The 72,089-nt window shown below is 45.9% G+C and overlaps 1 long non-coding RNA gene across 1 annotated transcript; it reads right to left on the reverse strand.

Annotated features, from left to right (window-relative positions):
- Positions 1 to 33,444: 33,444 nt before the first annotated feature.
- Positions 33,445 to 34,424, reverse strand: LOC123399176. The gene is made up of 2 exons (XR_006610323.1): positions 34,054 to 34,424; positions 33,445 to 33,972 (listed from the first exon to the last, which is right to left on the reverse strand). It is a non-coding gene; the product is annotated as an uncharacterized LOC123399176 (long non-coding RNA).
- Between the last annotated feature and the right edge of the window lie 37,665 nt (positions 34,425 to 72,089).

Consider the following 72,089-nt stretch of genomic DNA (forward strand, 5'->3'; position numbering starts at 1 on the left):
GGCTGTGTAGGAGTACATGGCGGGTTGTTTCATTGGAACCGTCTTTAGGAACTGAGTTCCGTCTATGTAATCCCAGACTAGATACTACCACATGCTGGGCCCTGAAATATGACCCCGCTCAGCCTATTAATCGCTTAGTACTCGGTCCAGGAGTTGCAAGTAGTTTCTGGTGTTTATTGTAATGCTGGAGGCCGTGCATGGTGCTGACCTGAGAGGTGGGCCGTGATGCGGTAGGCAGTGGCACGGTGTACCAAGTGCCACCCGGATGGTGGGCTTGGGGAACCCTGCGCACATCGTTTGAGGCCGTGGCGGAAACCCCGGCCAGACTTCCGTACGGGTTACTCTCAGATAGGCGATAAACCTGGACTAGGTACTAGTGTGGTTAACGGTCGTGGCCGACTCCCTCGCTAGGCTTCCGCTTGAAGGTTGCCGAGGTGCATGACGTGCACATGGCGATAAGTGGCGAGAGCGTGTGTGACGAAGTACACCCCAGCAGGGTTATGATCTATTCGAATAGCCGCGTCCGCGGTTATGGACTACTTGGAGACATATGTTGTTCATAGATAACTTAAATGGCTACTCATAAAATTGTCAAGATAAGCATGAGTGTCGTGGACGGCATTTCCGTATGGAGACGGAATGATTCCACGATGGTGTATTGTTGTGGTGTTAGTGGACTCGTGTTCGAGAAATCAAGTTGTCAAATTATTTAAAAATGCAAGTTGTCTAGCCACGAGTCAAATGATGGCTTTCCGCATGAAACCCCACAATACGTTATTGATACCTTGCATGAGTAGATAGTTATCCTAAAGTCTTGCGTTCGTACTCATGTTTGCTTAATAATTGTTGCAGAGGTTGCTAATGACCCTAATGGAGGGTTCTTCGTAGACATCGACGACGACGAGTAGCTGGTGTCCCAGCTACGATCTGGCCCTAGGTTGGGTCTGTAGTATAGTCAGGCCATGTGCCCTTTTAGTTGTACCTGTCTGTACTTAGACAGCTTTAAACTCTTCCGCTGGCTTGTAACTGAATGACTGCTATTATGGGTCGTGAGACCCTTAATGTGTAATATTATGTGTGTGGCTCTTCCGAGCCTCTTAAATAAAGCTTGTATGTTTATGGTTATGTTGTGATGCCATCGATGTATCTATACATATCGGTATGCCATGCGTACGTGTGTCGTACTTGGTATGTATGGGGTTCGATTACCTAGTCGTGAACTTTAGTAGCACTCCTTACAAGGAAATGCCCCTTTGTGATCCAACGAGCCTTGGTAGTTCCCTACTGCTCCGGACACATTGGTTGACCGGCATGTGTCCTTCTTAGCTGATGTGTCTGTCCCCTCTGGGGAAATATCACGTGATGTAATGGAGTCCCTGTAGCTTGCTATGACTCGTCTACACTCGCTAGTGACCGACACCTGCTTTGTTGGGTCATGTATGCCTGTCCTTGTGCGGTACTGCCACTGTGGTTTGTGACTAGACTTGTCGATCCGGGTTCTTTGACATTGGAATGCTAGCGACACTATTGCATACATGAGTCAAAAGACGCAAACGATCCCGGCTAAGGTAAGGCTGCAGCCGTGGAGTTAACCGTGCGTGAGACCGCAAAGAGATGCGATGTGTTACAGGCTGGATTCCTATGACTTAGGATCGGGGTCCCGACAGCGTTGGTATCAGAGCCTGACTGACTCTAGGATTACTAAGCCAAACTGGTCGAAGTTGAGTCTAGAATTCCTTTAGTTATATATAAGAGAATTGATTGTGGAAGGGAACGTAAGACTCTTGTTCTCTTCTCAAGTTATTCTATTCTGGTCATCCTCGTCTTTTCTGCGGGAATTAAGGACTAGGTTACTCATCTTCTTCTAGGATCGTGTTTCTGATCGGTAGATTATAGGACTACGGGTCAAGAGATATTGGGTTTCTTTCATTCCTAGGAAAAAGGAAGTAAGCTTGATGACAAGAGAGTTGAACTTGATAGTTGAGTGGTTACGCTATTCCATTTGTGGGTTGTCTCAAAATTTGTTTTTGAGCATTTACAGCTGTTATGCTGCCCAATTTTGCATTCAGAGCTCTAATGCTTTTGCATTACTCTCTATTTACAGATGCCTAGCGGTCCTTCTTGTCAGGTGGTATGTCTGACCAGGTGCATTGATGTGCTGGGTCATACGGCCATGCTGGTCAGGGTGATGTCGGTGGGCGGTTACCGCTGGTACCCCGAGTACACAGTGGAGGAACAGTACCGAGACTTCAACCAGAGCCAGTACATCTGCACTGTTAGGGTATTTCCAGACTACCCTGGAGCTGAGGAGCCAATCCATTGGTCCTATGGGTTGGGAGTCACTGTTGACATGGCAGTACAAGATGCTGCCTATTCAATGCTGACCATTATGAGAGCGAGACATGCACTGCTGCAGAATTCAGAGTTCTGCTATGTTCTGGCCTCTCAGCCTAGTGAAGAGGGATACCTCAGTGGAGTCTATTTTGATTCTTCTATGGAGGATTCATTACTGCAGTCCACCGTTGAGATGCTAGAGAATAGAGACAGGGATGCTCGTGCTCTCCGCATGGAGCTTTATGCTACCCGTGCCCGTTTGTGGACGGCTTTGACGCAGCTGGCACCGGTAGTCCAGAGAGGGTACGGAGAGATGGAGATGTTGAATCCTGTTAGGACTCATCTTCCGGCCCACGTTGACTGGCCAGCTATAGGAGGAGTCACACCTCTTCGGGGGCCCCTCTTACCACCAGTCAGGGGACCAAGGCCACATCCCTGTCCTTATGGATCCCAGGGATCTCAGGCTAGAGGGTTTCCTGATCCGCAGGTTGAGCTTCCAGGTCATGTAGGTAATCTCTATGAGATGTTCTATGCGGATGCCTGAGCTGTGAGCGGAAGGATAGTATGGTAGTAGCCGTACGTTCATAGTCCTGCGTGACTTGTGAAGTATGCCGGTGATGTGAAATGAATTCCGGAGGCCTAGATAAATAATGTATAGGAAGCTTGTAAGCCTCTGATGAGTAGTTTCATAATTTCAGTAGTTTGCTCTTCGGTTAAGGTTGTACTGAACTACGTAAGGGTGTGTATGAACCATGGTGTATATATAGCAGTTGCTTGTTACCATGCTATTCGGATATTCATTTCCGCATTCCGTGTGTTCAGTACATTCTTAATCCATAGCTAGTATTGATGTGATATTGGTCTAAGTTGTGAGTTTGTTTGTCAGGATGGTGTTCACCAGGTTGAACCGTGCCCCTGGTCATGAGCAAGGCAAGGGTAGTCAAGCGTCGCAAGAAGACCTACCTCACCCGCCTTCTCTGGCGGAAGTGATGCTTGAGGTAGAGAGAAACAAAAGGGAGACCAACCGACTATTAGAGCGTTTTGAGCAGAATACGGCTCGACAGCCTAGGAATGCTGCAGTGTCCCTCAATGACTTTGTGAAGCTGAATCCTCCAAACTTTCATCATTCCGTTGATCCCCTCGACGCTGATGACTGGCTGTGCAGCATCTCACGCAAGATTCGCTCTGCCAATGTGTCTGAGGCCGATAAGGTGACCTTTGCGGCGTATTTCCTGGAGGGACTCGCCAATCTCTGGTGGGAGAACTTTGAAGCTATGCGTCCCGCTGAACCAGTAGCCACATGGGCAGACTTCAGTGCAGCTTTTCGTCTGCACCATATTCCAGAGGGCCTGATGGACAGAAAGAGAGAGGAGTTATGTGCCTTCACACAGGGCAAGTTGTCTGTGGATGCCTATAGCCACGAGTTCCGTAACCTCGCCCGCTATGCAACAGAGGAGGTGTCTACTGACGCCAAGAAGCAAGCAAGGTTCCGTAAGGGTCTGAGCCCTGAGCTTCGTCGTGATATGCGCCTCCACGAGTGTGCAAGCTTTCAAGCTCTGGTCAACAAGGCGATCAGTGCCGAGACTGGTCATACTGACTTCGAAGCCACAAGGAAGCACTCCCGTGACTTTGGCTCTTCTTCTGGTTCCGCGTTTCCCAAACGCAGGCTGTGGGTTCCGAACAGTTCTCTGCCGCCAAGATACACTCTGAGGCCATCCTACGTGGCGCCTCGGACGAATCAGGCCAACCCTCCAGCAAAAGATTATGGTGGTCCAGCTAGAAATGTTGCACCACGTGCCAACCAAGTGATATGCTACAAGTGTGGAGAACCAGGGCACTATTCCCGTGAGTGTCCTCAGAATGTGGGTGCCAAGCAACCCGGAAAGTCCGTCGGGCAAGCCAAGTCGGGCAAAGCTTACTATGTGAAGCCAACTCCTGCACGTGGCCGTGTGAACTATGTGTCAGCAGAAGAAGCTGCAGAGGATCCCGACGTCATGCTGGGTAAGCTTCTTGTTAATCATCACCCAGCGTGTGTTCTCTTTGACACTGGGTCTTCTCATTCCTTCATTTCAGAAAGTTATGCACAGTTGCATAACATGTCTTTTTGTGATATGCCAATTCCATTGGTTGTCCAAACTCCTGGTAGTAAATGGCAAACCTCTAGGATAACCTATGACAATCAAATTCTAGTAGACAGGCTAGTTTTTCTAGCCTCATTGATAGCATTGAAATCTTCGAATATTAATATCATCTTGGGCATGTACTGGATGTCAGCTCACTATGCCAAGATTGATACTCATTCTAGAAATGTCCAGCTTACCCATCCCTCGGGTGAGATAGTAAATGTCTCTACCTCAGTTGCCAAATGCCAACTCTATTCCTTAAATGCCAACCCTCTTCCGGAACTTGAAGACATTCCGGTAGTCCGTGACTTCCCGGATGTCTTTCCAGAGGAACTGCCAGGAATTCCACCTGACAGAGATGTGGAGTTTGTGATAGATCTTGTTCCGGGAACTATCCCAATAGCCAGAAGACCATATAAGATGGCACCCCTGGAGCTAGCCGAACTTAAGAAGCAATTAGATGAGGCCTTGAACAAAGGTTTCATTCGTCCTAGCTCTTCTCCTTGGCCTTGCCCCGTCCTCTTCATCAAGAAGAAAGACGGAACGGATCGGATGGTTGTAGATTACTGACCAGTTAATCTGCCATACAGAACAAGTATCCGCTTCCCAGGATCAACGATCTGTACGATCAGCTCGCTGGATCCTCAGTCTTCTCCAAAATGGATTTGAGGTTGGGATACCATCAAATCAAGATCAAGAACGGGGACATTCTAAAAGCGGCTTTTGTTACTCGTTATGGCCAATACGAGTACACCGTCATGTCCTTCGGTTTAACCAATGCCCCAGCCACCTTCTCTCGTCTGATGAATTCAATCTTCATGGAGTATTTGGATAAATTCGTCGTGGTATACCTCGATGATATTCTAATTTACTCGAAGAACGAACAAGAACATGTCGAGCATCTAAGGCTGGTATTGATGAAACTTCGAGAGCATCGCCTTTATGCCAAGTTTTCAAAATGTGAATTTTGGTTACCAGAAGTGACCTATCTCGGTCACGTAATCTCTGGTAAGGGTATTGCTGTCAATCCCGAGAGAGTTCAAGCTGTCCTTGATTGGACTCAACCTGAATCGATTAAGCAAGTTAGGAGTTTTCTTGGTCTAGCGAGCTATTGTCGCCGCTTTGTCGAGAATTTCTCCAAGGTTGCAAAGCCTCTAACTGAACTCCTCAAGAAAGATAAAAAGTTCGAGTGGACACCACAGTGTGAGCATAGTTTTCAGGAACTGAAAAGACGCCTGACTTCCGCACCTGTGTTGCTACCACCAGATTTTTCTAAGGACTTTGTTATCAATTGCGACGCCTCGCGACAAGGATTAGGTAGCATTCTCATGCAAGATCGTCATGTGATCGCATACGCAACTCGACAGTTGCGTCCACATGAGGATAATTATCCCACACATGACCTTGAGCTTGCAGCTGTGGTCCATGCACTAAAAACGTGGCAACATTACCTTTTGGGTAATCGTTGCGAAATATTCACTGATCACCAAAGTCTGAAATATATCTTCACCCAACCGGATTTGAATCTCACGCAAAGACGGTGGGTTGAGTTGATCTCGGATTACGACTTAGGGATAACTTACACCCCGGGGAAGGCCAATGTTATGGCCGATGCACTACGTAATAAATCTTATTGTAACAATTTGATGCTACAACAAGGTCAACCACATCTCCATGAGGACTTTCGGAAGTTGAATCTTCATATTGTTCCTCAAGGATTCCTTTCTACCCTAGTGGCGAAGCCTACGCTTAAGGATCAAATTATAGCTGGCCAAAAGCGTGACAAGGGTATATCACGGATTAAGGAGAATATTTTTAGCGGAAACGCTAAAGAATTTTCCATGAACGATCAAGGTGTTGTGTTCTTCCAGAATCGTCTAGTGGTTCCTAAGAACCCACATCTAAGGCAGTTAATCCTTAAGGAGGCTCATGATTCTCCTCTCACCATTCATCCCGGTAGTACTAAGATGTATCAGGATCTACGCCAGAGGTTCTGGTGGACTAGGATGAAGAGAGAAATTGCTGAGTTCATTGCTAACTGCGACGTTTGTCGTCGAGTTAAGGCAGAACATCAAAGGCCTGCTGGCACCCTTCAACCTCTAGCTATTCCTGACTGGAAATGGGATAAAGTTAGTATGGATTTTATTACCGGATTTCCCAAGACCAAGAAAGGAAATAATGCTATCTTTTTGGTCATTGACCGTCTTTCCAAAGTGGCTCATTTTCTTCCTGTTTGTGAGAGCATAACAGCTAGCCAGCTAGCAGAGTTATATATCTCCCGAATAGTGTCTCTTCATGGTGTTCCCCTGGAGATTAACTCGGACCGTGGGAGTATCTTTACTTCTCGCTTCTGGGAAAGTTTTCAGAATGCCATGGGGACTCACTTATCTTTTAGCACTGCTTTCCATCCCCAATCAAGTGGTCAAGTAGAAAGAGTGAATCAAATCCTAGAAGATATGCTCCGAGCTTGTGTTATATCGTTCGGTATGAATTGGGAGAAGTGCCTTCCATTCGCCGAATTCTCTTATAACAATAGTTATCAATCAAGCTTGGGCAAAGCCCCTTTTGAAGTTCTGTATGGACGAAGATGTCGAACACCTCTTAATTGGTTAGAAACCGGAGAGAGGCAACTCTTTGGCCCGGACATGATCCAGGATGCAGAAGAGCAGGTTCGCATTATTCGTGAAAAGTTGAAAACAGCCCAGTCTCGTCAAAAGAGCCAATATGATCGTCATCATAAGGCTGTGACCTTTGAAGCTGACGAGAAGGCTTACCTTCGGGTTACACCTTTGAAGGGTACCCATCGATTCGGTATCAAGGGCAAGTTGGCTCCTCGTTAGATTGGTCCTTTTCGCATTCTTGCCAAACGAGGAGAAGTTACCTACCAGTTGGAACTTCCTCCGCATCTTTCCAAGGTTCATGATGTTTTCCACGTCTCGCAACTCAGGCGTTGCTTTTCGGATCCTATCCGTGAAGTGGACCACGAAACGCTTGATCTCCAAGATAACCTTTCATACCGAGAATACCCCGTGCGTATTCTTGATCAAGCTGAGCGTACCACTCGACGTCGAAACCTCAAGTTTCTTAAAGTTCAATGGTCAAATCATTCTGAAAAGGAGGCAACTTGGGAAAGAGAGGATCGTCTCCGACTTGAGTATCCTGCGTTATTCCTGACGACTTCTAAATCTCGGGACGAGATTCTTTTGAGTGGGGGTGAGTTGTCACATCCCTGAACTCTTAAGCAAGTTAGCTTGTGCTCATGTTTTTCTTTGCATTGCATCTAGGAATTTCTCAACAAGAACAAAGCAAATGATGAAGGAAAATGCTAAAACCCTAGCCACTTCTCAAAATGAGGGCAAATTCAAACTAGTTAAAATCAATGAACCCAAAATGGCCTCAAGAAAAGTTCAAACTTTCTGATAAATCATGAAAGTAAATGAGCAATGAAGAAAACCATTTTCTTGACATTTTAAGCATTTTAAATGCAAAAAGCTACTGGTTTCAAGTTTTAAATTTGAAATCAGAAACTTTAAACTTTCAAAAATGTTGAAAACTTTAGAATGGTTGGAAATATTCCAACAAATATTCTAGGGTGCTTAACATAGTTTTTACAATTTATTTGGGAGCTGAAATAAATAGTAGATCAATGTCAGCAATTAAAACAGAAATAAAACAGAAAGAAATGGGAAAAACCTTACCTGTCGCCTAGCCGGCCCAGCCCAGCCCAGCTCCTCCTGTCGTCTTCCTCCTCGCCAGTAGGAGCAGGAGGTGGCCGCCGCGTGCCTCCACGCAGCTCCATGGCTGCCTGGCCGCCACTTCGCGCTAGCCAGCACGGGGATAAGCTCCCCGAGGCCAACCCTATCCATTCCCAGCGCCAGTTCCCCCCCTCCTCTCGGATCTCTCCTCCCTCCTTCTGCCGCCATTGGAGCCCGAGCAGAGCTCGAGCTCGCCGTCGATCTAGCCGACCCTTCTCCCTCCTGAGCCACGCAGTAGGTCCGCTGCATCCCCCTGAAGCTCCCTAGCCACGAGCCAGATGCCCAGATGCACTGAAACGACGAGGAGCAGTCGTCTTCTTCCTCGGGTCACCGAAGATCGTCGCCGGCGTTCTCCCTCTCCAGGCCGTCCCCGAGCAAACTAGCGCCACCACTGCACTCCCCGTGAGCATGCGGTCATTTCCCCTAAGCTCTCCCTGTCGATCCCCTTCTCTAGGCTTAGTTCCATCAGAGCCCGACGAGGACCGTCGCTGCAGCTCGTCGCCGGTAGCCCTCCGGTGACGGGTTGGTCCGTCTGAGGCCACCAACAGCCTCAGGACATCATGTAGATGCGTTAGGTGCCCAGCCCCGCGCGTTTTGACCCCGTATTCGATGGCTTCGACGATCGCCGAACTTGGTCGCCGCCAAGCTCGTCGCCGGCGTTGATTCCGGCCACCCCAGCCCCCGGGGCTTGTCCCATCGTGCGCGCCGTCGATTGGTCGTTCTTCCCGTGGTCTCTGCCGTGAGTTTGGCCGTCGGAGATGAGCTTCCGAGCCCCCCCGACGTTCTGGTGCTCGCCGGAAGCTCCCCGTCGGCGAGGATGACCTCGCCGCCGGTGGATCTCAGCTGGCCTGAGCCACTGACGGGTGGGGCCAGCCTCTGGATAGTTTAGAGATAATAAAAATCAATCAGATAAATTAATAAGACACTGACATGTGGGTCCAGTGAGTTTAATTAACTAAATAAGATTAATCCTAATCTAAAATTGACCAGAGAGACTGACCAGTGGGTCCCACTGGTCAGGTTTGACTTTCAACGGCCATATGGACCTGCTGATGTTATGCTGATGCAGTAAAAGTATTTTCCAGTATAAGAATAATTCCAGAAATGTTTAAAACTTCAAAAATTCATAGAAATTAATCTGTAACTCCAATGAAAATAATTTATATATGAAAAAGTATCAGAAAATTTCAAGAAATCTGAATATGCTATTTTCAATCATGTTTGAAAAAGTTCCAGAACCCAAACATGTAGATTAATGAATAAGTCAATTCTTATAAATACTTTATAAATGGAATATGGAAAGTATTTAAATTTATTTTTGTTTGACATGATCAAACATTGTTCTAATAACCAACCAGCAACTTAACATCACATCCCATGCATGTTAACATCAAGTTGATCTGAGCATCAGGTCGAATCAATTAAATCGATATCCGAGAATACCTCATTTGAGGTGATATTTGAATTTAATTCAAATCAACTTCAAACCTAATACATGTTGATTATAATAGTATAACACCTTGCATTCTCATGCCATGCTCATGCATCATCTTGATAGCATATGCTTGATATTGATTGTTGTCATTTCCTTCGGTAGGCTCCGCTCCCCCGGATTCCACCGAATATCCGTCTGACGGATATTGTCCCTCCTCTGAGCAACAAGGCAAGCAACCATTTTGATCATCCCGATAAATCCCATGTTCTTGCTCCTGCACTTGTATATTGCATTAGGATCAAATGCTTCAACTGCTTTTGCCACGTTAGTTGAACCCACTTCCTTTGCATGACCTATCCTTGTCACAGTAAATAGCCGAACCTTGCAACCTAGCATACCTAGTAGTTGCTTGAGCCATGATGTGCCTTATCCTGCTATGCATGCTATGCTTAGAGTTGTGTATGATCTGTCATCTGGGAGATGAACAGAATTGTGAGAATGCGTTCGGTAAGCAAAGCTTGTGTGTTGAATCTGATTTGGTAAAGGTACCGATGAAAGGCTGTGTAGGAGTACATGGCGGGTTGTTTCATTGGAACCGTCCTTAGGAACTGAGTTCCGTGTATGTAATCCAAGACTAGATACTACCACATGCTGGGCCGTGAAATATGACCCCGCTCGGCCTATTAATCGCTTAGTACTCGGTCCAGGAGTTGCAAGTAGTTTCTGGTGTTTATAGTAATGCTAGAGGCCGTGCATGGTGCTGACCTGAGAGGTGGGCCGTGATGCGGTAGGCAGTGGCACGGTGTACCAAGTGGCACCCGGATGGTGGGCTTGGGGAACCCTGCGCACATCGTTTGAGGCCGTGGCGGAAACCTCGGCCGGACTTTCGTACGGGTTACTCTCAGATAGGCGATAAACCTGGACTAGGTACTGGTGTGGTTAACGGTCGTGGCTCGGTAACCTTGCTGTTTTCCTCGTTTTGTGTGACGACATGGTAAATCGGTTTAATTTGTAGCTAGTTAATCGTAGCTCGGTTGGAGATGAGCTATATATGTAAACGGACTAGAATGACGTGTAGAATCACATGCTTCACCTCTTGGCATCTTTAAACAATATTTAATATTGCCATGTACCTAAACTGGAGTGAACTAAATAATTCGTATGTGGAGTTTCATCAATATGCAACTCATTTCATATAGAGCTTCACTTAATGTGTAGTGTTTGATTGTTGTGATTTGCCATGCCATGCCTTGAATAATTTAACCGAGCATGCATTATATATGTTGTGCATCATGTCGTGTATGTGTCGTGGTGATATCATGTGTTGATTCTTGTTTCCGGTTTGCTTCTTCTTGATAGAATTCTGAATTACTTCGGAGTGTGAGGATAAGTTCGACGTTGGTTCGTCTGCTTCACGGATTAGTTCTTCTTCCAAGCGGGGTCTCACACAAGATGATCATTTCCCTAGATACCATTACTATCATGCCATCCTAGTTGTCTCGTTTCTTCACTATGTTCGCTGCCTACCACCTGTTAAATAATCCTCCCAACATTGCCATGAAAATCCTCTAACCTTTCCACAACCCAGCAAACCAATGTTTGGCTATGTTACCACTTCTTAGCCTTTTGTTAGCTTTGCTAGTTGCAGGTGCAGTTGCTTCCGTGTGCCAATATGGGTTCCTTGTTATATCACCATATTATAGCTAATTAATTTAATGCACCTATATACTTGGTAAAAGGTGGAAGGCTTGGCCTTCTAGCCTGATGTTTTGTTCCACATTTGGTGCCTCAGTTTCGGTTACCGATGTTATGTTCCATAAGTGAGCGCTCCTAACATGCTTGGCATTGTTATGGGAACCCCCTTGACTTCTGTTTTGGGATAAAACTCGTCTGGGAAGGCCCAACATTGGTACTATATTTTCCCAACATAATAATACTAAAAAACATAGGGCGTCTTGAACCCAAGGATAATTCAACATAATACAGGGGGTCCAGTGCTGCTAGTGCTCGTCCAAAACAAAGCCACTTGCAGGGCCACACGGGGTAACTCAAGGAATTTCTATCCGGCCACTTTACGTATTTCTCATCCATCTTGTCTTAAAAACGAGATATGCGGCTCCTATCGGGATCGTCGACACATCGGGCGACCTAGTTGGACCTGTTTTACCTTTCTCGAGTATCTCGTGCATGGGATTCCAAGGATTCTTTCGGCTATCTCGAGGTTGAGGTTTTCCAATAAGAACCCGAGGAGATCACGGGCTTTCCCAGATCGAGGTCATTCTGACACAGCGTATGGTAGTTTGTGATGGACTAGTTGGAGCACCCCTAGAGGGTTAAATCTTTTGGAAAGCCGTGCCCGCGGTTATGTGGCAACTTGGAAACTTTCTTTAACATACGGTTCTAGAAAACTTGAAGTAAACTTAATTAAAATATGCCAATTGTGTGTGTGACCGTGACTGTCTCTTCTCGTAAGTTCATCATCCGAAAGAGGACACGGTGGGGTTATGTCTAACGTAAGTACATGTTCATGACCATTGATTTGATCATCAATAGTTCGCGTCCGCTATGCATAGATCATCCCCCTCTTTTATTCTTGTACTCGTAAGTTAGCCACCTCAAATAAATCCTTAGCCGCTTGTTGCAGCCTCACCACTTAACCATACCTCACACATTAAGCTTTTCTAGTCTTGATACCTTTGGAACTGAGATTGTTGAGTCCCTGTGGCTCACGGATTACTACATCAACAATTGCAGGTACAGGTAAAGGGTTGCTTGACATGAGAGCGTGTATTTTTCATTTGGAGTTTCTTTTTCTTCTTCTTCGTCGGTCTAGGATAGGTTCCAGGCCGACAGCCTGGGATAGCAAAGATGGACGTTATTCATTTATCGTTTGTTTTCATCCGTACTCGGACCCTTCTCTTCTTCATGATGACTGTATATTCTTGTATTGATGTGAACTTGATATAGTTTGTGTCGGGTGTAAGCCAATTCCATATACTCATCTATTTTGTACATGTACTTGTAACGATATCCATTCTTGCAAAACAACGAGATGCGCTTCTATACCTCTCGATGCCCTAGTGCCAAAAAAAGGATAGGATCGCATCATGGGCATTACAACTTGGTATCATAGCAGTACCGACCTAGGAGCCCCCTTGATTGATCGAACATGGCCGAGTTGAGTCTAGTGAAAAACTGCTTTGAGTCTAGTTATATATTGGAGAGTGGGATTCTTTTTCTCCTCTTCTATACTCTGGTGAGGAATCTTGACATAAGAATTTTAATTCTACTCATATTCTCACTCAAAAAATTTAGGATCACGCGGATATTTTTGGAATCTATATGATGTGGATGTGATGGAGTTCTGTCTTGGTGCCTCCTATCTGACTTGATTTCTTCCTGGGAGTTGAGCTTCAGGAGATTCTTGAGCACATTGTTATCATTCAGATTTCTTACTATCTCAGAATGGAGGATGTTCGAAATTTCTTCAATACTGGTAGTGGCAAGAGGAGTTCGGCATCCCCCTTACTTGTGGAGAGCATTCGGATGTACTGCCATACTTAGTATCATTCTGTTTTCGAGGGTCTGGGATGATGAGTTCCCGAGATCTCTGGTTATGTGTTAACATATTTGATACACTGGACGGGTTAGTGTTATTGCTAGGAGTTGAGTGATGGATTTTACTCTGGTTAGGAGTTGAGTGATGGATTTTACTCTGGTTAGGAGTTGAGTGGACACGATTGCATGACCAAAAATTTCGAGTGTTCTTAGGTGGGAATTCAAGTAGTTACCTATAAGACAATCTTCCAACAGATGCATGATGTGAGATTGGGGTTCGAAACCTAGTTGATTCATTTGTTCACGGTCGTTTTTACACATGACATTCTTGATATATGTAATCCGTATGCTTCGACAAGCCTTGTAGTTTGCTGCGCCTAGGGAGCATATTCAATCATCATTTCAATATGACAATCCAATGTACGATCGAGCCCGTGCAATCCTATCCATGACAATATCGAGCGAAATCTATATCATATGTTTGTTCTGGCTAATTTGCAAGCCTCATCCTTTTTTTGTTGGAGTATGGTAATTCGAGTTGCTTCGATGTCAAGTGGTGATTTCATATCTTTCCTAAGTGTTGTTCTCATATTTTTATGGGAATGCAAATTATTTTGCTCATTCAAATTGCCTTATCAATTCTTTTCAACCGGAGTCGGCATGTCAATTCCTTTCAACCGGTGTGCTTCTCTTGAAGTGAATTCAATCATCTCCAATATGTGCAAGATCAATCTCTCATTTCTTTCCGGAGTTCGTCTAATATGTCCAAAGTTGTCTTTATTTTTTCCCCGCCCTCCCGCCATTTTCTTGAGTGATTCAATTATCATCCAAGTGCCTTTCTTATTATTATGCTTCCGCTATCTTCTCTTCTCTACTCTATCTGACGATTCATTGTGATGATTCTCAGGAGTTTCTAGTTCATCATACTTCATTCATGTTTTCTTATTCGGTGCATTTAATTCAAGCTTTTAGTGTTCATCATATCGTTTTCTTCCTCTAATGATTCTGTGTTGGAAATTCTCATTCAAGCCCCTCTTCTTATTCATCCATCTCTGTTCTATCCGGAGAACGTAAGATGTCTTAGAAGATTTGTGTTTTCATTCAATCCTTTCAACTATTTCAAGGCTCTCACCTCATTAAGTTCTTCATTTATACCGGTGCAATCAATCTTTCTTAGTAATATTTTCAACGGTGTTTCTTTTGAGTGGGCTCATAAGCCACACACTCCTCCCAAGATCTTACCTGGCTCTTCTAATCTTTTCTATAGATCTCAAGATCTTTTCATATATGATGTAAGAATGATTTCCATCAGTCATATTCCTTCTCCAAGATCGCTTCATTTTTTTCATTGTTGGCTCAACCATTTCCTTATTCATTATTCCTGAGTATCTCAACATTCTTTGTAGTGTTCTCCTCATCATTCTCAGTTTGGTAGGTTGAAGATGAGGTTCTCTCAAATCTTTGTCCATTATTTGAAGATTGTCATCTTAGCTTTGTGCTCTCTCTCAAAAAAAATATTCGATCTTGAGTAATTATGTTCATATCTATCAGGTCCATTTGAGTGTGGCGTCATTTCTTGATCCTCCAAAGGCCATCATTATAGGATTTCTTCGTTCTTAGCTTCAACTTTCAATCTCAAATTCTTATCAGTTGCTGTCTCTTCATTCATATCTCAGTTATTCGGGTGCCTTGTTCAAGTTTTCTCTCATGTGGATCATGATCTCTTCGCTATCTTGTATCTCCATTCATTCTTGGTATCATTATTCATTTGTGAATTCATAGCAGTGTTTCTTCCAAGACTTCTTCTAGTTCGTGCTCATGTCTCTTATCAATCTTGTCAAGAAGAATAAGTGGTATGCTAAATATGTTGCTTGTCATCAGTTTAACTTGATGAAGGATAAGCATAACATAATTCTTATTCTTGTTTCATAGTGATTTCAATTGTTCTTCCGGAGTGGCACATGATATCAATTCTTTTCTCAAGTGCTTCATCTTTTCTTTTTCCAGAGTTTGAAGTTTTCTCAAATATCTCTTCGTGAAGCTTCATCTAAGTCATGGCAGAGCCTGAATCCTATTATTTTCATCCTTCACATATTTGCATCGTTCTTTTGTATACAGGGGTTCGCCATGGTGGTTCTGAAAGATTTCATTCATTCTCAATGAGTTCGTCAAGATTCTTGTTGGAGAACCTCAAGTATTCTTTCTCTTGCATTTCAAAAAACAATTCTTCCTCCTTTATCCTTTGAGGTGGTGTTGTAGTGTTCTTGTTAGTGGAGGAGTCTCGAAGGGAATTGCATCAAGAAGGAGATAATTAAACCCACTAATTCCTTCAATCATGGGAAATTTTCAACCCATGATTTCTTCATTGATCTATCTTGGTTTGGATTACACCAAAAGCTTTTCCTATGGATTGTTGCTATTATGGTGATTATTATTGATCCAAGCTCTCAATGTGTCCTCTTGGTGTAAGAAGTGGTGCATGTATTGTTGCTCTAAGTCAATCCTTGTTTCTGTTAGTGGTTGGCTGTCACCTCATTATTCTGAAATGATTTCCACAAGCCCACTACAAGCTTATTCTTTTCGTTATTGTTTTGTCAACAACTCCGTTCAATTATTCTTGCAAGGATTCTTGCCAAATTCAATTGTGGTAGTAGTTGCCATTTTTCTCTCCGTTCTTTTCTTTCCAACATCTAGCTTCTATTCTCTTGTTTGAGAGTTGTTGTGATGTTGTTCTCTTTTATCCATTGTCTAGATGTGTCAAGATCGTGTTCTTTCCTTTCTTATTCATTTAACCAGAGTGTTGTGTCTTCTTCATGTTCTTTCCTTGCTTATCAATTTAGTTGGCTTGTTGTGAATCTTGTCAATATCTTTCATCATATCAAATTTTGCCTCAGTTTCCTACCGAAGTGCTGCTGAAATTTCTTTTGAATTCGTGATTGTTCCTCATGTCATTCTTCATCTTTTTGCAACCTCTAAGTTTCATTGGTTTCACTAGTTTGTCAAAGAAGATACTATGTTATACCTATTGCTCTTGCTCTTTCTCTTCCCCTTTTCATTCTTAGATCTCGGGGCGAGATCTCTTGTTAGTGTAGGAGAGTTGTAACAGCCCGAGACCGGTGCTCCACAAGATTCCCTTTTATTCCATTATCGTCATGTGATTTATTTGTTGGTTGCATTCATCATCACATCATCCGCATTGCATCGACAATCCCTTGCAGCCGGTTTTCAAAAACTTGCATCCGTTATTAGTTGTCGGTTCTCTGTGTTCTTGTCGTTGACCGTTTTGAGACCAACCACAATCGCACGCGCCGGCGGCATCATTAAAATATGGGTTTTAAAGGAGTGTCTAAAATATTCGCAGATTGGGTTGCAACTTGGCATGCGGTCTTGTTATAATGTAGGTCGGCCGCCTGCCAAATTTCATCGCAATCGGGATCCGTTTGATACTCGAACCTTCGAGTGTGGTGGCACCGTCATCGGTTTATTCGTTGGACATTTTCGGTTTATAAAACTCTATTACGGGCCGCACAATTACTCCTCTCTCTTCTCAGCCCAAGCCCCCTACACAGCCCACCTAAACCCACCTAGCTTAAGCCTCCCTCTGTTTGGAGCCATGGGATCGCTATCCTATGGTCCGAAAGCGGATGGAATCAACAAACCTTACCTATTATTAGTCCAATCCCTAGCCTATTTTGGACAAACCATAACTCCTAGGAGGTTTGTCCCATCAATCCCATCTCCCCGCAGCCACTTATCTCCCTTCCTCAGATTTGCCTCCAGCCTCCACCCACCTAATCCCACGACCCAAGCCACAGCCAACCCAAGCCCCTCGATCCTCCCGTAGCCATGGACGCGTCCAGCCACCCAAAAGAGCCTCGTCCGGGCACCACACGAGCAGCGACTCCTGCAATCGTGCCCATAGTTGCTGCCATGTGTGAGCCTCCTTGCCCTCGCCTACTCCGGCCGACCACCGGGGCCCTCCCTGCCGGCCCCGTCGCCGACGACCCCTTGCTTCTCCGCGAGACCTCGTGTCGCCCCGTTGTTCCCTCCTCGCCCCGCCTTGTCGTCCGGCGACCGACGCCGCCATCTTTTCAAAGCAGAGCTCGCCCGCTGCTTACTCGGCACCGTCGGAGCCATCGCTCGCCGGAGCACCGAACCAGCAGCGGCTCCCGCATATCCAGGTCGCTCCCCTCCTTTTGCTCCCTCTCCCTCGTTGCTCTCTCTCTCTCTCCCTCTCTCTCTCTCTCTCTCTCTCTCTCAGCCCCCGCTCATTTATTTTAGTATGAACTATCATGGACAAAAGCTGCCGGGGCCTGCAGCCACGCCACCGCGACGACATGGGGCTCCATCATTGGGGATGGAACGCCATTGACCGCCTCCGCCTCCCCTTGTCCGAATCTGACCATTCTGCCGCGAGCACAGCCACATGCCAGCACATAGTTTCTCCGTTAGGTTTAGTTCCTGTTACTGATTTAGTTTTGTTCAGGTTCGGGTTCAACATGGTGGTGTGTTCATCTAGTTAAGAATTCACAGCTATCACAAACACTTTGTAGCCCGAATGGTTGAGGTTATCGATTTCAACCAGGGAGGTCATTTGTTCGAGTCCCATAGAGGCTAATCCTTTTTCTGCATTTGTTAGTTAATTTTTTTTCCATTCGTGCACATATCATTTGGGTTGATTCCACTGCTGGGCTGCTACCCCTGATGCTTCTGGCACGAGGATATCTTTTTCTGCTCTGAGGGTCTTTTTTTCCAGTGCATTGCATAACCACAAATGTCATGATTTTAAAACGCCCATAACTTTTTATCCGTGCACCGGATGAAAATAATGTAGATATGTAGAACATGTAGAATTATGTGTAGATTAATATTTTCCAACTCCCATGCATATTTGAAACTGCTAACCTTGTTGTTTGCCTCGTTTTACATGATGCCATGCTAACTCGGTTTAATTGTAGCTAGTTAACCATAGCTTCGTTGGAGATGAGCTATATATGTAAACTGACTGGAATGACGTGTATAATCACATGGTTAAACTCTTGCCATGTTTAAACAACATTTAATATTGCCGTGTACCTAAATGGGAGTGAACTAAATAATTCGTATGTGGAGTTTTGTTAATATGCAACTCGTTGCATATTGAGCTTCACTTAATGTGTAGTGTTTGATTTTTGTGATTTGCCATGCCATGTCTTGCATAATTTAACCGAGCATGCATCATATGTGTTGTGCATCATATCATGCATGTGGCGTGGTGATATTGTGTGTCAATTCTGGTTTCCAGTATGCTTCTTCTCGATAGAGTTCCTAACCGCTTCGGAGTGTGAGGATTCGCTCGACTACGTTGCTTCGTCTACTTCATGGATTTGTTCTTCTTCCGAGCGGGATCTCTAGCAAGATGATCATTTCCCTAGATACCATTACTGTCATGCCATGTTAGTTGTCGCGTTTCTTTGCTATGTCTTGCTGCCTAAAATCTGTTAAACAATCCTCCCAACATTGCCATGAAAATCCTCTAACCTTTCCACAACCCAACAAACCACTCTTTGGCTATGTTACCGCTTGCTTAACCTTTTGTTAGCGTTGCTAGTTGCAAGTGTAGTTGCTTCCATGTGCCAACATGGGTTCCTTCTTATATCACCATATTATTACTAATTAATTTAATGCACCTATATACTTGGTAAAAGGTCGAACGCTTGGCCTTTTGTGACAGCCTGAGACCGGCGTCCCAGAAGATTCCCCTTCTATATCGTTTTCGTCGTGTGTCTATTTTCTTTTGTCGCATTATCATCGCATCATGCGCATCATACGCATTGCATCGGCATCCTATTGCCACCAGTTTTCAAACTTGCATTCGTTAGTAGTTGTCGGCTCTCTCCGTTCTCGTCGTCGCCGTGTTTAGCCCGACCACACACGCACGCGCCTGCGGCATCGTTTAAATCTTGTTTTCAAAAGTGAGTGTAAAACTTTTTCTGATTGGGGTGAGATTTGACGTGCGGTATTATTTTAATTTAGGTAGGCCGCCTGTCAAATTTCATCGCAATCGGAGTCCGTCTGGTACCCGAACGGTCAAACGTAGCGGCACCGTTTTCGGTCTATCGTCGAACGTCTTTCGATATTTTAAATTGCGTTGCCGCGTCGCCCCGTTTTCCCTCTCATCTCCACCTAGCCCCTCCGCACAGTGCACATCAACCCTATTTTACCATAAACCGTCTTCGGTTTGTCAATTCATCTCCCTAACCTATTTATATTAGCCGTCCGATCTAGAATCAGAGGGCTCTAATTAGACATCATTTAGATCCGTTTGCTATTTATATGCAAACTAGCCCAGCCTACCCTAACCCTAGGCTGTCAAATCCATTCGATCCTCCTCGCGCCGCCACCCACCGTCTTTCTTTCCGCACCCGACCGACCCCGCAGCATTCGGCCGCCTGCTCGATCCTGAGTGGATCGAGGCAACCATCTATCTCTGTTCCGTGGTCGATCACGAGGAGATCGGGCAACTGGCGCTCCTGATCCGGATCGGAGGGAGCAAGCTCCTCAGGCCAACCCCTTGCCTGCTTCCTCGTCTCTCTGTTTCCCGCCCCATCACTCTCTAAGGTCTCTCTCTCCCTCTCCTGTTTCCCGTGCAACAACAGTAGGAACACTATGGAGGGCTTCTCTGCAGGACCTCGTCCCTCCGCACGGATCTAGGGACCGACCGTTGGATTCGTTCCTGCCAATCCTCCCTTGCACCGCCGCCCTCGCTGACCTCTCGTCGGTGGGTCGTCGTCGCCTCTTTCCCATCTCTATTCTTTCTCTCCCTCCATCTCATCTCTGAATCTTTTTGTGTCTCTCGTTTTCAGAAGCTCTTGCCATGACCGCCTCTGTCAACCATCGTCCTGTCAGTGGATGGAGCTCCCATCGCTGGGAGCGGATCCGCCCCGATCGGAGCTACCCATTTTGCCACAAAACTTCGCCGGATTTGACCTTCTCCGCGCCTCCTAAGTCCGCCCAGGCCTGCATCCCCGACCCTCTGTTTCAGGTTCAGTTTTCGTCAGATATGCGAGGGGTATGATTCATCTAGTGCAACGTCCCTGCTTTAGCACAATTCCTTTGATAGCTGAACTGGTCATCGTTGCCCTCAGCAAAAGAGGGGTCTTGAGTTCGAATCCCAGACACCACATATATTTGTCATTCTTTCCCCTTGCACACGCAGCCACCACTCCGCTAAGTTCTACCACGCGCATTGTTTTGTTAACTTGCACCATGCCTGTTGGGCCCAGTAGTAGCAGATTCGGTCTGTGTATTTTTTTTAACGTCCTGCGATTTTCCAATTACCAGGGATTTTAGAACATTGCATATTTTTTCAAACCTCCATAGATTTCAAAACGTGCATCGGATCGGAGTGATTTAAATAAGTAGCTTGGCTAGAATTTTGCGTAGAACAAGAATTTCCAACTCTCATGCATAATTAGAACTGTTTAGTGTGCTGTTTGCATCGGTTTGCCTGTCGACGTGTTAAAAACGGTTTAGGTCGTAACTATTTGTCCGTAGCTCCGTTGGAGATGTGCCATATATGTAAATGGACCAGAACGACGAGTAGAATCACGTGAACCACTTTGTTTTGCCGTATAACAAACCTAAAATGTGATTAGGACAAATCTGGACAGAATTAAGATTTAACATGTGGGGTCATTTCGGAGATGCTATATGTCGTTTCCGGTCTCATTTAAAATGCCTAGCTAGGTAGATTAATTTGTGCTTCACCCTCCTTCCATGTTTAACCACATTTAATATTGTCGTGTTCCTAAATGGGAGTGAACTAAACAATTAAACGTGGAGTTTCGTCAATATGCAACTTGTTGCATATTGAGCTCCATTTAATGTGTAGTGTTTGCATAATGTGAATTGTCATACCATGCCTTGCATATTTTAAACCGTTCATGCATCATATTTGTGGTGCATCATATTGTGCATGTGTCATGGTGGATTTTGTGTGTTGATTTTGTTTCCGGTTTGCTTCATTTCGATAGAGTTCCGCAAGCGTGTCGGAATGTGAGGACCCGTTCGACTACATCGGTTCGTCTGCTTCATGGAGTCGTTCTTCTTCAAAGCGGGATCTCAGGAAAGATGACCATTTCCCCAGATACCATTACTATCATTGCCATGCTAGTTTTTTTACCGTTTCTATCGTTATGTCTCGCTACCCACCACCTCTTAAATATCAACCTCTCAACAATGCCATGAAAACCTTCAACCTGTTCACAACCTAGCAAACCACTGATTGGCTATGTTACCGCTTGCCTAACCATGTGTTAGCGTTGCTAGTTGCAGGTGTAGTTGCTTCCATGAGATAACATGGATTCCTTGCTATATCACCATATTAATGCTATTTAATTTAATGCACCTATATACTTGGTAAAAGGTGGAAGGCTTAGCCTTTCTAGCCTGGTGTTTTGTTCCACCTTTGCCCCCTTAGTTTCGGCTACCGGTGTTATGTTCCACAATTGAGCACTCCTAACATGCTCGGGGTTGTTATGGGGACCCCGTTGATAATTCATTTTAGACTAAAGCTGGTCTGGCAAGGCCCAACATTAGTGCTATTTTCCCAACATAATAATTTTGTTAACACTGAAAGCATAGGGCGTCATGAACCTGAGGAGTAATTTTACATAATACAGGGAGGGCCAGTGCTGATGTTGTTGGTCCAAAACAGAGCACGGTGCGGGGCCTACCCAGGGAAACTTGGGAGATTTCTATCAGGCCATCGTACACGTGCTCACCCGTCGTGTCTTGAGAACGAGATACGGGGCTCCTATCGGGATCGTCGACACGCCGGGTGGCCTTCCTGGATTAGTTTTACCTTTGAAGAGATATGTTGTGCATCGGGATTCCGGTGATGCTATGGGTTATCTCAGAATTGAGGTTTTCCACTAACGAGTCCGACGAGATCGCCAGTTTTGTGATCGAGGATTTCTATGCGGCTTGTGGGAATTTGTGATGGATTAGTTGGAGCACCCCTGCAGGGTTAAATATTTTCGGAAAGCCGTGCCCGCGGTTATGTGGCAGCATGGAAACTTTGCTTAACACTGGTTCTAGATAACTTGAAGTTAACTTAATTAAGACATGCCAACTGCGTGCGTAACCGTGATTGTCTCTTTCGTGAGTTCCTTCTCCGATCGAGGACACGGTGGGGTTATGTCTGACGTAGGTGGATGTTCAGGATCATTCATTTGATCATCAGTAGACACGTCCGCTATGCGTAGATCTTCCCCCTTTTATTTCTTGTACTCGTAAGTTTAGCCACCAAATATATGCTTAGCCGCTGCTGCAACCTCACCACTTAACCTTGCCTCACCCATTAAGCTTTGCTAGTCTTGATACCTTTGGAAATGAGATTGATGAGTCCCCTGTGGCTCACAGATTACTACAACACCAGTTGCAGGTACATGTAGAGATTACTTGACGCGAGCGCGTTGATTGTTCATTTGGAGTTGCTTCTTCTTCTTCTTCATCGATCTAGGATGGGTTCCAGGCCGGCTATCTGGGATAGCAAGGATGGACGTCGTTCTTCTTTTATTGTTTGTTTTCGTCCGTAGTAGGACCCTATTCTTCTTCATGATGTTTATGTATTGTACTGATGTGACTCTGATGTAGCTTGTGACGAGTGTAAGCCAATTCTATATATCTCTTCTTTTCAGTACATGTACTTGTAATGATATCCATTCTTGTGAAACGACGAGATGCACTTCTATCCCTGACGAGGCCCTAGTGCCAAATTGAGGATAGGATCGCATCTTGGGCGTGACAAGTTGGTATCAGAGCAGTACCGACCTAGGAGCCCCCTTGATTGATCGAACTTGGCCGAGTCGAGTCTAGTGAAAACTGCTTTGAGTCTAGTTATACATCGGAGAGTAGGATTATTTTTTCTCCTCTTCTATGCTCTAGTGAGGAATCTTGACGCAATATTTTAATTCTACTCTTCTCACTCAAATTTTTTTTAGAATCATGCGGATATTCTTGGAATCTATATGATGCCGATGTGACGAAGTTCTGTCTTGGTGCCTCCTGTGTGACTTGATTTCTTCCGGGGAGTTGAGCTCCACGAGATTCTCGAGCACATCGTTATCATTCAGATTTCTTAGTATCTCAGAACGAGGGATATTCGTAATTTCTTCAATACTAGTAGTGGCGAGATAACCCCGTTGTCCCCAGTACTGGTGCAGATTGTTCGGGGGTACTGCCATACTTTGTATCGTTCTGATCACGAGGGTCTGTAGTAGATGAAGGTCCAAGATTCTGGTTATGTGTTGACGGATGTGATACATTGGACGGGTTAGTATAGGAGTTGTGTGATATATTACTCCTTGTATCTGTGTACCAGATTGCATGACTAGAAATTTCGGGAATTCTTAGGTGGGAATTCAAGTAGTTACTTATAGGACAATTTTCCAACAAATGCATGATGTTAGGTTGGGGTTCGACATCTAGTGGATTCGTTTGTTCACGGTCGACTTACAGCGGTTCTTGTTGTGTCTTAAAGAGTCCTTGTAGCTTGTTACGACTCGGGGACGCTTCGTATGTCGTGTGCATTGCCTTGTACATGATGGCTACTATAAGGATCGAGCCTGTGCGATCCTGTCCACGAAAATATCGGACGAAATCTCTCTCACGAGTTTGTTCTGGCTTGTTTCGTAAGCCACACCCTTTGTTTTGTTGGAATATGGTAATTCGAGTTGCTTCGATGTCAAGTGGTGATTTCAGATCGTTTCTAAGAGGTGTTCTCATATTTTTATGGAATGCTAATCCTTTTTGCTTAATCAAGTTGTCTTATCAATTCTTGTCAACCGGAGTCGTCATGTTAATTCTTTTCCAACCGGTGTGCTTCCCTTCATGTGAATTCTATCCTCTCCAATATTTGCAGATCATTCCCTGAATTCTTACCGGAGTTTGTCTCATCTGTCGCAAGTTGTCTTTTTTTTCCCGCCCTCCCACCCTTTTCTTCAGTGATTGGATTTCAACCAAGAGTTTTTCATTTCATTGTTGCTTCCGCTATCTCTTCTTCCTTTCGTAGCCGGTGATTTTTGTGAAGATTCTCAGGAGCTTCGTGTTCATCTTTATCCAGTCTTGTTATCTTTTCCGGTGAATTCAATTTAGTTGTTCTTGTTCATTATATCCTATTCATCCTTGTAATTCTGTCCTATGTTGGAAATTCTTATCAAGTCGTCTTGTTGTCATTCCTCTCTTTTCATCCGGAGTGTTGAAGTTATCTCAGTATTTCTTATTTTCAATCCTTTCAAATATTTTGATGATCTCACCTCATCTAGTTTTCATTTATACCGGTGCAATGTCTCTCTTTCTATTCAATTGTTCTCCATGGTGATTTCTTGAGTGGGCCCATAACCCACAGGTTTTTCCCAGGATCTTATCTGGCTCTTGTGATCTTTTCCTGGAGATCTCTAATTATTTTCAACTATGATGTAAGAATGATTTCCATCAGTCATATTCTTTCTCCAAGATCAGTTTGAATTTATTTTCGTGTCTGGCTCAACCTTTCATTCTTCTTTATTCCAAAGTGTTTCAATAGTTCTTGGTGGTGTTCTTCTCATCATTCTCTCCATTGCAAATTCGAAGGAGTGTTTCTCTCAAATTTTGGTTCATTCTCTTGAAGATTCATCTCTTCAGCTTTGTGCCCTCATCTTGAATTGTTCCCAATCATGAGAATCTATTTCTTTCTATCCGGTGCTTTTCTGAGTTATTTTCATTCTCGATCCTCCGAAGGACATCATCCAGAAGATTTTGTTCGTTCTCAGCTTGCAGCTTTCATTCTCAAATTCTTCTCCATTGTTGTCTCTTCGTTCGTCTCTCGATTATTCGGTGCCTTGTTCTAGTTTTCTCTCAGGTGGCTCATGGTCTCTTCATTCTCATGTATCTCCATTCATGCTTGGTTGCCTCATTCGTTTTAATTCTCACCGGTGTCTCCTTCAAGACTTCTTCAGTTTTTGCTCTTATATCTCCTCAATCATTTCCAGAAGAATAAGTGGTATGCTAAATCCGTTGCTTGTTATCAATTAAACTTGATGAAGGATAAGCATAACATAATTCTTATTCTTGTTCATAGTGATCTGAATTCTTCTTCCGGACTGGCTCATGATATCAACTCTTATCCCATGTGCTTATCTTTCTTTTCCGGAGTTCCAAGTTCTTTTAAGTATCTCTTGTGAGGCTTCATCTAAATCTGGGCAAGGTCATAATCTTATTCCGTTCTACCTTCATATCTTTGCATCATTCATTTGTATACGGAGGTCCTTCATTGTGGTTCATCAAGGTTTCAATCCATTCTCACGTGTTCTTCAAGATTCTTGCGATAGCAGTTGTCATTCTCTTATTCAGTCTTTGTTCCCAATGATCTAGTTTTATTCTCTTGTTCCGGAGGCATTGTGATGTTGCTCTTTTGTGTCAATCTTGTTGTTCTATCCAGATCATGGTGTTCCCTTGTTCTATTTAGTTTTTTGTTGTGAATCTTGTCTAATTCTCCCATCTTATCGAATTTTTTGTCCCATTTTCAACCGAAGTGCTGCCGAAATTTTCCGTGAATTCTTGCTTCTTTCTCATATCATTCCTTATCGCTTTGCAACCTTCAAGGATCATTGGTTTCACTCGTTTGTCAAAGAAGCGACTAAGTTTTTACCTCTTGTTCTTTCTCATCCTCTCCCCCTTTCATTCTTGGATCTCGGGGCGAGATCCTCTGGTAGTGTAGGAGAGGTGTGATAGCCCGAGACCGACGTCCCACAAGATTCCCCTTCTATTCCGTTTTTGTCGTGTGTCTATTTTCTTTTGTCGCATCATCATCGCATCATGCGCATCATCCGCATTGCATCGGCATCTCGTTGTCGCCAGTTTTCAAACTTGCATTCGTTAGTAGTTGTCGGTTCTCATCGTCGCCGTGTTTAGCCCGACCACACACGCACGCGCCCGCGGCATCGTTTAAATCTTGTTTTCAAAAGTGAGTGTAAAACTTTCTCTGATCGGGGTCAGATTTGACATGCGGTATTATTTTAATTTAGGTAGGCCGCCTGTCAAATTTCGTTGCAATCGGAGTCCGTCTGGTACCCGAACGGTCGAACGTAGCGGCACCGTATTCGGTCTATCATCGGGCGTATTTCAATATTTTAAATCATGTTGCCGCGTCGCCCGTTTTCCCTCTCATCTCCGCCTAGCCCCTCTGCATAGTACACATCAACCCTGTTTTACCGCAAACCGTCTTCGGTTTGTCAATTGATCTCCGTGACCTATTTATATTAGCCGTCCGATCTAGAATCAGAGGGCTCTAATTAGACATCATTTAGATCCGTTTGCTATTTATATGCAAACTAGCCCAGCCTACCCTAACCCTAGGCTGTCAAATCCATTCGATCCTCCTCGCGCCACCACCCACCTCCTTTCTTTCCGTGCCCGACTAACCCGCAGCATTCGGCCTCCTGCTCAATCCCGAGTGGATCGAGGCAACCATCTCTCTCTGTTTCGTGGTCATTCACGAGGAGATCGGGCCCTCCGTGCCCCGCGGCCTCCTCTATTTTCCCCTCACGCCAGCAACAGCAGCAGCAGCCCCGAGCCCCAATTGGCGCTCCCGATCTGGATCGGAGGGAACAAGCTCATGAGGCCAACCCCGCCGGCAGCCACAAGCATCGGACCAGGCTGCCCCTTGCCTGCTTCCTCGTCTCTCTGTTTCCCTCCCCATCACTCTCTAAGGTCTCTCTCCCTCTCTTGTTTCCCGTGCAGTAGCAGCACCAGGAACACCATGGAGGGCTTCTGTGCAGGACCTCGTCCCTCCGCCCGGATCTAGGGACCGACCGCTGGATTCGTTCCTGCCGGACCTCCCTTGTGCCGCAGCCCTCACTGACCTCTCATCGGGGGGTCGTCGTCGCCTCTTTCCCATCTCTCTTCTTTCTCTCCCTCCATCTACTCTCTGAATCTTTTTGTGTCTCCCATTTTCAAAAGCTCTCGCCATGACCGCCTCTGTTTCAGATTCAGTTTTCGTCAGATATGCGAGGGGTATGATTTATCTAGTGCAATGTCCCTGCTTTAGCACAATTCCTTTGATAGTTGAACTGGTCATCGTTGCCCTCTACAACACAGGGGTCTTGAGTTCGAATCCCAGACACCCCATATTTTTGTCATTTTTCCCGTTGCACACGCAGCCACCACTCCGCTAAGTTCTACCTTGCGCATTGTTTTGTTAACTTGCGCCATACATGTTGGGCCCAGTAGTAGCAGATCCGATCCGTGTATTTTTTTTAACGTCCTGCGATTTTCCAATTACCATGGATTTCAGAAAATTCCATATTTTTTCAAACCTCCATAGATTTCAAACCGTGCATCGGATCGGAGTGATTTAAATAAGTAACTTGGCTAGAATTTCACGTAGAACAAGAACTTCCAACTCTCTTGCATAATTAGAACTGTTTAGCGTGATGTTTGCATCAGTTTGCGTGTCGACGTGTTGAAAACGGTTTAGGTCGTAACTATTTGTCCGTAGCTCCGTTGGAGATGTGCCATATATGTAAATGGACCTGAACGACGAGTAGAATCACGTGAATCACTTTGTTTTGTCGTTTAACAAACCTAAAATGTGATTAGGACAAATCTGGACAGAATTAAGATTTAACACGTGGGGTCATTTCGGAGATGCTATATGTCGTTTCCGGTCTCATTTAAAATGCCTAGCTAGGTAGATTAATTTGTGCTTCACCCTCGTGCCATGTTTAACCACATTTAATATTGTCGTGTTCCTAAACGAGAGTGAACTAAACAATTAAACGTGGAGTTTCGTCAATATACAACTTGTTGCATATTGAGCTCCACTTAATGTGTAGTGTTTGCGTGATGTGAATTGCCATGCCATGCCTTGCATATTTTAAACCGTTCATGCATCATATGTGTGGTTCATCATATTGTGCATGTGCCGTGGTGGATTTTGTGTGTTGATTTTGTTTCCGGTTTGCTTCGTTTCGATAGAGTTCCCCAAGCGTGTCGGAATGTGAGGACCCGTTCGACTATATCGGTTCGTCTGCTTCACGGAGTCGTTCTTCTTCCAAGCGGAATCTCAGGCAAGATGACCATTTCCGAAGATACCATTAATATCATTGCCATGTCAGTTTTTTTTAACGTTTCTATAGTTATGTCTCGCTACCCACCATCTGTTAAATATCAGCCTCTCAACAATGCCATGAAAACCTTCAACCTGTTCACAACCTAGCAAACCACTGATTAGCTATGTTACCGCTTGCTTAACCATGTATTAGCGTTGCTAGTTGCAGGTGCAGTTTCTTCCATGAGATAACATGTGTTCCTTGTTATATCACCATATTAATGCTATTTAATTTAAGCACCTATATACTTGGTAAAAGGTGGAAGGCTCGGCCTTTCTAGCCTGGTGTTTTGTTCCACCTTTGCCCCCTTAGTTTCGGCTACCAGTGTTATGTTCCATAATTGAGCGCTCCTAACACGCTCGGGGTTGTTATGGGACCCCCTTGATAATTCGTTTTAGATTAAAGCTGGTCTGGCAAGGCCCAATATTGGTACTATTTGCCCAACATCATAATTTTGTTAACACTAAAAGCATAGGGTGTCATGAACCCGAGGAGTAATTTTACATAATACAGGGAGGGCCGGTGTTGATGGTGCTGGTCCAAAATAGAGCACTGTACGGGGCCAACTCAGGGCAACTTGGGATATTTCTATCAGGCCACCGTACGCGTCGCTCATCCGTCGTGTCCTGAGAACGAGATACGCGGCTCCTATCGGGATTGTCGACACGCGGGGCGGCCTTGCTGGATTAGTTTATCTTTGACGATATATCTTGTGCATCGGGATTTCGGTGATGCTTTGGGTTATCTCAGAGTTGAGGTTTTCCACTAAGGAGTCCGACGAGATCGCGAGTTTCGTGATCGAGGATTTCTATGCGGCTTGTGATAATTTGTGATGGATTAGTTGGAGCACCCATGTAGGGTCAAATCTTTTCGGAAAGCCGTGCCCGCAGTTATGTGGCAACGTGGAAACTCTGTTTAACACTGGTTCTAGATAACTTTAAGTTAACTTAATTAAAACATGCCAACTGAGTGCGTAACCGTGACTATCTCTTTCGTGAGTTCCTTCTCCGATCGAGGACACGGTGGGGTTATGTCTGACGTAGGTAGGTGTTCAGGATCATTCATTTGATCATCAGTAGACACGTCCACTATGCGTAGATCTTCCCCCTCATATTTCTTGTACTCGTAAGTTTAGCCACCAAATATATGCTTAACCGCTGCTGCAACCTCAGCACTTAACCTTACGTCACCCATTAAGCTTTGCTAGTCTTGATACCTTTGGAAATGAGATTGTTGAGTCCCGTGTGGCTCACAGATTACTACAACACCAGTTGTAGGTACAGATAGAGGTTACTTGACGCGAGTGCATTGATTGTTCATTTGGAGTTGCTTCTTCTTCTTCTTCTTCTTCTTCATCGATCTAGGATGGGTTCCAGGCCGGCAGCCTGTGATAGCAAGGATGGACGTCATTCTTCTTTTCTCGTTTATTTTCGTCCGTAGTCGGACCTTGTTCTTCTTCATGATGTTTATGTATTGCACTGATGTGACTCTGATGTAGCTTGTGGCGAGTGTAAGCCAATTCTATATATCTCTTCTTTTTCAGTACATGTACTTGTAACGATATCCATTATCCCTGACGAGTCCCTAGTGCCAAATTGAGGACAGGGATAGAAGCACATCTCGTCGTTTTGTAAGAATGGATGTCGTTACAAGTAAATATACAAAAGAGACGAGTATGTGGAATTGGTTTACACTCGCCACAAGATACAACATTAAGAAGACAATACAACAATATATCCGTTCAACACGTAGAAGAGGAGGGTCAGACTACGGATGAAATCAAATGATAAAACGATATCCATCCTTGCTATCTGAGACTGCCAACATGGAACTCATCCTGGATCGATGAAGAATAAGAAGAAGAAACTCCAAATTGAACTATCACCACGCTCACGTCAAAGTATCTCTTTACCTATAACTGCAACTGTTGTAGTAATTTGTGAGCCACAGGGACTCATCAATCTTATTTTTGAAGGTATCAACACTAACAAAGCATATTGGGTGAGGTATGGTCAAGTGGTGATGATGTAGCAAGCAATAAGCACTTGTTAGAGTGGCTAACTTACGAGTAAAATAATAAGAGGGAGTGATCTACACATAACGGTCGTGAACTAATGATGATCAAATGAATGATCCTGAACACCAACCTACGAGACAAACATAACCCCACTGTGTCCTCTCTTGGATAAGAACTCACGAGAAGAGATAGTCACGGTTACACACATAGTTGACATATCTTAATTAAGTTTACTTCAAGTTTGTTATGACCGTGTGTTCAACAAAGTTTCCAAGTTGCCGCATGACCGCGGGTACGGCTTTCCAAAAGATTTAACCCTACGGGGGTGCTCCAACTAGTCCATCACAAACTACCACAAGCTGCATGGAATAAACTCAACCATGGAAAACCCGTAGTCTCCTTGAAAATTCTGATGGAAAACCTCAACCTCGAGTTATCCCGAAGTATCCTCGGAATCCCGCGCACAAGACGTTCAGTAAAGGTAAAAAAACATCCAAGAAGGCCGTGCGACGTGTCGACAATCTCGATAGGAGCCGCGTATCTTGTACTGAGGGCACAATCGGATGAGGACTACATACGGTGGCCACATCGAAATCCATGGAGTTGCCCGGGTGGCCCCGCAAGTGGCTCTGTTTGGGACCAACACCATCAGCACTGCCCCCGCTATTATGTTGAATTACTCTTTTTATGTTAAATTACTCCTCAGGTTCTTCACGTCCTATGATTTAACAACGTTGTTCTGTATTATTATGTTGGGAAAATATAATACCAATTTTGGACCTTGCGAGAAGAGTTTTATCCCAAAACAAAAATCAAGGGGGTCCCCGTAACAACCCTAAGCATGTTAGGAGCGCTCAAATATGAAACATAACATCCGTACATAAGTAACTATGACGGTAAAGATGGAACAAAACACCGACCTAGAAGGCCAAACCTTCCACCTTTTACCAAGCATATAGGTGGATTAAATTAAATAGCAATAATATGATGATATTCAAAGAATATCCATGTTGGCACATGGAAGCAACTGCACCTGCAATAGCAACACTATAAGAAAGCTGAGCAAACGGTAACATAGCTAAACATAGGTTTGCTGGGATATGGAAGGGTTAGAGGCTTTTCATGGCAATGTTGGAAAGCTTGACATAACATATGGTAGGTAGCGAGACATAGCGATAGAAACGATACAACTAGCATAGCAATGATAGTAGTGGTATCTAGAGAAATGATCATGGTGCCTGAGATCTCGCTTGGAAGAAGAACGAATCCGTGAAGTAGACGAACTGACATAATTCAGAACTCTATCGAGAAGAAACAAGGCGGATTAACACACGATAAACACCACAACATATGAATGACATGATCCACAATCAAATGTGATGCATGTCCATTTGGTTATGCAAGACACGATACAGCAAAACAATCAACTTCTATGCATTAAGTGAAGCTCGATATACAACGAGTTGCATATTGACGAAACTCCACATTTGAATTAACTAGTTCACTCCCATTTAGGCACACGACAATGTTAAATGTTGTTAAACATGGCAACAGGTGAAGCATAAATAAACTACACTATCTAGGGATTTTAAATGAGGTCGGAAACAACTTATACCATTTCCAAAATGACCTCATATACACTTTCGAAGTTAATCCAGATCCGATCTAATCACATTTTATGTTTATTAAACAGCAAAATGAAATGGCTCATGTGATTCTACACGTCATTCTAGTCGATTTTAATATATAGATCATCTAGAACGGAGATATGGTCTAAAAGATATGACCATCATAAGATAATATGTCATGAATGCAAAGTGTATGCAAACGATAGCCACAAGTATGTTAAACATTGATGCAACAAGATATTACGAAACTACATGAAATTCTAGGCAAGTTTAAATGAGACCGGAACAACGAATAACAATTCCAGAAAGCCCTATATGCAAATTAAGATTTTGGTACTTTCTGTCTATAAAAGAATTTGAGTTGTTAAACAGCAAAATATATGTCATCATGTTATTCTACACATTTTTGTAGTCAAGTTATATATGTGGATGGTTTTAACCGGAGCTACGGTTAATTAGTTATGAGAAAAACCGTTTTTCACATGGAATTATGCAAAATAAATGAAAACAAAAGGTTAAACATTTTTAACATGTGTGAAAGTTGGTTAATGTAAAACTACATAAAATTCTACACATTTTACATGTGCAAATCATTTTAATCCGACGCACGGTTATTTAGTTATTAGCATTTTAAAACATGGCTGATGTGTAAATACGCATTTAATTTGACAAAAGAAAACTACCAACAATAGGCAGAGGCTCGGCTAGCTACAGTGGGGCCGTAATGCTGGTCATCACGTTAATGTGGACCAGTTAACATGGCAGTGAGGCCAAGGCGTCATTGGAACAGCCAACACACTAAAATGAGGGCACGTGGGAATTGAACCTAGGACCTCTCGGAAACAACTTATGCCATATCCAAAATGACCTCATATACACTTTCGAACTTAGTCCAAATCTGATCTAATCACATTTTATGTTTATTAAACAGCAAAATGAAATGGCTCATGTGATTCTACACGTCATTCTAGTCGATTTTAATATATAGATCATCTAAAACGGAGATATGGTCTAAAAGATATGACCATCATAAGATAATACGTCATGAATGCAGAGTGTATGCAAACGATAGCCACAAATATGTTAAACATTGATGCAACAAGATATTACGAAACTACATGAAATTCTAGGCAAGTTTAAATGAGACCGGAACAACAAATAACAATTCCAGAAAGCTCCATATGCAAATTAAGATTTTGATACTTTCTGTCTATAAAAGAATTTTAGAGTTGTTAAACAGCAAAATATATGTCATCATGTTATTCTACACATTTTTATAGTCAAGTTACATATGTGGATGGTTTTAACCGGAGCTACGGTTAATTAGTTATGAGACAAACCGTTTTTTACATAGAATTATGCAAAATAATGAAAACAACAAGTTAAACATTTTTAACATGTGTGAAAGTTGGTTAATGTGATACTACATAAAATTCTACACATTTTACATGTTCAAATCATTTTAATCCGACGCACGGTTATTCAGTTATTAGCATTCTAAAACATGGCTGACGTGTAAATACGCATTTAATTTGACAAAAGAAAACTACCAACAATAGGCAGAGGCTGGGCTAGCTACAGTGAGGCCGTAATGCTGGTCATCAGGTTAATGTGGACCAGTTAACATGGCAGTGAGGCCAAGGCATATTGGAACAGCCAACACACTAAAATGAGGGCACGTGGGAATTGAACCTAGGACCTCTCGGGTGGAGTTGCAAGGCACTTGCCAATGCGCCGTTGTGGTACTTGTGGCACGACTATGAGCGGCTTCGAACCAAATCAAAGGCAAAGCCTTGATTTAGAACAAACACAAGGGGATCTCACCGGTGTTGGTGCAGGCAAAGACTCTGAGCGACGGGAGTTGCGGGTGGGGACGCGGTCTCCAGCGAGGCTGGGAAATGAAGGGATCCTCGGATCCAGGCCGAAGGGGCGAGCAATTAGAGGCCGTATTGGAGGACTTGGCACTTTGATTGCAGCCGTCCATGGCGCTGCATCACGAGGTTGAGGAAGACGTGAGGCAGGGGAGTCACGAGAGAAAAAATTGGAGGAGCAGCGACGGTGCATCTCACCGCAACGACGATCGCAGTTCCTCTTGTCGGCTCCATGGCTGCAACATCACGGACCTCCTATCCATGGCAGTGGTGGGCTGGGGGCGAGGGCTTCCATGACATATCCTGCAGGTTCCTGATTGAGCGAACAGAGAGAGATGAGCGTGACAGAGATACATAAACATGGATAGGGAGAAAGACATATGGAGGGAGCAGGGCGGCACGGGTCCTGGGCTGCTGCTGCTCAGGCGCATGGAAGGCACACAGTCGTCTGAGAGGCGCGGACGCATCCAGAATAAAGGTGGAGGAGCTCGACCATGGTGGTTAGTGGGATAGGGATCCCGAGGAAGGAGGGGACTAGCAGCGATGGGACAAGCTCCCGATGAACAAGAAGGTGGGTGGCGGCGGATGCGGAATGGAAGGATGGGACAAGGCAGGACTAGGCCCTGTTTGAAACCATAATAAATTATGATAATCTGAATTATGAAGATAGATTATATAATCTGGTCTATAAAAATAATCTAGGTGGACATGTTTGAAGGCCATATTATACGAACTGTAATCCAGGTTTTACATTGCATAATGACCTTTCTGCCCTCTGTTTTTAAAAAAAAGAGGAGGATGACGGTGGTAGAATGTAATTATCTCCAACTTTACAAGGATAATGGGTCATTAGTAATCCGTAATCTGATTTTAGCTGGTATAGAGTAGATTATGAGTTTTTAATAATCTATCCATTTAGTTTTTATAATCTACACCATAAGTTGTCCTGTTTGGAGACATAATAAATTATAAAAACTGGATTATATAATCTGGATGGTTCCAAACAGGGCCTAGGTTTAGTTGGTATATATGGGTACGGTGGCAAGTTTTAGACCCTCCAATTTAGATTGATGGTTGATATAATAGTCTAGGGAAGTCAAATTTGAAAACTGACGATGGTTTCGAGTATTTTGGGTTGATCCGGACCCAACGGTCACGACATTATGTTTTGGGTTCCGGGATGTTTTCGGGCGCATGCGAGGGGCTTGTGCACTCTTTAGTGGGGCTAGGTATAAAAGAGAGGGAAAACACGGGCAACCCGGTGATAGAGTTTAAAATAATGAAACATCCGATAATTAAACCGGCTATAGTGCCGCTATAAATTTAAGGGTCTGGGTAACAAACGGACTCCGATTACGATGAAATTTGGGAGGAGGTCTATCTACACTATAAGAAGACCGCACGCCAACTTTCAACGCAACATGAGAAAGTTTTGTACACACTTCTGAAAACAACATTTTATTGATGTTTATTGATGCTGTAGGCGCGTGCGTGTGTGGTTGGACCTGAAACGGTCATAGGCAAAAACGGAGAGAACCGGTAACTAATAATGGATGTAGCTTTTTAGAAAATGACGGCAATAGAGTACCACTGCAATGTGGATGATGCGAATAATGTGATGATGAACGCGACAACCGAATAAATCACACAACGATAACGAAAATAAAAAGGAAATCTTCTGGAGCGTCGATTCTGAGCTATTACAGGATGGGTGGGCAACCATCCATTGGCACTAGCCTAAAGTTACAAGGACCTTCGACATCAGTGAAGGCTCAATATTAGCCTTCCGCTTCAAGAAATTTCTAGACAAGATTCATTTGTCCATTTACCATATATGATGCTACATTCCAAATGTTTTAGATGTTGCATGTGAAACTTGGTCTTGTCGTGTAATTGGGTATGTAGCTAGGTAGTATATGCCTATATGATGTTGTACTCTGATGTATTTCAGTTATAAAATCCTGGTTTCCATAATACATAATGATATATATTATCTGCTTGATATGAAGTGTCAATTTTGTTACTAAATGGATTATAAATAGTAGAGAAATTATGCTGATTATTGGGGTGTCCTATTGCAGATGGTTGTTATACAACACCCTCAGCGACGACCTCAACAAGACCACATGGTTTTTAGAATGTTGGCGTATTGGACCACTGAACAATCACACACGACTTATAGCCGACAACTGTGTCTGTTAGGCCACCCTTTCACAAACGTTTTCACATAAAAAATGTGTGTGATTGACAACCTTATGCCAAACAGTTTCTTCTAGGGATCGTGCATGATGGCCACCCCTAACACAGACGAAGTTAATGCAGAAAAGTGCGTGTGATGTGCAATACGAATGGATAACTATGTTTTGAATTCCCTATGTGGGATGATAAGCACATCTCACATGACTTCCCCAATATGTTTGTTTGTGATGGATCTTCCAATCGCACACGCTATATTTTTACCCATCGTGTGTGACTGAGCACAGGCATCGCTGACGATTTATTAGTTTCATGTGGGATATGCCCACCCAATCACCCAAACAGGAAAGGTGATGGCTTAAAAATGCGACATGGAAAGGGGGTAAAAACCATTTGTATAGCAGCCACTTGCGCTAGTGCATGGTGGTAATTTAATTACAAGAAATGTAGATGGACTCAGAAAATCATGGAAATTGGTGTATCATTGTTGCATGATCTCGAGAGCCCACGTGAATTTTTTGGCAAAATTTGGCACAAATTACGATGATCACTCCTTGGAATCCATAGCATCTCAGTAGAAGGATCATAGTTCCAAAAGGAGAAGTGGCAAATCGAACTCCAACTCACGGTGTCTTCACCTCCTCTCCTCCATTTTTCCCATGGTAGGCAATCATCATTGGCATAGTGCTTGATTTTCTAGCGCATTTTTCGGCTCATTTCCTATATTTAAGCCATCTTTAGCATTTATGGGGCTTTTAGTGCATATAGATAAAATCCTATCTCCAACTACGTGTGTTGACGAGAGGGATAAGGTGTGTTGCTTGATCTAGATGCATCCTATAGTGCATACATATGATCCGTGTGGATTGGTTTTGGCCAAACAAAACGCACGGTCATGTTGCATGCATTAGGGGTCATTAACCACGTTTTGGGAGATACACGACTTTAATGAATGAACTGTGTGATATTTCTTTATGCACGAATGTCATATTTTCATTTCAAATGAATATATGACATCATCATTTCACCTAGAACTATTTTCCTTAGTGAATACTCACTTTTTGACCCGTGTATTAATTTTTTGTTGCATTCCAGGACTCGCTTGCTAATTTTAAGACATTGTTTTCATTTAGCGTCCATTTATTGCATATAAATAAAATTCCAACTTCAACTATATGCTGGTGTTACCTAGGTAGGTCTAAAAACATTTTTTTAATCGCATTGCATGTTTCCAGTCCTTGTCTAGGGAATGTGAAGAATTTTCAAACATTTAGGCTGCAAGATGGGTCCACCAAAGTAGGGCTTGTTAGGAAGCTAATTAGAGGAAATGTAGATGGACTCCAAAAGTCATGAAAATGGGTGTGTCGGCACGCTTGATAGAGGCAAAGGTGTCCCGTCTTTCGATGAGATGGTGTCTATCATTTTGGCCGAAGTCGAGTTTCACGATCCGACTATGAACGTGCAAAGATGTTGTGCATTAGAAATCACGAAAGCAACTCCGAGAGGTTATTGACCACACCAGAGCATGATCAACTTGACCACGAGGGGCTATTTCCTACACACAAACAAAAAACAAGCAAGAAATTGAGGATGCAATCTGGATATTGCGAGTATAATAAGAAAGCTTTATTTATATAAGTGGGGTTCTATGACGTATTGTTCTAGTTGTAGAACACAAACGAAGGACGCAAGGTTGCAGCTATGGCGAACTTGAAATCTAAACAAAACACAAGTCTAAACGACACCCTAAGGGTTGTATATATGGGGGGATAGAGAGGAATTTTGTGACCCCTTGGAGGAGGGGTCCGAAACCAACTCTAATTCAGTTTCTCCACACATACGGACTCTAAAAGAACATATAATGTAGTATTTCGAAATTACATGGGTCTGGCCCAAAAATAAGGTGGTGCAACACCTATAGTACCCTATTGACAAAATTTATGAAGTGGCATCTTGTATACTCCGTCCATGCCTTCATGGTTTCCTTATGGTGGCTTGAAAGTGTGAAAATCACCATTGGAAACTCCATTGCTCTCTTCTCACGCGCGCACCATGTTGTCCATGCTTGATCCTGATCTATTAGCCATCCTTATTGCCCATGCTATGTCCTTCATTCATAAGTAAAGCAAAATTATCTAATTTAGGCAGCATCATATGTTCATTAACATTAGAAGGATTGCCAGGAAATGAAAGTACCTGGTAATTCAATTGGTATGCGTGAGCTCTAGTAGTTGGTCAAATATGTTTATCAACACAGGTTATGGGTGTAGCAATGGTATTGATGTCCTCATTATCCTACCCTTCTTGAAATGAAGTCGTCCTCGGTGGAAGCTCATCTTCTCCCCCCAAATAAGGCTTCAAATCTGCAATGTTAAAAGTGAGACTAACCCCAAACGCTGTAGGCAGCTCAAGTTTATATGCATTATAATTTCTTTTCTCTAACACTTTAAAAGGACCATCATCACATGGAATTAGGTTTTGATTGCGCATACCACGAAATCTATCCTTACACAAATGTCACTTTAAGTGCATCTAGTGCCCCTTAGTGATTTTGGTGGTTTGAAGACTTATAGGTTAAGTATCTAATGTGTTTGTGAGTGTACACACGATCTATAAGTCATTGAGGAGTTTGAGATATTTGAAGAATATCGACCCCTAAAAATATATGTCTTCAGTTGAAGAAATTGGTCTGAAGCTGAAGAAATGAATCGCGAGGAATCTGCGATGAAATTGATATTCCTCATGAAGATATTGATATTGAGAAGATCGGTGGTTCCTGAAGAAAATCGTTCTGAAGAAATTAAAGCGTGAAGATTTACGTTTTCTGTTTTACTTTCTTTGCATTTGATGAATAGGGACACCGTACTGTTAAAGGGGGTCAAAGTAACACTATGGAATGAATTTCCTCATGATGCTCAACACAAGCCTAATCCTACCAAAAGCCTCAAGTGAGGAATACGAGTGACATGAGGACTCTCACAGTTGAGGGTTCCGACCGTTTCGATAACCACGCCAAGTCATTGGTCTTATCCACTTCAACGGTCATATTATTTAAGGGCATTAGTGTCAAATCATGTCGGGATGCTCCCAGGCTATAAATAGCCACCCCCACAACCACTAGCTGGTTGGCTGCTCCGTTAGAAACTGACACTTGTCATAAGAGCAACCCAAATTCCTAAGAGCTTTCGAGAGTAATTCATCAGTGAGGAAATACACCACCCACTGAAACCACAAACCAAACCTAGTGATTGAGCATCACTGAAGAAGTTGTTCCTGTGTGGGACTGAAGCCTTTTACCTTTGAGGACTGTGCATCCTCCAGACGGTTAGGCGTCATGGTCTAGAGCAATTCAGCAGTCAATTGTGGACCGCCGGGTTACCAAGTTTGTGATGGTTCGGACGTCTGCCCTGAAGACTTACCACGAGTGTTGGGCGAGGACTGTGTGTCCTTAGCTCAAGGAGAATACGGTAGGGACTGTGTGTCCTAGGACTGGGTGTCCTTTGGTTTCAATACCAAGCCGCTCCAAACGAGATGTACAACTGTCACAGTAGTTGGAACTGGGTCATCAACAACAGTCTTCACTGAGAAACGGGTTCTAATTCCTCAACTCTTTACTTTTCTTGTATTGTGTGTTGATGACTTTCACTGTGACTGTTTGAAGAATTTGCTGAAGACTTTCTCTGAATTTCCTCAACCCCAAATTCTTCACGATAGTTAATCATCATCTGTATTCTGCGTGCCTGCTTACTGTGCAATCTGTTTTCACATTCCTCACTCTGTAATACTGCTGTTGTGAACGTTTGCACGTCTGATCCTTTACTGTTTCCTCTGTAAGTTAGTCATCAGTGAGGAATTTCCTCAAAAGGAATTTCCTCAGTGATGAAATTCTAAAAATCTCCTATTCACCCCCCTCTAGTCGATATAACGTACTTTCAATTGGTATCAGAGCAAGGTACTCCCTTGTTCTGTGTGATTTTGGTTTAACCACCTAGAGTTTTAGTTATGTCGACTGCAGGCATGTTTAAGGTGACTGCAGCATGTCCTACCTACGAAGGAAAGAAATTTCCTTTCTGGAAGAACAAAATGCAAATGCATTTACAAGCTATTGATAATGATCTCTGGTATATTGTGGAAAATGGAGTCCCCATCATCTCTGCCAGGGTCACTGCGGCTGATGTCAAGAAATTCAAGCAACTCGATTCTCAAGCGAAGAACATCATATGTGGTCATCTGAGCCCTGGCCAGTTTGGAAGAGTAAGTGCCTTGGGCTCTGCAACACTGATCTGGGAGAGACTGTGCAAGGTAAATGAAGGAGTATCAACCCAACGTGACTCTCGTGTTGATATTCTTCGCAATCTCTTCAATCGCTTCAAGAGACATGACAATGAAAGTTGCCAAGAAACCTTTGATCGCCTCACTAACATATCAAATGAACTACAAGCACTGGGAGCTCGAGACATCACTGATCACGAAGTTGTGAAGAAACCGCTGAGATCTTTGGATTCTTGATTTGATACTTTAGTTCTGATGATTCAAGAAAGACAAGATTACAAGATGCTTGATCCATCTGATATACTAGAAAGGCTGAATACTCATGAATTCCAGCTAGAAGAAAAGAGAGATCTATATGGACCAAGCTATTCCAGACCACGTGCACTGAAGGAAAGAGCAATTTCCTCATCTGAAGACGAAGACACAGATGACAACATTTGTGATCCTGAAGAATTTGGACAGGAGCTTGCAATGCTTGTGAGGAAATTCCTGAGATTTACACGACGAGGTCAATTCGGTAAATCTTCAAGAAGAGACATGAGGAAATCAGAATCTGCATCTGAGGACTACAAGAAACGAACCTGTCACAAGTGCAAGAAATCAGGTCATTACATTGCTGATTGTCCCCGTTTGGGAAAGGAATCAAAGAAGAAGAAATACAAGGATGACAGTTCTGATGACTCGAAGAAGAAGAAGAAATCTTCAAAATCCTCATCTTCAAAGCCCTCATCGCACAAGAAGACCAGTTTCAGAAAGGCTCGGGCACTTATTGGCAAGGAAATGGACTCCGAGGCAGAATCAGAGGAATGTGATGAAGAAGAGGGTTCTGATGAAGACTCAGAATCAGTACAGGCTAGTCTTGCACTAGCAACCACTTTCGTCAGCAAGTCAATCTTCAATCTTGAAGAAAATGATTGCACCATCCATACTGATGACTATGCTGATGACATCGCTCCAACCTATTGCTTCATGGCAAAAGGTTCAAAGGTATCAAATAATGCCTCTCATTCAAGTGACTGTGAACCTAATGACTATAAGAAACCCAGTTACAGTAAACTTGCTATTATTGCCACTAAACAACAAACTGCTCTGGAAAAGCTTCAGAAACTGCTAGACAAAAGTGATGATCTGTTGAATGATGAAATGAACCTTACCCAAATCCTCACTGATGACATGAAAAGTCTTCAGTCTAGATTTGATAATCTTCAAGATCGTTATGGTACACTCCTCACTGATCATGAGAAGCTTTCCTATGAATTTCCTCAAAGGAAGCTGGATCTTGAAAAGCTGAGGATGTCTCATGATGATCTTCGTATGGAAAATGATTCATTACTAGCTCAACAGATCAACGCTAGTCAAGTTGAATTTATTCCTCCATGTCTTAAATGCATTGAATGTGAAACTGCTGATTCTTCACCAGAATCTTCAAATGCTACCATTGCTACAAATTCTTCAACTGCACCTGTTGTATCTATTTCCTCACTTGAGGAAAACACAAATGTCACTGATGAAAATGCAGGGTTGAAGGAATTGTACGTGACATGCATGTAAAAAAGCCTCAAAGGACATCAAATCCTTTGTGATGTGCTCAAAAAGCAGATCTTGAACAGGAACCCGAGGAAAGAAGGAATTGCCTTTGAGAGGAAACTAAATGTTGATGGATCTTATTGGAAACCTGCGCAGTATCCCAAAACCTCATGGGTTGCTGTTACTGGGCCTCCTTTTGATCCATCTAATCTAACTGGCTTTTCATGTGAACTATCCTATTCCTCAGATGAGTCATTTGATTCCAACTATAAATTGTTCAAAAATCAATGTGGTGAAGTATTTGCTCGATATGTTGGAACTAACTGCAGAATGGCCCTCCTCTGAGGAAAATCTGGGTTCCCAAAAGTTGTCTTGAAAATCTTCAGGTGAATGTCCTCATGACACCACCACTGAAGAATCTGAACCCCAAATCAAATTCCTCAGGAGGACCAAAGTCTTCAAGAGGATCAAAATCCTCAACTGGTCAAAACTATGCTCGTACCCGTGCTTATGCTTCTAACATGCAGGGAAACCATAAGGAATATGAATATGAGCGTTACTCCTCAAATCATTATGTTCATAAATCCTCAAATCAGTTCTCTGCATATTCATATGAGTACTTTAATCCCCCTACTGTTAAGAGAAGTGCATTAGCTTCAATGCCACCCTTCTCATATGGTGCTCGCAGGATGATGAACGCTTTGTCACCCCTTCAGATGTGGGTGGTGAATAAATCAAACTAATCACTTCTGCAGGTCAGGTCAAGTCTCCAGATGAAAATCATCATCTGAAGAATTTGCTGGAGACCTGAAGAAATGCTTGATAGGACGCAAGCTAATGATTGATGAAATAGAAATATTTCACACGTCCTTACTTTTCTGTTATGATGAAATTACTAATCTGATGAAATTAGTATCATATTCTTCAAATCTGAAGCATATGAGATGGTAAGCTGTACTAATTCATCTGCAGGATGACAAACCCAAAAATACTGAGTGGGTTCTTGATAGTGGCTGCACACATCACATGACTGGTGATAAAAGCTTACTGATGAATATGCCACTAACTCCGTCACCTCTGAAGCAAATCACATATGCTGATAAAGGTAAAAGCAAGGTATTGGGACTTGGCAAAGTGGCTATTTCCAAGTATAGGCATATGGACAAAGTGATGCTTGTTGAATCCCTTGGTTTTAACCTTATGTCAGTCTCAATGCTTTGTGATCTTGATATGATTGTTATCTTTGGTAGATATAGATGTGTAGTCATCATGGAATCTGACAGATCCAAAGTCTTCGAAGGTGTAAGAAGAGGGGATTTGTACATTGTTGTTTTCTCTACAGGTCCTCAACCAGCCACTTGCTTACTAGCAAGAACCTCAGAAGGATGGTTGTGGCACCGAAGACTAGGTCATGCAGGCATGAGGAATTTGCACACGCTCGCGAAGAAGAAGCATGTCATCGGCGTCGAATCAGTCAAATTCCTCAAGGATCATCTCTGCGGTGCTTGTGAATCTGGGAAAATGACCAGATCCAAGCATCCCTCCAAAACCATCATGACCACTACACGACCATTCGAATTGCTTCATATGCATTTGTTTGGACCTACTCACTATGCCACACTAACCAATGCAGCATCTCTATATGGCTTTGTCATAGTTGATGATTATTCCAGATACACTTGGGTGCATATTATTGTGTGTAAAACCGAAGTGTAGGAAATCTTCAAACGATTTTCTTCAAGGGCCTCGACGAACTTTGGCATCAAGATCAAACATATCAGGAGTGATAATGGAACCGAGTTCAAAAACACTGGTCTTGATGATTATCTTGATGAACTTGGTATTACTCACGAATTTTGTGCTCCTTATACTCCTCAGCAGAATGGTGTCGTCGAAAGGAAGAACATGACTCTGGTTGAGATGGCGAGAACCATGCTTGAAGAATATCAGACTCCTCGTCGCTTTTGGCCTGAAGCAATCAACACTGCATGCCATATCATCAACAGGGTATATCTTCACAAATTCCTCAAGAAAACCTCATATGAACTCCTCACTGACAAGAAACCCAATGTAAGTTATTTCAAAGTCTTCGGTGCAAAATGCTGGATTAGAGATCCTCACCACAGCTCAAAATTTGCACCTAAGGCACATGAAGGTTTTATGCTCGGTTATGGAAAGGACTCGCACACTTACAGAGTCTTCAACAACTATCACAACAAAGTTGTTGAGACTGTAGATGTGCGGTTCGATGAAACTAATGGCTCGCAAAGAGAGCACTTGCCTTCTGATCCAGATAAGCTGTCTCCTGAGGAAGCAATAAAGCTCAAGCCTACTGAAGACATTGTTCCATCTGAAGAACTTGATGAAGAAACGATCCCCATTGCTGATAAAAACCAAGAAGATGTTCCTGAGGAAATTGCATTAGCACCACATCCTCAGCCCAGACAAAATCTTCAACCAGCTCATCCGAGGATTGCAAACGAAGTTGAACTTGACAAAATCCTCAACGACATCAACGCGCCAGGTCCTCTCACTCGCTCAAAAGCTTCACACTTAGTTAACTTTTGTGGGCATTTCTCCTTTGTATCCATCACAGAACCCTCAAAACTTGTCGAGGGTTTTCTGGAACCGGAGTGGATCCAAGCTATGCAAGACGAACTTCTTCAATTCAAGCTGAATGACGTATGGGAGCTCGTCAAACGACCAGATCCTCGCAAGCACAACATCATCGGCACCAAGTGGATTTTCCGAAACAAACAAGATGAGGACGGTCAAGTGGTGAGGAAAAAGGCACGACTTGTAGCCCAAGGCTACACCCAGGTTGAAGGAATAGATTTCGATGAAACTTTTGCACCTATTGCTAGACTTGAAGCTATTCGAATATTACTTGCTTATGCTAATCATCATAACATCACCTTATATCAAATGGATGTGAAAAGTGCATTCCTCAATGGTAAGCTTGAGGAAGAAGTATATGTTGCTCAGCCCCCAGGTTTTGAGGATCCAAAGAATCCAGACAAAGTCTTTAGACTCAAAAAGGCTCTGTATGGCCTCAAGCAAGCCCTTCGGGCATGGTATGATACATTGAAGAAATTCCTCATGAAGAAAGGCTTCAAACCTGGTTCACTCGATCCAACTCTTTTCACTAAATCCTATGATAATGAGCTATTTGTGTGTCAAATATATGTTGATGACATTATATTTGGCTGTACTGACAAAAGATACAGTGATGAATTTGCCTACATGATGAGTGAAGAATATTAGATGTCCATGATGGGGGAGCTGAAATTCTTCTTAGGTCTTCAAATTCGTTAACAAAGCAATGGAATCTTCATTTCACAGGAGAAATACCTCAAGGATGTTCTGAGGAAATTCGACATGCATGAATGCAAAGGTGCCAAGACTCTGATGCCTACCAACGGCCACCTCGGCACTGATGAAAATGGTAAAGATTTCGATCAGAAGGTATACCGTTCTATGATTGGCTCTTTATTGTATCTATGTGCATCTAGGCCAGATATAATGCTTAGTGTTTGCATGTGTGCACGTTTTCAAGCAAAACTGAAGGAATCACACCATAAGGCTGTGAAACATATTCTTCGACACTTAGCTCACACACCAACACTAGGATTATGGTATCCCAAGGGCTCCAATCTTCATCTGGTAGGGTACTCTGATTCAGACTATGCTGGTGACCGTGTGGATCGCAAGTCAACTTCTGGCACATGCCATTTCCTCGGAAGATCACTAGTTTGCTGGTCCTCAAAGAAGCAGAACTGCGTATCACTCTCCACTGCCGAAGCTGAGTACATTGCTGCTGGTTCTTGTTGTGCTCAATTGCTATGGATGAAGCAAACCCTCAAGGACTACGACATCAACATGAAGAATGTACCTCTCTATTGTGACAATGAGAGTGCTATCAAGATTGCATACAACCCAGTACAGCACTCGAAGACCAAGCACATCTAGATTCGTCATCATTTTCTTTGGGACCATGTCCTCAAGGGCAATATCCTCATCGACCATGTGAAGACTGACGATCAACTGGCAGATATCTTCACTAAGCCCTTGGATGAGAAAAGGTTTTGCAAGTTGCGGTGTGAGCTAAATATCTTAGAGTCTTCAAATGTTTTGTAAAAACATGCACACATCCTAACACTTATGCAAAGTTGATGACTTAGATGTGCAACACATGATGAAACAATTTTCTTCAACTGATGAAGAATGTCACTCTGAATGTGAAGAAATTAACGAAGAAATTGATTCTCAGGGCCCTACGACAATTGTACGCGGTGTCTGTAATCAACATTCTTATATGGTGGGTAACGCCACCGCCCAATGTGAAATTCCTCAAGTTGATTTTCTTCAAATGATCAATTTCCTCACAATGCATTTTTCTTCAAAACAGTTGTTCTTCATTGTGATGATCTATTATAAAATCTTCAAAAACACTTGATGACTTTCATTTGACTAGGTAGACTGTGATTTCTAGTCCTCAACAGCATTCACTTATGGCTATTTCTTCAAGTTGATGTTTCTGCCAAGTGAATGTGATCGGACCCTTCTTTCCCTCTATGCTATACTTATCTAGTCTATTCAATTCTTCATATGCGTTCTACTTGAAACTTAGTTCAAAATCCTCACTGCATCCTTGTCAGCTAATGATTTTGTAACGAAAATCCTCAAATCTTCAAAATTTGTTTTCTTTAAAGGCACAGTAACTGAACCCCCACTTCCCACGATCGGATAACCACGATCTCCACTATCTCCACCGCATCGTACGGGAGCTACATGTGTCCTGCGGAGACGTAGAGGCAGGGGCTATTTGGTCCGAAACTTTCGCGCGAAACAGTAACTTTCGGGCTATAAATATGTCCTTATCTCCCTCGGTATCCTCTTCTTCGCGTCATGGCTCTCCTGCCATAGCATACTCCACCGAACCCTAGCGCCACCGCTGGTAGTCTTGTCGCCGGTGAGGAAGAGCTTCACTGCCTCGACCTCCTCGTCGCCAGAATCACACCGAAGTCGGACCATCTTCGTCCGCCACCGCCGTAGACGTCCTCTGCCGCCAAGTTAGGGTGCATTGGACACTCGAACGAAGAGGCTCTCCAACACTACTTTCTGTGTTCTTCGTATGCACCTTCCAGGGTAAATATATCCCATTTTTGCAGCAGATTAGATCTGAAATTTTACATCTTTTATGTGAAATCTGTTTTTTCCTCAAGATACGAAGCGCACATGATTCCTCAAACACTACCTATCACCAAAATCATTGATGAAATAGCTAAGCATCTAAGATTTTCACGAGATTCCTCAATTGTGCGAATTTTCGGATCTGTACAACTCTGGAACCCAAGAACAGTATGCTTAGGCAAATTCCTCAACCACTAGTTATATTCCTCAATCTTTCAAACATTTTCATTTTATTCAAATCTGAGAACGCATATGACCTCTCCAAATTCCTCGCAACCATACTCTGTTCACAGGTACACACATGTCAGCTGATGAATCTCTCGCTTCTCATCACATTAACTCATTTTGCAGCGTTTCTGGAATAAACTCTTCAAGGCTCATCAGAATCCTCAAGAGTTCAAAATCATCAGCAAATTTCTCAACTGAAGAAAATGGAGGAAGAGAGAAAACAGAAGGGAGGAAAGAAACTGGAACAGAACACAGCTGCCGATATCCCTCAGGACATATACTTGGACTATTGTACGCCTAATGAACATGAGACAATGGCCAAGAGAAAAATACGGCTGCAGAAAATTGAACGCCGATGGGCGAAGGAATGGAAGGAGTACAGGTTTGTGACTCCCAAATATGCGAAGAAATTCGCTTTGAAGCCTCCTGGCAGAAGAGCCCCACTTGAGGATCATCAAGTAGCACATCCATCAAGCGTCAAAAGCATTGATGACTATCCAGATGAAAAGGAAAAGCATCTGGCCAAGCTCAAGAGTCAAGCAGAAGCTGCAGTGAAGAAATTCAATGAATCCTGAGCTGCTGCCTCCGGTGCTGCTCATTCCTCAGCTGCAGAAACCTTAGGATCAGAGATTCCTCAAATGCAGTCTCCGCCAACAAAGCCAAAGGCTCCAAAGCCTCAAGAGAAGTCTGCTCAGACTTCTGTCACAAAACCCTCAGCACCAAAACCCTCACAACCAAAACCTTCAACACCAAAACCATCAGCGCCAAAACCCTCTGCAGCAATCTCCTCAGCACAAAAATCCTCAGCTCCACCTCCAAAGCCTCAAGAAAAACCAGTACAGAAGCATGTCGTGAAACCTACGACCGCCAACTCCAGCTCCTCACTCCCAGCTGCAACTAGCTCGGAGACAAAGTAGTCAACACCACTTGTGAAGACTTTGGTAACTACTGAACGTGCACCTCTGCCCAGCCCCAGCAAAATCATCGCAGTCCCATCTGCATCAGAGGGAATTGATGATTATGGTGATGAAACACTGCAAGCCATCATCAGAAACAAGCAAGAAAGGGTAGCACAAGCATCAGGCAGTGCTATTCCTCTAGCCATGGACCCCAAGGTCCTCCTCGACTACATCAATGTATGGTATGAGGACCCAAACACTCCCATTGATGATTTGAAACTTCCTCCTGGCATCAGCCACATGGTGGCCACCTTCATAAATGAAGCCAAGTGGAAAGAACAGCAGGCCCGACAGGCAAAGGTTGCAAAGGACAAAAAGGAGAAATTCCTCAGGCAGAATCTCCTCAAGCTAACTCCTGATGCACTGGTGTCAACCCAGGCAGAGCTGCAAGTACTGACTGACAAGTATGCCAAGCTGTCAGATCGCAAAAGCATCAAGAGCAATTTCATCAAGCTAGCCACTAGTGCTGTTGATGACTACAACAAAAGAAACCCACCCCCAGCACCAACTCCTCAGCCCTTGGTTGAGCAGCCAGAAGATACATCTCCTGATGAGGAGGAAACTCCTCAAGCTGAGGAAGAACACCAAGAGCGCCGTGTTGATGAACCGGCCATTGAAGAAATCATCAAAGAAACTGCAACTGATGAAATTGCAACCACTGACGTGACTGCTCCTGATCCAGCTGCTTCATCAAAGCAGGCTGATGACTATGTTCCAGCTGGTTCCTCAATACCAGCTGAAGAATCTACAGAAAGAACACCTTCACCAAAAGCTTCATAGGTGAAGAAGATAATTCCGTCTGCATCAGACGTGAAGAAAACAAGGGCTGCTGAAAAGGAAGAAAAGAAGAGAAAAGCCTCCTCAGCAGTAGAAGAGATAGAGGCAAAGCGTCACAAAGAAACTGAAGAAACTGCCCCTCTGGACCCTGTGCCTCTAAATGTCGCACCTTCATATGAAATGGTCGTCATTGATGACCCAGCTACAAGGGCAGATGAGGAAATGAAGGATGTCGCCTCTGAGGAACATACTGATGAGGAAATCCAGATTGATGATAGTCCTCAACCTCTTATTCCTCAAACAGAGACTACTCAAGCATCAGCTGCACCAGATGATGAAACTTCTTCTGCCACAAAGCCAGCTGAAGAAAAACAAGCTGAACTTCCTCAGACTGATGAAAATGTACATTTTGAGCAGACTCCTCAAGATGAGGAACAGGCTGACCCAACTCCTCAAAATGAGAAAGAAGCAGAGATTCCTCAGCCTGAAGCTCAGCCAGAGCAAGCATCATCTCCCCAGCAAGAAGTACCAGCTGATGAAATTCCTCAACTTGAGGAAAATGCTGAAGAAAATGTACCCGCCCAAGACAATGAATTCATTGTGCTCAACCCAGAGACTGCCATTGTTGTCTCCTCCCCCATTCCTCAGCAAAATCTCAAGCCAGTTCAGCGTCAGCCTTTCTCCAAGCATCCAAAGTTTCACAAAGAAAATTTCTTTGAGGAACGCATGTACTTCATCGGAGAGAACCCTTATGACAAGCCTCAAATGAGGCATCTGAAGTTTTGGACAAGGACTCAGATGAACTACTATGCCTCTGTGCTCTGTGGACGCAACAAGATATTCCAGCACATGCACATTCCTCATGTTGAGCTTGAAGCAATACCTTGCATGGAACCAGTCCTCAGTGTACTCCATGATGCAGGTTTGCTTCCTATGTGCTCCGACATATCAGACTGGAACAGTGAGCTTATTCTTCAGTTCTATGCCACTCTTCATATATCTGGCAACCCTGAAGACATCAACACTTGGGTGTTTGATTGGATGACCCAAAACACTCACTACAAAGCTCCTGCTTCTGAACTCCTCAGAGAACTGCCCGTACCAATTCCCTCAGATGGGGCAGTGAAGCTTTATCGTGAGTGTGAGCTGCCAAATGGAATGACGGAAGTCCTCATGAAGCCTTTGGCTGCAGGAAAACCCTCAAGAACCACATTCCTCATCCATGAGCTCAAGTACACACCCCGCTCTGTCTACAGAATCCTCTGCAGTGTGCTCGCGCCAATCAACGGCCATGACGATGAAGAAGATGTTGTAGGCCTTATGAAGAATATCCTCTTCAACATCATTCACGGTATTCCTATCAATATCCATGATTTCTTCTTGAGGACTTTGGCTGGCAATGCAATGTGCCCATATGATCACAAGATTTATGCCCCGTGGATCATGAGATTCATCAGGACAAGGACAGGCATCAACTTCCACGCTGATTTCCAAAACCATGTTGGTTATATGCCTCCTATCCGGGTCAACAAGAAGACTTTCGAGCCCATTGAAGGAAAAGGAAAATCTGTGATTGAAGAAGGCAGTAGGCCCCTTGATGGCCAGTTCAAAGAGCGAGAAGCTTATTCCTCATGGGACGATACTGAGACTCGTCCAGCAAGCCCTGTTCCTCCTCGCGTGCTGAACACTAGAGAGCTCCTCCTTAGTCTTCACCAGAAGGTGGATCACAACCACAGATGGGTCAAACGCCAGTTTGGTGCCATTGTGAAAACCCTCACTGAGACTCAGAACTCTGTGAAGCTTAATCATCACTATCTGCATGAGGTTGCACATCTGAAGACTCGGTCTGAGCTTGAAGAAATGAACTTTCAGCAGGACTTTGACTGGTCGTGGCCTCCCAAGAGGAAGTTCAGGCCCATTCCAGTGCCAGACCTTGAAGACAACTCATTTTCTTCATTCCGCACTGCTGAATCTGATGAGGAACAACTCGACACTGCAACCGGCCCCAGGAAGAAGACTACTCCCAAGAAGCATCATGGCTCTTCCTCGACCGCCAAGAAATGAAGTCTTCACGGACGTTAGTCCTCAGTTTGTCCCTTTTTGTCACTTGATGACAAAGGGGGAGAAAATCGAGAGTTAGTCTTCAAGCGGGATATTTTTGGGGCTTATAAACTATATTAAGTTACAAACTCTTGCCTCTTCTGAAGTTTTTATGTAATGAGTTGTAACTTAAGCCCGATGGTACTCTGACGCTTTTGAACATTTTTCTTCGCATGCTTATTCCTCAAGTCTTAATGCACGAATGCTGAAATTCGTCAGATACCATTTGCCATCATGCATCTTCATTTTCTTCATATGATATGTTATATGTATGCATGACTTACAAGACTCAGGGGGAGATCTCCATGATATAAATCATCAATGTGCATTTGCTGTAAAAGCAAAATCCTCAAGATATGCACATCTTCAGGGGGAGTCTCTCTGAATCTTGCTTTCAAATTCCTAGAATGAGTATTTACACTTCATATTTTTATTCCCTGTTGAAGACTTAACCTAATTGTCATCAACCACCAAAAAGGGGGAGATTGTAAGTGCATCTAGTGCCCCTTAGTGATTTTGGTGGTTTGAAGACTTATAGGTTAATTATCTAATGTGTTTCTGAGTGTACACAGGATCTATAAGTCATTGAGGAGTTTGAGATATTTGAAGAATATCGACCCCTAAAAATATATGTCTTCAGTTGAAGAAATTGGTCTGAAGCTGAAGAAATGAATCGCGAGGAATCTTCGATGAAATTGATATTCCTCATGAAGATATTGATATTGAGAAGATCGGTGGTTCCTGAAGAAAATTGTTCTGAAGAAATTAAAGCGTGAAGATTTACGTTTTCTGTTTTACTTTCTTCGCATTTGATGAATAGGAACACTGTACTGTTAAAGGGGGTCAAAGAAACACTATGGAATGAATTTCCTCACTATGGAGATACACGACTTTAATGAATGAACTGTGTGATATTTCTTTATGCACGAATGTCATATTTTCATTTCAAATGAATATATGACATCATCATTTCACCTAGAATTATTTTCCTTAGTGAATACTCACTTTTTGACCCGTGTATTAATTTTTTGTTGTATTCCAGGACTCGCTTGCTAATTTTAAGACATTGTTTTCATTTAGCGTCCATTTATTGCATATAAATAAAATTCCAACTTCAACTATATGCTGGTGTTACCTAGGTAGGTCTAAAAATATTTTTTTAATCGCATTGCATGTTTCCAGTCCTTGTCTAGGGAATGTGAAGAATTTTCAAACATTTAGGCTGCAAGATGGGTCCACCAAAGTAGGGCTCGTTAGGAAGCTAATTAGAGGAAATGTAGATGGACTCCAAAGGTCATGAAAATGGGTCTGTCGGAACGCTTGATAGAGGCAAAGGTGTCCCGTCTTTCGATGAGATGGTGTCTATCATTTTGGCCGAAGTCGAGTTTCACGATCCGACTATGAACGTGCAAAGATGTTGTGCGTTAGAAATCGCGAAAGCAACTCCGAGAGGTTATTGACCACACAAGAGCATGATCAACTTGACCACGAGGGGCTATTTCCTACACACAAACAAAAAACAAGCAAGAAATTGAGGATGCAATCTGGATATTGCGAGTATAATAAGAAAGCTTTATTTATATAAGTGGGGTTCTATGACGTATTGTTCTAGTTGTAGAACACAAACGAAGGACGCAAGGTTGCAGCTATGGCGAACATGAAATCTAAAGAAAACACAAGTCTAAACGACACCCTAAGGGTTGTATATATGGGGGGATAGAGAGGAATTTTGTGACCCCTTGGAGGAGGGGTTCGAAACCAACTCTAATTCAGTTTCTCCACACGTACGGACTCTAAAAGAACCTATAATGTAGTATTTCGAAATTACATGGGTCTGGCCCAAAAATAAGGTGGTGCAACACCTATAGTACCCTATTGACGAAATTTATGAAGTGGCATCTTGTATACTCCGTCCATGCCTTCATGGTTTCCTTATGGTGGCTTGAAAGTGTGAAAATCACCATTGGAAACTCCATTGCTCTCTTCTCACGCGCGCACCATGTTGTCCATGTTTGATCCTGATCTATTAGCCATCCTTCTTGCCCATGCTATGTCCTTCATTCATAAGTAAAGCAAAATTATCTAATTTAGGCAGCATCATATGTTCATTAACATTAGAAGGATTGCCAGGAAATGAAAGTACCTGGTAATTCAATTGGTATGCGTGAGCTCTAGTAATTGGTCAAATATGTTTATCAACACAGGTTATGGGTGTAGCAATGGTATTGATGTCCTCATTATCCTACCCTTCTTGAAATGAAGTCGTCCTTGGTGGAAGCTCATCTTCTCCCCCCAAATAAGGCTTCAAATCTGCAATGTTAAAAGTGAGACTAACCCCAAACTCTGTAGGCAGCTCAAGTTTATATGCATTATAATTTCTTTTCTCTAATACTTTAAAAGGACCATAATCACATGGAATTAGGTTTTGATTGCGCATATCACGAAATCTATCCTTAAACAAATGTCACTGTAAGTGCATCTAGTGCCCCTTAGTGATTTTGGTGGTTTGAAGACTTATAGGTTAAGTATCTAATGTGTTTGTGAGTGTACACAGGATCTATAAGTCATTGAGGAGTTTGAGATATTTGAAGAATATCGACCCCTAAAAATATATGTCTTCAGTTGAAGAAATTGGTCTGAAGTTGAAGAAATGAATCGCGAGGAATCTGCGATGAAATTGATATTCCTCATGAAGATAGTGATATTGAGAAGATCGGTAGTTCGTGAAGAAAATCGTTCTGAAGAAATTAAAGCGTGAAGATTTACGTTTTCTGTTTTACTTTCTTTGCATTTGATGAATAGGAACACCGTACTGTTAAAGGGGGTCAAAGTAACACTATGGAATGAATGTCCTCATGATGCTCAACCCAAGCCTAATCCTACCAAAAGCCTCAAGTGAGGAATATGAGTGACATGAGGACTCTCACAGTTGAGGGTTCCGACCGTTTCGATAACCACGCCAAGTCATTGGTCTTATCCACTCCAACGGTCATATTATTTAAGGGAATTAGTGTCAAATCATGTCGGGATGCTCCCAGGCTATAAATAGCCACCCCCCACAACCACTAGCTGGTTGGCTGCTCCGTTAGAAACTGACACTTGTCATAAGAGCAACCCAAATTCCTCAGAGCTTTCGAGAGTAATTCATCAGTGAGGAAATACACCACCCACCGAAACCACAAACCAAACCTAGTGATTGAGCATCACTGAAGAAGTTGTTCCTATGTGGGACTGAAGCCTTTTACCTTTGAGGACTGTGCATCCTCCAGACGGTTAGGTGTCATGGTCTAGAGCAATCCATCAGTCAATTGTGGATCGCCGGGTGACCAAGTTTCTGAGGGTTTGGAAGTCTACCCTGAAGACTTACCACGAGTGTTGGGCGAGGACTGTGTGTCCTTAGCTCAAGGAGAATACGGTAGGGACTGTGTGTCCCGGGACTGGGTGTCCTTTGGTTTCAATACCAAGCCGCTCCAAACCAGATGTACAACTGTCACAGCAGTTGGAACTGGGTCATCAACAACAGTCTTCACTGAGAAACGGGTTCTAATTCCTCAACTCTTTACTTTTCTTGTGTTGTGTGTTGATGACTTTCACTATGACTGTTTGAAGTATTTGCTGAAGACTTTCTCTGAATTTCCTCAACCCCAAATTCTTCACGGTAGTTAATCATCATCTGTATTCTGCGTGCCTGCTTACTGTGCAATCTGTTTTCACATTCCTCAGTCTGTAATACTGCTGTTGTGAACGTTTGCACGTCTGATCCATTACTGTTTCCGCTGTAAGTTAGTCATCAGTGAGGAATTTCCTCAAAAGGAATTTCCTCAGTGATGAAATTCTCAAAATCTCCTATTCACCCCCTCTAGTCAATATAACGTACTTTCAGTCACCAAAGAAGATCTCCAGGTGCAAAGACAACATGTTTTCTACCCTTAGCTCGAGCAAGTTTGTATTTAGTATTCATTGGATCAATGTTTTCCTTGGTGACCTCAAGCAGTTTTAAGATCAATTCAACATGTTGTTTAGCATCAAAATTGACCTTATCCTAAGATGGAAGAGGCAACAAATTAATAGGTGCATGAGGTATGAAACAATACATAATTTCAGAAGGGCACATCTTAGTAGTAGAATTGAATGGATAATTATAAGAAAATTCAATATAAGGTAAGAATTCTTCCCAAATTTTGAAGTCATTATTCAAAACAACCCTAAGCATAGTAGACAATGGTCTATCGACTATTTCAGTTTTCCATCTGTTTGGGGGTGAAATGAAGTACTAAAAAGGAGTTTAGTCCCCAACATAGCCCATAAACATCTCCAAAAGTGGATAAGAAATTTAGCATCTAAAACAATTGTATTTGGCACACCATGCAAGGGAATAATTTCACAAAAGAACAAATCAACAACATTAACATCATCATCACTTTTATGAGATGGTATAAAGTGTGCCATTCTTGAAAATCTATCCACGACAAAAAAATGCTATCCCACCCCTTCTTTCTTCAAGGTAAACCAAAAACAAATTCCATAGATCTATCCTCCCAAGTAACGCTAGGTACAGGCAGTGACATATATAAACCATGAGGATTGAGTCGTGACTTAGACTTTTGACATGTAGTGCGGCGAGCAACAAAATGTTCAATATCTCGTCTGATCTTTGGCCAAAGGAAATGTGTAGCAATTTCATCCTCATCTTCTTGACGCCAAAGTGTCCCATTAATCCTCCTCCATGTGCCTCCTCCAAAAAAAAGTCGAAGGGAGCTAGCTAGAATGCATAGCTTGTTAGCACGGAACACAAATCCATCATTAATGATGAACTTGTTCCATTTTCTCCCTTCTTTACAATTCTACAACTCCTCTTTAAATTCAAGATCATGTACATATTGATATTTGATAGTCTCCAAACCAAATATTTTAAAGTCAAGTTCTGAAATCATAGTATAACGATGAGATAATGGATCAACATTAAAATTTTCTTTACCCTTCTTGTGTTTAATGACAAAAAGGACAGTCTCAGTGAATTCAACCCATTTAGGATGTCTACGGTTCAGTTTTACTTTGTAATGCCCAAGATGCAATCCTATCCTTATTTTGGCTCGACGGCCTCGACAGGGATAGAACCACTTCTCCTTGTTTTGCAAGAACGGATATCATTACAAGTACATGCAGAGAAGAGATGATTATATGGAATTTGCTTACACTCGCCACAAGGTAATCATGATCATCCAAATACAAAAGTACATTCAATCACCATTCAGAAGAAATGGGTCCGACTACGAATAAAATCAAATAATAAAAATGACATCTATCCTTTCCATCCCAGGAGACCGGCGTGTAACCCATCCTATTATCGAAGAAGAAGAAGAAGAAACTCCAAATAGGAAAATCATCATGCTCACGTCAAAGTATCACTTTAGTTGTACCTGCAACTGTTGTTATAGTAATATGTGAGCCACATGGACTAAGAAATCTTATTTCCAAAGGTATCAAAACTAGCAAAGCTTAATGGGTGAGGTATGGTTAAGTGCTGAGGTTGCAGCAAGCACTAAGCATTTATTGGAGTGGCTAATGTACGAGTACACGAATAAGAGGTGGTGATCTACGCTTAAATGGACATGAACTAGTAATGATCAAGGAAAGATCCTAAGCACCTACTTACGTGACATACATAACCCCATCGTGTCCTCTCTCGCATACAAAGCTCACGAGAAGAGACAGTCACGGTTACACCCACATTTGGCATATTTTAATTAAGTTTACTTAAAGTTTTATACGATCGGGTGTTAAACAAAGTTCCCAAGTTTCCACATAACCATGGGCACACCTTTCTGAAAGATATGAACCCTACAGGGGTGCTCCAACTAGTCTACCACAAACTACCACAAGCTGCGTAGGAAACCACAACCACGGGAAACCCGTGATCTCCATGGATTCCTGATGGAAAACCTCAACCTCGAGAGAGAGCCCAAAGTATCCTCAGAATCCCGCACACAATACATTCCAGAAGGGTAAAACAAATCTAGAAATACCGCCCAACATGGCGACGACCCCAATAAGAGTTGCCCCGGGGTTGCTCATAGAAATCCCCCGAGTTTCCCCGAGGTGGTCCCGCATGGTGCCCTAGTTTCGCCCAACATTCGCGAGGAGCACTGGCCTGGGTGTTGATTAATTATCCACGTGGCAATCAATGTCGAATGCAAAAAAATAGTTGTTATTAAGCAAATAGTACCAATGTTGGTCCTTTCCAAAAGTATTTTATCCCAAAATGAAAATCAATTGGGGCCCATTGTCGGATTTCGGGCTCCGCAAAACCATAAAGATTCGAACTCAGGGGTGTGGGACGACACCGCATCACAGATGCGTTTTCTCAGCTTGTTACTCAATGGGCAAGGCAAATAACTTACTGGATGGCGAGGGAAACACAAAACACAACAATTTACCCAGGTTCAGGCCGCTGTGAATTGTAAAACCCTACTCGTTCTTGAATGGATTGCCTCTCGTGGAGGTTGGTGGATGAACTAGTGTAGTGCTTGGGCACCTCCGGAGGCTGGATGACCTTGTGGAGTGCTAGTGGGTGAATAGGATGTTCGGGGATCCGATCCCTTCCACGAAGCAACCTATCCTCTATTTATAGTGGCGGCCCGGGTCCTATTCCCTTATCGTTTTGGCGGGAAGGTATCCCACAGTGGGCAATTTTGAAGGGGAACACCGGAACATGCTCCCCTGCCCAAAGGTGGTCTTCGCCTACAAAGTAGCTTCCAGCGTTGCACGGGCTGGCCCAGGGATGACGTCCGTCCTGCTGGCGCACAACTAGGGTCTCGTTGCACCAAAATGGAAACCTTTAGGAGATTCCTTGGGAACCTGCGTTCGCCCTCGCCCCCTTTGCACCAAAGAGGAAACTGCTCCGCTCTACTGTCTGCTGCTTGCCTATCCTTCCCTTGCGTCACCCTTGACTCCTAAGGCCAGGCCTCGCCTCAGAATACCGCCACTCCGGAGGGGTCCTCAGGAGGCCCCCTATAGGTCTTGATGTCGTTCCTCCTCGTGATGCTTGGCCCCTCACGACGGCCTTGCCTTGAGGGACGTCAAGCCTACTGATGCTTGGTTGATGAAGTGGGCCAGCCCTAGGCCGCACACAGGAAGGTTTGGGTACCCCCATTCCCAAAACACCGACAGTATCCCCCGGGCCCAAGGCGTGCCTGGGCTGGCTTCATGGCGAAACCTTGGGGGCAGTCTGAAGCATCGCGGGCCCTAAAGGTCTACGGAACAGGTTGCACACGAGCGTTGCGCAGCCTAGTGGCAACGCTCCAGTTCTCGAGGCACCCGGAGGTGCGCCTGGTCAAATTGACGTGACGCCTGGCTGCTGCCCAAACCATCATTGCTCATTGGTGGCAGCGTGTGTGCACACGCCACGCGCGTGCGTCCCCTCGCGAACTGCACGGTACCAGTGATGTGAAGGGACGCGAAGGGACGCCAACTCAGTCTCAGCTTCTTATTTAACCCGGTGAGGGCGATGCGCCTCACATTGTCTTAGTCTTCTTCGTCTTCCACCTTGAGCCCTCCATTCTCTCAGCATGGCTCCGATGAGGAGGTTCTCCGTCACCGAGAAGGGGAAGACTTCCGGAGAGTGTCTTGCTCCCCCACCTACCAAGAGGGACCGAGGCCTCCCCCGGAAGTGCGCGGCAGTGTTGGTGCAGGCTTATGGCACGCGCGGACGTGGATTCGCCCTTCTCGGAATCACTATCGGCAGCACCGGTGGTGCGCTAGCAAGCGCGAGCACGTGCGGCGGGCGAGGTGGAAGGTTGATGGTGGCCACCCGTCCACCGCTCCCGCGACTCCATTCGGCCGACACGGCGTTAGAGTTCGTGACGTGGGTGGATATGCCGGAGATCACCTGGTTCCATCTCCCAAGCTTCTTCGTGAAGGCGCTGCCGACTGGCGAGCTCTCGGGCCTATGGCTGCAGGCCAACGACTACTGCGGCGGAGCTTCCTGGGTGGAGGTCGAGGTTACCCCCCGCGGCTATGTGTATATGAACCATGGGGGCATGCGTTTTCCCGTGCCCGAGGATTGAAGGGGAGGCGCTACCTCCACTTCAAGTACGAAGGGGAGGCGATGCTCTTTGTCCAGATCTTCGGGGACGAGGGCGAGCACTTGGGTTGTTGCCCGGATGACGCCGGTCGTGGCGATCCCATGGATGAACCCGTCTCCGATGACGGGCAGTGTGCCTCCAACAGTAGCGGCACCCCCTCAGGAAGGAGCCCGAACGATAGCAGCGACAACAGCTACGACGAGCCACCCCGCCACCATGCCCGGACCTCGGGAATGAGCCCCCAAGTGCGGTGCCGCTCGTCCGCTCCTGCGGCTCTTGTGAAGGAAGAGGAGGTCATAGACTGAGGATCGTTGTGCGGGTGTCGGACATGTGCGGCGACAACCCTCCTCCGGGATCTCCATCGCTAGTTGTCTCCTCCTTGCTTTTGGTCCCAAATCCATGAAAACTAGAATAGGCCCTTCGGGCATGTAATGGATTTGGGCAGCCGTCTCTTTTGTTAGTACTATTGGTTCGAATACTTAGCTTGGGATGCTTGTAGTGAACTCCTTCGTTGTGACGTGTGATTGTGGTGCTCGGGGAGCTTGTTGTTTGGTTGGTTTCTCCTTGTCGTGGTGAAGTGGGTCGATGCTCTATGTCAGCAGGTCCCAGTCGTGCACATTTTCCTGCCGCCGTGAGGCGTGACACGTTGCCAAGGTCGCTCCTCAAGGGCCAAGATCCTGACCCCACTGATACCGACCGGATCGCCTGGACGACACTAGGGTGGTCAAGTGACGTTGCGACCATTTAGGATCCTGAGGCACGATGCTCACGAACCCCCTTAGACATTCAATCGGCTCTACGTCAAAGGGTCCCAGTCCCGTACATTTCACCACCGCGAGGTACGGCCCATTAAGGTCATCCCCCGTGGAACAAGGCCCCGGTACCCGGGTACCAGGTGGCTTTGTGACCGGTAAGGCTCCTGAGGCGAGATGCTCAGGAGCCCCCTTAGACGTCCAAGAGGCCCTCGTGAATTCTGTTTTCTGGAGATCCCTAATCTACATTCAGGAAGCTCTGCGTCGGCAGGTCCCGGTCCCGCTCATTTCCGTTTCATTGTGAGGCGCGACCCGTTACCAAGGTCGTTCCTCACAGGGCGGGGCCCTGGCACGAGGGTGCCAATTTGCTTGTGACCGGTAAGGCTCCTGAGGCACGATGCTCAGGAGCCCCATTAGGCGCTCAAGGTGTCCCAAGAGAAACAACTGTCGTAAGAAAATACCAAATGTGTTTCCTCTCCAGGGCGGTGCGTCGAGCCGTGAATGGGAATGATGAGCGAGTATCAGATGGCATGAGTCTGCCGACTCGTCCGTGAGTACCACGCAAGGGTCCGGGCACCAAGGCCTTGGCGAGGTGCCAGCAACGTGTCCCCAGCCCCCGCTCACGGGGGTACGAGCGGGCGGGGACAAGCGAATGCTCGACTTAGCAAAAGAGAGTGTGCTGCAAAGAGTGGCAAGGAAGACGAGTTTTTGCAAAAGCTTCAATTGGAAAGTCCCCGAGTTTGATTTCATAAACATCAGCAGATCCAAATCAGAAATAGGCAAATGCAAGCTGCGTCCGGCGCCTAATCTATTCTCCGCCTCTGTCGCCCCAGCGTTGAGCATAGGGCTTCCACTAGGCATGGGGTGGACCCCTTCTACGTCCTCAGGGAGCCCAGGGCGTATACAGCCTCGGCTTGTTATTACTTGAGAGTGTCACGATGGGGTGTATATGGGAGGTCGCGAGGACGTTTTGGCCTCGCGAGTGTCCCAATCCCCGATGCATTGGGGCCTGAACTTCTGGAGTCATTGGTGGACTGTGTTGATTTTCTCCGTCTTCCCCACTAGGCGTGGGATGGACCCCTTCCGCATCCTAGGGGCGCCCTGGGCGTATACAACCTCGGCTCGTTATTACGTGAGAGTGTCATGGGATGAAGTACGTTCCAGAAGAATTGAAGGACGATCCACGATCGATGTAGAGGCGGTGCAGAGTCGTTACAGGTAGAACTTGCGGAGGTGTTGGATGTTCCACGCATTCTGGATGGGGACTCCTTCTTGTGTCTCCCGACGCACGGAGCCTGCCCTGGAGATGTGGGCGACCTTGAATGGGCCCTCCCACATGGGCGAGAGCTTATGCAAGCCTCTCTGGATTGGACCCGCCTCAGTTCGAGATCGCTGACTTCGAGGGTCCTGGAGCGGATGTTGTGGTAGTGGTAGCGCCACAAGGCATGTTGGTACCTCGCAGCTCGGAGGGAGGCCTGACGGCGCGCCTCCTCTCCGAGCACGAGGTCCGTCTTCCGCGCAGCCTCCTGACACTCCTTGTCGAACGCCAAGACCCGCGGGGATCGATGCTTGATTTCATGGGGAAGGACCGCCTCAGCTCCATAGACGAGGAAGAACGGGGTCTCACCGGTGGGTTTGGTGGCGGTGGTGCGGATGGACGACAACACCGTTGGGAGCTCATCAATCCAACCCCGTGTGCAAGCTTCGAGCTTCTTCTTGAAGCTCCTCACTTTGAGACCCCGAAGGCCCTCCGCGTTGGCACGCTCCGCCTAGCCATTGCTCTGCGGATGGGCCACCGATGCATAGCATACCTGCGTACCGAGGTTAGCACAATAAACTTTGAAACCTGATAGGTGAACTGCGAACCGTTATTGGTAATGATGCGGTTGGGGACGCCGAAGCGGCTCACACGGCCCTTGATGAACTTGACCCGGCGGGGATGGTGCGCATGGGCTCCACCTTCGCCCACTTGGTGAATTTGTCGATGGCAACGTAGAGGTAGCGGAAGCCCCCGGCCGCCCGCGGGAAAGGCCCGAGTATGTTCGGTCCCAGACCACAAAGGGCCAGGAAAGTTGGATGGTCTAGAGGCCCTGCGCGGGTTGGTGGATCTGCTTTGCGTGGAACTCGCAGGCCTTGCAAGACCTGACCAGCTCGGTGGCGTCGTCTAGTGTTGTAGAGCAGTAGAACCCTAACCTGAACGCCTTACCTGGGATCGTGAGCGAAGAGGAGTGATGCCCGCAGTCCCCTCCATGGATGTCGGCCAGTAGCACGTGCCCCAGTTCCTTGGAAATGCACCGCAGCACGACGTAGTTCGGGCGCCTGCGGTAGAAGGCCCCGTCTTGTATGCAGTAGGTCGATGCTTGTCATGCCACGCGCTTTGTGTCTTCCTCCTTCTCAGGAAACATGACGTGGAGCAGATATTCCCCAAGTTCTTGCATCCAATCATCGGCCTGAGCCTCCAGGACCAAGAGCCGTCGAGTCCCTGAGGCCAGACCGCAGTCCAGAGCCCCCGAAGGTGGTGTCGGGGGGAGCTCCTCTCCATGTGGCACCGGGTCCTCAGGCGATAGTGTCACGGAAGGCTTGAAGAGTCTCTCCTCAAAGACACCTGGTTCTTGAGCCTCGCAATGCGAAGCTCTTTTGACGATGTCATCCGCCTCCTTGTTTTCCCCTCGCGGAACGTGCTGCAGCTCTAGGCCCTGAAAGCGTTTCTCAATCTTACGTACCTCTTGCAGATATGCCTCCATATGTTCGTCCTTGGGTGTGTACTCTTTGTTGGAGAAGTGGACGAGGAGCTGAGAGTCGCCTATCACGGTGAGGCATCGTACCCCCAAAGCAGCCGCTACTTTGTGGCCAGCGATGAGGCCTTCGTACTCCACAATGTTCTTGGAGACCTTCTCCCCATGCTGGAAACAGAGTTGTACGGCGTAGCGAAGCTTGTCTCCCATCGGGGAAGTGAGAAGGACACCAGCCCCTTCTCCTTTCCGCGTGAAGGCTCCGTCGAAGTGCATGTTCCATCCCTCGGTTGCCTCCACACTAGGGGAAAGGGATTGACTCCGTTCCAGCCCCCGGTCTGGTGCGTCTGTCCACTTCGCCATGAAGTCAGCCAGGGCCGCTCCCTTGATGACCCTGGTTGTGCTGAATTCCATGTTGAAGGCCTGAAGTTTGATGTTCCATTCGGTGACTCTTCCCACTGTGTTTGGGTTGTGCAGGATCTTCTCTAAGGGGTAGGCGGAGACGACCTTGATGGGTTCCCTTGAAAGTAGTGACGCAGCTCGCGTGAGGCGATGAGGAGCGTTAGAAGGAGCTTCTGTTGCATGGGGTAGCGCAAGCGTGCGTCCCGCAGTACCGTGCTGATGAAGTACACTGGGTGCCCGACGAAGGTGCGTCCGCCCGGGGTGGCATGCTCCTCGGCGATTTCAGGGGGTTGGGATGTCTCGTCGTTTGTGGCCTCGGGAGGGACAAGCTCCTTATGGCACGATCCATCAATCTGGGCCTTTGGTTGCCGTGCTTGCGGGGGATTTCGAGCTCGTGAGTCGTACGAGCCCCCAGGCGCCGCGGGTGGGGGTCCGCCGGGGCTCTCCGGGGTAGCGCCCTTGCTGGTTTGTTCCCCTCTTACTGCCACCAATGCAGCGCTGGCAGAGTGGGGGTGGCAGCGAGGTATAGAAGCAGAGGCTCCCGAGGGCGAGGAACCACCATGACCGGTGGGCTCATGAGGTAACGCTTGAGCTCGTCGAAGGCGGCGTCAGCCTCCGGCGTCCACTCAAAGGGCACTTTCCTTTTCATTATCTTGACGAAGGGCATGGCCCGCTCGCCAAGCTTGGATATGAAACGACCCAAAGAGGTAACACACCCTGCCAACTTTTGCGTCTCCTTGAGGGTGGTGGGTGCGCTCATCTTGTTTATGGCATTGACCTTCAATAGGTTTGCCTCGATTCCCCGGTGCGACACGAGGAAGCCAAGCAGCTTGCCCGATGGGACCCCGAAGAAGCACTTCTCGGGGTTGAGTTTTAGGTTCACCTCCCAAAGGCTAGCGAAGGTCTCCTCTAGGTCCTCCACCAGGGTTCTTGTCTGTCTTGACTTGACCACGATGTCGTCGACGTAGGCCCCTGCGTTCCTCCCGAGCTGCGGTCCCAAGCCGATGTGCATTAGCCGCTGGAAGGTTGCCCCAACATTTCGCATCCCGAAGGGCATGCACTCGTAGCAATACACCCCGCACGGGGAGAGGAAAGATGTCTTCTCGATGTCCTCCACTGCCATCTTGATCTGGTGGTAGCACGAGAAGGCATCCAGGAAGCACAGGAGGTCGCACTCCGTGGTGGAGTCCATGATCTGATCAATAAGTGGTAGCGGGAACGGGTCCTGAGGACATGCCTTGTTGAGATTGGTGAAGTAGACAAACATGCGCTCCTTCCCGCAATTCTTCGGGACAACCACCGGGTTGGCCACCCATTCGGGGTAGCGCACCTCTCGAATGACTCTTGCCTCCTTCAGTTTGCGCACCTCCTGAGCGATGAACGCCTGCTTTTCCGGGGCTTGCCTCCTTGCCTTCTGCTTCACCGGACGTGCGTTTGGGCACACCATGAGGTGGTTCTCAATGACATCCCTCGGGACCCCCACTAGGTCGGAGGTGGTCCTAGGGAACGCGTCTTTGTTTGCCCTGAGAAAGTCCACCAACGCCTTCTCTTGGTCTTGGGGGAGGTTCACATAGATGGTAAAGGTGGGGGCCGAACTTCCTGCATCCACCGGAACTTGCTTCATCCCCGCCTTCACCATCGACAAGAATCTCCCCAAGACCTAGAGAAGGCATTGGTGGATTTCCTCAGGGCGAGCAAGAGCGCGTTCTCTTGGAGTGCCTCCGACCGTGTGGGGGTCCCCACGGACGTCATCGAGCACCACCTCACGGTATGCCCAAACGCGCGTCCGGTGAAGCACAAGGCAAGGAGGCAGGATCCGGAGAACAGTCCTTCATAGCTCAGCAGGTGCGTAAGCTGAAGGAAGCAAGGTACATAAGGGAGGTGCGCTAGCCGGGGTGGGTGGCAAACCCGATGGTTGTCCTGAAGAAGTGTGGGAAGGAACGCATGTACGTCGACTTCACGAACCTCAACAAGGCCTTCCCTCAGGACCCGTTCCCGCTACCGCGCATCGACCAGATCGTGGACTCCACCGTAGAGTGCGACCTTCTGTGCTTTTTGGACACCTTCTCGGGCTCCCACCAGATCAAGATGGCGGTGGAGGATGTTGAGAAGACGGCCTTCCTCTCTCCATGCGGGGTGTACTGCTACAAGTGAATGCCTTTCAGGCTGCGGAACGCCGGGGCAACCTTCCAGCGGTTGATGCACATTGCCTTGGGGCCGGAGCTCGGGAGGAATGCGGAAGCGTACGTCGACGACATCGTGGTCAAGTCAAGGCAAGCAAAAACCCTGGTGGAGGATCTAGAAGACACCTTCGCCAGCTTGCGGGAGGTGAACGTTAAGCTCAATCCCGAGAAGTGTGTCTTCGGAGTCCCATCAGGAAAGCTACTTGGTTTCCTGGTGTCGCACCGAGGGATCGAGGCTAACCAAGTAAAGGTAAATGCCATAAACAAGAAGAGCGCGCCCACAACCCTCAAGGAAATGCAGAAGCTGGTAGGGTGTGTCACCTCCTTGGGTTGTTTCATCTCCAAGCTTGGCGAGCGGGCACTGCCCTTCTTCAAGATCATGAAAAGGAAGGGGCCCTTCGACTGGACCCCAGAGGCCGACGCTGCCATCGAAGAGCTCAGGCGTAACCTCACGAGCCCACCGGTCATGGTGGCACCTGCTTCTGTACCTCACTGCCACCCCACACTCCACCAGCACCGCTTTCGTGGCAGTAAGGGAGGAGCGAGCCGGCAAGGGCGCTACTTTGGGAAGCCACAGCGGCCCCTCGCCCGATGCTCTAGAGGGCTCGCGCGACCCGCAAGCTCCAACTCCCCCGCGAGTGGAGGGACCCGAGGTCCAGACTAGCGAATCAGGTCTTGAAGAGCCTTGTCCTCCCGAGGCCCCGACCTTCCCTCCGGACGATGAAGCGTCCCAACCTCCTGAAGCCACCAAGGATCACGATGCCCCAGGCGGTCGCGTCCTCATCGAGCACCCGATGTACTTCGTCAGCATGGTACTGCGGGACGCCCGCTCGCGCTACCCCATGTAGCAGAAACTCCTTCTGGCGCTCCTCGTTGCCTCGCGCAAGCTGCATCACTACTTCCAAGGACACCCAATAAAGGTCATCTCCACTTACCCCTTGGAGAAGATCTTGCACAACCCAAATACGGCAGGAAGAGTTGCTGAGTGGAACATCGAGCTTTAGGCCTTCAACATCGAATTCAGCATGACCAGGGTCATCAAAGGAGCCGCATTGGCAGACTTCATGGCGGAATGGACGAACGCGCCTGATCGGGGGCTGGAAGGGTACCAATCCCTTGTCCCTGGAGCAGAGGCACCTGAGGGATGGACAATGCACTTCGACGGAGCCATGGTTCGAATGGGAGCAGGGGCTGGGGTCCTCCTCACTTGCCCGATGGGATACAAGCTTCGCTACGCCATGCAACTCTGCTTCCAAAGGGGGGCGAAGGTCTCCAACAACATAGCGGAGTACGAGGGCCTCATCGCCGGCCTCTAGGTAGCGGCGACCTTGGGGGTCCAACGCCTCACCGTGATGGGCGACTCTCAGCTCCTCGTCAACTTCTCCAACAAGGAGTACACACCCAAAGACGAGCATATGAAGGCATACGTGCAAGAGGTGCATAAGATCGAGAAATTTTTTCACGGCCTGGAGTTGCAGCACGTCCCGCAAGGAGAAAACAAGGAGGCATACGACATCGCTAAAAGAGCTTCGCGTCGCGAGGCTCAGGAGCCTGGCGTCTTTGAGGAGCGACTCTTCAATCCTTTTGCGACACTGTCACCCTTGGACCTGGCACCGCGCGGAAAGGAGCTCCCTCAGTACCACCCTCGGGGGCTCTGGACTGTGGTCAAGCTTCGGGGGCTCGACTGCTCCAGGCCCTGGAGGCTCAAGACAACGACTGGATGCAGGAACTTGGAGCATATCTGCTCCATGGCGCATTGCCGGAGAAGGAAGAGGATGCGGAACGCGTAGTACAACAAGCCTCGGCTTACTGCGTTCGAGACGGCGCCTTGTACCGCAGGCGCCCGAACAACGTTGCGCTACGGTGCATTTGCAGGGAGCAGGGGCACGAGCTACTGATGACCCACAAGTATAGGGGATCAATCGTAGTTCTTTCGATAAGTAAGAGTGTCGAACCCAACGAGGAGGAGAAGGCTCCGATAAACGGTTTTCAGCAAGGTAATAACTGCAAGCACTGAAAGTAGCGGTAACAAGTGATGGAGTAGTGAGGTGAAATGTAGCAAGCGAAAAGTAACAAGTAACAAGTAGTAGCAAGGTGCAGCAAAGTGGCCCAGCCCCTTTTGTAGCAAGGGACAAGCCTGAACAAAGTCTTATAAGAGGAAAAACACTCCCGAGGACACACGGGAATTTCTGTCATGCTAGTTTCATCATGTTCATATGATTCACGTTCGTTACTTTGAAAGTTTGATATGTGGGTGGACCGATGCTTGGGTACTGCCCTTACTTGGACAAGCATCCCACTTATGATTAACCCCTGTCACAAGCATCCGCAACTACGAAAGAAGAATTAAGACAACGTCTAACCATAGCATTAAACTAGTGGATCCAAATCAGCCCCTTACGAAGCAACAGATAGACTGGGGTTTAAGCTTCTGTCACTCTAGCAACCCATTATCTACTTACTACTCCCCAATGCCTTCCTCTAGGCCCAAATATGGTGAAGTGTTATGTAGTCAACATTCACATAACACCACTAGAGGAAAAACAACATACAACATATCAATATACCGAACGAATACCAAATTCACATGACTATTATTAGCATGACTTATCCCATGTCCTCAGGAACAAAAGTAACTACTCACAAAGAATAATCATAATCATGACCAGAGGTGTAATGAATAGCATCAAGGATCTGAACATAAACTCTTCCACCAAGTAATCCAACTAGCATCAACTACAAAGAGTAATCAACACTACTAGCAACCTTACAAGTACCAATCGGAGTCGCGAGACGGAGATTGGTTACAAGAGATGAACTAGGATTTGGAGAGGAGATGGTGCTGATGAAGATGTTGATGGAGATGCCTCCCCTCCGACGAGAGGAGTGTTGGTGATGACGATGGCGACGATTTCTCCCTCCGGGAGGGAAGTTTCCCTGGCAGGATCGTTCTGCCTGAGCTCTAGATTGGATCTGCTCAAGTTCCGCCTCGTGGAGGCGGCGAATCCACGAAAAAGCTCCACCATGATTTTTTTCGGACGAAACACTTCATATAGAAAAAGAGGGGGCCAGTGGGCCACCAGGGTGCCCACAAGCCCTGTTGCCGCGGCAACCAGGCTTGTGGGCCCCTGGTTGCTCCCCTCTGACACTTCTTTCGCCCAATATTTTTTATATATTCCCAAAAAATCCACGTTGATTTTTAGGGCATTTGGAGTTGCGCAGAATAGAGGACTCAGACTTGCTCCTTTTCCAGTCCAGAATTCTAGCTGCCAGTATTCTCCCTCTTCAAATAATCCTTGCAAAATAAGAGAGAAAAGGCATAAGTAAGGTTCCACAAAGTATAATAATACTCCCTCCGTTCCTTGATATAAGGTGTATAGATTTTTGAAAAAAATCCAAAATATAAGGTGTATTGGGTTGCACCACTCATTTGGATATTTGTTTTAGTGATTTGTTTACATTTCCTTATATCAGGCAAGCTCCTCTATTTTCTGATGTCAATTAGTCACGTGTAATCTCACCCAAAACTTGTGAAATTTCCCTCCACGTGCATTCTTTAATTTCCGTGCCAAAAACTATACACCATATATTTAGGAATGGAGGGAGTAGTCCATAAAGCGATAAATATCAACATGAAAACATGATGCAAAATGGACGTATCAGCTACTGGCCGACATTCACGGAGGGGACTGCGGCCATCACTCTTCTTCACGCATGCTCATAGGTAAGGCGTTCAGGTCCGGTTTTTATTGGCCCACAGCTGTGGACAATGCTACCGAGCTGTTAGGGTCTTTCGAGGCCTGCCAGTTCCGTGCCAAGCAGAACCACCAGTCCATGCAGGGCCTCCAGACCATCCCACTCACCTGGACCTTTGCGGTCTGGGGGCTGGACATATTGGGGCCTTTTCTGTGGCCCGCGGGGGGCTTCCGCTACCTCTACGTCACCATTGACAAATTCACCAAGTGGGCGAAGGTGGAGCCCATGTGCACCATCTCGGCCGGGTCCGCCGTCAAGTTCATCAAAGGCGTCGTGAGCCGCTTCGGCGTCCCCAACCGCATCATCACGGATAACTGTTCGTAGTTCACCAGTCAGCTCTTCAAGATTCACTATGCTAACCTCGGTACACAGATATGCTACGCATCGATGGCCCATCCACAGAGCAATGGCATACAGAGCGTGCCAACGCGGAGGTCCTGCGGGGTCTCAAAGTGAGAAGTTTTAAGAAGAAGCTCGAGGCTTGCGATCGAGGTTGGGTCGATGAGCTCTCGTCGGTACTGTGGTCAATCGCACCACTACAACCAATCCCACCGATGATACCCCGTTCTTCCTCGTCTACGGAGCAGAGGCGGTTCTTCCCCATGAAATCAAGCCCCGCTCCCCGCGGGTCCTGGCGTTCGATGAGGAGCATCAGGAGGCTGCGCGGGGGACGGACCACGTACTCAGAGAGGAGGTGCGCCGCCCGGCCTCTCTCCAAGCCGCGAGGTACGAGCAGGCTTTGCAGCGCTACCACTGCCGCAACATCCGCTCCAGGACCCTCGAAGTCGGCGACCTTGTCTTGAGACGGGTCCAATCTAGGGAAGGCTTGCATAAGCTTTCGCCCATGTGGGAAGGCCCTTTTAAGGTCGTCCACGTCTCCAGGCCTAGCTTCGTGCGTGTGGAGACTGAAATGGAGTCCCCATCAATAATACATGGAACCTCCAGCACCTCCGCAAGTTCTACCCGTGACGACTCTGCACCGCCCCTGCACTGCCTCCGCGTCGCCTCTGCATCGTCCTTCAATTCTTCTGGAACCTACTTCATCCCGTGACACTCTCACGTAATAACGAGCCAAGGTTGTATACGCCGAGTGCCCCCCGAGGACGCGGAAGGGGTCCATCCCACGCCTAGTAGGGAAGACGAAGGAAATCAACACGGTCCACCAATGACCTCCGGAATCAGGCGCCTAATGCCTTGGGGATAGGGACAATTGCGAGGCCAAAGCGTTCTCGCGACCTCCCAGATACACCCCCACCGTCACACTCTCATGTAATAACGAGCCGAGGCTGTATACGCCCAGGGGCCCCCGAGGACGCGGAAGGGGTCCACCCCACGTCTAGTGGAAGACCTTATCTCCGTGCTGGGAACTGATGGAGGCGGAGAATAGATTAGGTGCCAGACGCAGCTTGTATTTGCTTTTTCTGGCTTGGATTTAATGGTATTTATGAAGTCAAAACTCGGGGCCTTTCCAAATGAAGCTTTCAGCACAAACTTATTTTTCCCACATTCTTCAGAGCGCTCTTTTCCTTTAAGTCGTGCATTCGTCTACCCACACCCGCTCGTACCCCACGAGCAGGTGTTGGGGGCACGGTGTCGGCACCTCGCCAAGGCCTTGGAGCCCGAATACATGTGTGGTACTCACTGATGAGTCGGCAGACTCATGCCAACTAGCACTCGCCACGAGGTCTAATCGCGGATCGGTGCACCACCCTGAAGAGGGAACAATATTACGTTTTCTTCACAACAGCTGATTATCTAGGGACAGTTTGAGCGCCTAAGGGGGCTCCTGAACGTAACGCCCCAGGAGCCTTACCGGTCACAAAGCCACCTGGCACCCCAGTGCTGGGGCTTGGCCCCGTGAGGAACCACATTGGTAACGGGTTGCGCCTCACGACGTCGGGAAAATGTGCAGGACTGGGACCTACCGTCGCAGAGCTTCCTAAATGCAGATTAGGGGCCTCCAAAAACAAAACTCGCGAGGGCCTATTGAACGTCTAAGGGGCGTCTTGAGCATCGCACCTCAAGAACCTTACCAGTCGCAAAGCCGCCTGGTACCCGGGTGCCAGGGCCTTGTTCCACGAGGGGCGACCTTCAAGTCGCGCCTCGCGGCAGGGAAATGTGCGGGACTTGGGACTGTCGATGTAGAGCCGCTTGAATGTCTATCGGGGCTCCTGAGCACAATGCCTCAGGAGCCTTACCGATCAGAAAGCCACTTGGCACCCCGGTCCCAGGGCTTTGCCTCGTGAGGAACGACCTTGGTAATGGGTCGCAATCCACGGCGACAGGGAAATGTGCGGGACCGGGGTCAGCTGACATAGAGCATCGACCCACTTCACCTACAGCAAGAGAAAGACCAACCAACCAACGAGCCCCCCCCCCCCGAACACCACAGTTGTGCATCGCAACAAGGAAATTCCCCGCAAGCATACCAAGCTAAGTATCTAAACCAGTAGAGAAACGACATCACTAACAAAAGGGGCGACCGCCAAAATCCATTACATGCCTGAAGGGTCTACCCCTGTTCCTATGGATGCACGATCGAGAGCAAGGAGAAGACAGCTAGCGATGGAGATCCCGGAGGAGGGTTGCCGCCGCCAACACCCGACACCCTCACACCGACAATCAGTCTATGTCCTCCTCCTCCTTCATAGGCGCCATAGGACCAGACGGGCGGCGCCGCGCTTGGTGGCTCCCCCCGAGGCTCGAGCACGACGGCGAGGCGGCTCGTCGTAGCTGCTGCCGCTCGAGCTCCTCTCGGAGGGGGTGCAACTGCTGCTGGAGGCGTGGTGCCCATCGCCAGAGACGGGCTCATCTACAGGACCGCCATGGCCGGCGTCCTCCTGGAAGCAACCCAGACGATCACCCTCGACACCGAAGATCTTGACAAAGAGCGTCACCTCCCCGTCGAACTTGAAGTGGTGGTGGCGCCTCCCCTTCAAGCCTCGGGCGCGGGTGAACGCCTGCCATCCACGGTTCAGATACACGTAGCCGTGGGGGGTGACCTCGACCTCGACCTAGGACGCCCCGCCGCAGCACCTGTCGGCCTGCAGCCATATTCCCGAGAGCTCGCCGG

This window comes from Hordeum vulgare, chromosome 5H (assembly GCF_904849725.1).
Source record: "Hordeum vulgare subsp. vulgare chromosome 5H, MorexV3_pseudomolecules_assembly, whole genome shotgun sequence".
NCBI lineage: Eukaryota > Viridiplantae > Streptophyta > Magnoliopsida > Poales > Poaceae > Hordeum > Hordeum vulgare.